Source organism: Oncorhynchus clarkii, chromosome 16 (assembly GCF_045791955.1).
Source record: "Oncorhynchus clarkii lewisi isolate Uvic-CL-2024 chromosome 16, UVic_Ocla_1.0, whole genome shotgun sequence".
NCBI classification, from domain to species: domain Eukaryota; kingdom Metazoa; phylum Chordata; class Actinopteri; order Salmoniformes; family Salmonidae; genus Oncorhynchus; species Oncorhynchus clarkii.
The window spans coordinates 21,147,819-21,219,907 of record NC_092162.1 but is presented as its reverse complement, the minus strand read 5'-3'; the positions used below and the strand labels follow the sequence as shown (position 1 = coordinate 21,219,907).

At 46.2% G+C, this 72,089-nt stretch overlaps 1 protein-coding gene across 2 annotated transcripts; it reads right to left on the bottom strand.

Moving 5' to 3' along the window:
* Positions 1-18,045: 18,045 nt before the first annotated feature.
* Positions 18,046-68,976, bottom strand: LOC139367514 (netrin 2). 2 transcript variants are annotated; one of them, XM_071105754.1, is made up of 7 exons: positions 68,754-68,976; positions 57,097-58,269; positions 35,622-35,810; positions 27,130-27,279; positions 22,858-22,914; positions 18,694-18,771; positions 18,046-18,437 (listed from the first exon to the last, which is right to left on the bottom strand). In XM_071105754.1, the coding sequence occupies exons 2-7, from the start codon at positions 58,163-58,165 to the stop codon at positions 18,046-18,048; spliced, it is 1,935 nt and encodes a 644-aa protein (XP_070961855.1). In that variant the 5' UTR covers positions 58,166-58,269; positions 68,754-68,976. The 2 variants fall into 2 exon arrangements, with proteins under 2 accessions (XP_070961855.1, XP_070961856.1); XM_071105755.1 differs by having other exon boundaries at positions 18,694-18,768.
* Between the last annotated feature and the right edge of the window lie 3,113 nt (positions 68,977-72,089).

The window sequence follows — 72,089 nt, the reverse complement described above, 5'->3', positions numbered from 1 at the left end:
CACAACAAAAACCCACAACCCCAATTCATTACCTAAGTCGAGCTTTGCTTCCGACGTGCAAAAGAAACCTTAGCAGATTCATTAAGTTATTATGGAAACAATGTGCTGGTGTGGAATAAAGTAGGATCAAACTTCCCCGAGCACTGGGCCCAAACCTCAGCATTAAAAAGAGGAAAAGCTTTAAAAGTCTGGTTACGAGGGCTGGCCGCGCCGAGGTCTCTGGGTATTGATCGTTCGACCAGTCGCGCGTGTTTTCACAATGAGGTACCTGTTTTCCCTGCGCTTTAGGTCCTCAAAAGTAACGATTTACCGGCACAGCGCACCGGTCCAAAACTCATCAACCTTTTAGCCTGTAGGAATTTCTCATTATGGCCACTCAATGGGAGAGAGGGAAAAGGGCACGGGCCGCGCCAAGGACGTTCAGGCTGCCAGTCTGGCTTGGCCTCTGGTTTCGAGCAGCTGGCGGTCGCAGCTGGCACAGCTGGCGACGTCTTGGTGTGGCGGTTGGAGGCTTGGGGTGCCAAGCTAAACCTGAGGCCTTCCTTCCTCTGTGCTCTGGGCCTAAGGGTTGTAGAATCTAAAGCCGCGGCCCTTAATGTGGCCTGGCCTGAAGGAGACACAAGCCAAACAGGGAGGAAAAGAGGAAAAGGGAAGGGGAGGAGGAGGAAACAGGCTTTCCGCTATTCCACTGCAGCGTGTCGGACAGTGTGTCCACCATGCTCCAGCTGCTGGAAATTACATACTGTACACAAGTTACAACAGTCTGCAAACCACCCTTAAACAAATGAGCTATTATGTCACGAAGTCAATGTTAGCTTAAATCAATGCTATCATTCACACTAAGTTGTGGTTAAATGACGAATGACTGACCGGTCGTGTTAGCGGTGTGAGAAGAGCTTTGTTAATGGTGACATGTGAATCAGCTAAGCTACAACTAGCATTAGCCTAAATGTAGCATCTGTGTGTGGAGAGACGGAATGCTCGGACGCTACAGTGTGAAAAAAAAAAACTAGCATTAGCATTGCTAGCACTCGCCACCTCCCATCCTGCCAGGGCTGTATATCCTGGTTTATTAGCCTCGGGCGCGACCAGCGAGTGGCATCTGTCATCAAAGTGCGCCCCCTCGCTCCGCGCCAAGGTGGGTTTATTTGGTTTGATACGTTGGTGCGCCGTCTGTATTTTCACAGGTGCCCGTGTTGTTGAACCTAGAGCCTGACTCCTGCTTTCCCTGGCACACACAAGGCCCACAGTTGTCCAGGACTTCCTCTGTTGAAAAGGGGGCATGCTTCTGGTCCCCCAGGGAATTATTCCCTTTAAAAATGTTCCTCTCTCACTCTCATCAGGCCTGCATCTGGTCCACCATTGATTATTTGAATTAATTATTGCGTTTATAAATCCAGGACTGAATGTGTTTGTTGCCACTGTCAGTGCGAGATATATTTGATGTCGATTTTGACTTCCTCTTCCCTAGTACTTCTGTTTTGACTCACTTTCGGTTGACTTACAGTACTCTCACTACCTGGACATGCGAACTGGCTGTTTTAAACATTACATCGGCATATTTGTGTACCACAGTCCCATGTCCGATCTTGGCATCGGTGGACGAGTAATGGGGCGGCAGCTCTCATTAGTAATGATGGGACCCTGGGTATACTATAGTGGTATAGGGCTGGATAAACGGACAGGCCTGGAGCAACAGGGCCCAAGCCAAGTCATGTCTGCTGCTCAGCCCCAAGCGGTTTGGGTTGGTGTGGGTTAGCTGAGAAGAGTCTTACTGCTTGGACGTGGAGCTCTGACTGAATGCAGTGGTCTTCCTATGGTGGTGAAGGGACGAGAGAGGAAGTTGCCCTTATCCACTGATCTCAGGACAGTTCAGCTATTTTCTAACCCTAATGGTTTAGGTTAAGATTTAGGGAGGGTAAGCTGATCCTAGGTCTGTGTGCCTAAGGGTATCTTCCGCATCTTCCTGTTTTTTTTCGGGGCGAGTCTGTACAGTGTTTCACAGGAAGAGAGGCTCTACTGAGTAGAGTGCAGCACACACCATAGGATTCCTCCACGAAGAAGGAACTACCCCCCTGAGCTTCTTTATTCATGCGGGCCTCCCTCCGCATGAGCCCCCCCCCCCCCCCCCCCCCCCGCCCGCCCGCATGTCGCATGGACAAAGCTCATCCGGATCCTCCCCTGTGGTGCGCACTGTATGGGAGAGTCTCCTGGTCTTTGACTTGTTAAAGGATAGAGGGACTGGGAATCTGGGGATTTGGGTATCTCAGAGGCTTGAAGTCAGAGATAGTGTATTGTTCCCATCTGTGTGGTCGTCCATGATCCCAGCCTGCTTCTAGACTCCCAGACAGACAGACACGTGACCGAGATGGTCTCAGAGGAGCGCCAGATGAGATATCAGTCTGCTCTCATCTCTCTATCTCAGCTGTATCTGGGAGATTAAGCTCGTCCCTTAAACAAGGAACCTGAAACGGCACAGGTCATGTTCTACTCTCTTTTATGAGTCTCTGTCTCTCTCTGCCTCTATCTCTTTCTCCTTTTTCTTTCATGTCATCTGTCTTTTTTCTTATTCTCTCCACCTTTCTTTCTAGCCCTCTTTCACTCTACAGATATGTAGGCATCCCTCACCTTTCACAGGACATCACATGGTAGCAATCAGAGTGGGCTTTGGCAGACAAATTAGCCTGGTTAATGTGGACCGGAGATCAGTTCGGGGGCGGGAGAGCTGCCGGTAAATGCCAACAGATGGGCCTGATGCATGGACCAGCATAGCAAAGCATAGCATAGAATAGCATAGCATAGTGTAGCAGATGGAGATCTGTGAAACTCAAGTGTCTACACTTGCGCTGCTGAATAGCTAGCTTTTCAGGGGACGCGACTGGGTAAGATGCTTCAGCAGCTGCGATCATGCGTGTTTGTGAGGCAGAGGTCGTGGGTTTGAACCTCTGTATGAGCTGAATTAGTAGGAAGTGGTGTGATGTCCTTATCAATGGTGCCCTGACCCAGATCTGGGGGGGGGGGGGGGTGAATGTAGCGGATGGAAATCTGGGTCACTCATTCCTCAGCATGAAGTGTTCCTGGGTTCGAGCCTCGATATGAACTGAATCAGGAGAAAGTGGTACTCGCTAAGCAAGCAATGTGATGTTCTTTACAATAGCATAGAACAGTCAAGAAGGGATAAAAACAGAGGAAGCACTTAAGTCAATGTTTTTATTATAAGTAGGGGGTGAATAGTTTAAGAGAGAGCAAGAGAGAGAGAGAGAGAGAGAGAGAGAGAGAGAGAGGGGGAGAGAGAAAGAAAGACAGAGAGAAACAGAGAGAGAGGGAGAGAGGGGGAAAGAGAGAGAGAGAAAGAAAGACAGACAGAAATAGAGAGAGAGGGAGAGAGGGGGAAAGAGAGAGAGAGAGAAAGAAAGACAGCCAGACAGAGAGAGAGATGGAGAGAGAGAGAGAGAGAGAGAGAGAGAGAGAGAGAGAGAGAGAGAGAGAGAGAGAGAGAGAGAGAGAAGACAGACAGACAGACAGACAGACAGACAGACAGACAGAGAGAGATGGAAAGTGAGTTGCTTAGAGTGATTTTGTTTGACTTGGAACTGAAAGAGTCAAAGAGTCAAGTCAGACACGACGAATTGATTAGAAACGTTAGATGACAGAGATATAGTGCATTTGAGCACTGAAGGAGATGTTCGGCACAATGTTGGGAATTGGACAGAAATGTTTTTAGCCTAACTCAACTGCATGGTTCTGATCTAAGATGAGATGAGGCACCACTTTAGAGTTGGATTCCTTTCCCGTGCAGTCATCAGGCAAAAGAGGTATTGTCAACACAATTCATCTCTGGCTCTTCTATATGGAACACCATGCTGTCCTTGAGAGCAGAGAAACACGCACGCACTTGAACATCGCTCTAGATGTTGCCAAGATGTTGGTCAGATAGAAGATGTCCCGCAGATGAGAGAATAAATGATTCACTCCCACTATCAGTTCTAAAGTGAGTCAGATTTAGTTAGAAATGTCTGTGAGATGACCACGTCTAGTTATTCACTGTTAAATTACACATACGCATCGAAATGTCCTGGCTCCCAAAGAAGGCCAACTAGCAACACTTCCAATCCATCCAACACAAAATCAACCTCCTCCAAGTGGTATTGTTTATTCTTGTAGTCCACCATTTTGTCTTTCATGATATTTCAAGTATTTGAATAGAACATGGATTCCGGAGTTGAAGCTAACATATTATCTAAAGCTGTGTTACGTTTTTCCATCCTTTGTTTTTGGGTTTCCTCCGTATTTCATTTTCTGAAGTTCCAAGTCACTTTTAACCCTTGGCACCTCATCTGACGGTCAGCTTCACAGCGGAAAAAGTCACAGATCGATTATTTCTCTTTTTCTCTCTCCTTCTCTCTTCTGGTCCAAACCACCTTATGTTTTTAGAGAGTGTGAGTGAGTGCAGTCTGTTTGGCTTTGTTTGTGCCTCTCTCTATCCAGAGGCTGGTAGAAACGAAGCCAGGTCCACTCTCTGATCCGGACCCAAATCTTTACCCAAAACAAGATGGCCGCTTAAGCTCTCAACCCTGGGTGACTGCTCTCTGCCAAAGCAAACACCCCAAAGTGTTAGAGGGATTAATATCAGGAGAGGTAGAAGTGTGCCCGCACGTACCAAACATGGAAGACCAGTAATTGCACATTTTCTCCAAGCCAAGTTGAGAATTCTCTAACTAGAGCAATTTGTGAATCACAGTTCTGGATAGGCTGTAATGGGTCAAGTAATAGAAATATGACCAGCACAAGTCAACCAGTCTGAAAAACCACAGGCATGCAAGCGCACACACACACACACACACACACACACACACACACACACACACACACACACACACACACACACACACACACACACACACAAACCTCTAATGTTACAGGCTTTGAAGAGGCAGACTCATCCCCATTTTCAACAGTACCCAATCAAACACAAAGCTGAGGACAGGATTAGGACAGAGCTAGCCTCTGGTATACAATGCGCTTATCAAAACCCTCATAGGACCACACCGGTTTTAAATTACTCACATTTCTCCTCACTTTCACTCACTCAATAGCTCAATAACATTTGTTTCACTATTAAAAGAGGCCCAACAAAGGAACACAGACTCGAGTTATGTACCCAGAGTCACCTTAATACGACAGACATTGTTCGGTTGGGTAGGGAAAACTGTCGAAGAGCGATGACATTATTAGCATGGCTCGCAGGCCCGTGAGGATTGCGTTTGTTCGCTGGGTGGAATGACAGGGTTTGTAGGGATGCCTCTGAGAGAGAGAAAAAATGCATAGAACGTTTTTCAAGGTTTCTGAAATGGAAAGATGGAAAATTGAAGGATGACAGATGTGTGAACAGAGGTGTGGTCATCGTCATGCATCTTGTCAGTTGCAGAGAGAACAAGGGTGTCTTGAGTGGACAGCAGCTGCTTTTACTCAGGGATGAAAGGAAGAGACGTGGACCATGAGAGAGAAAGAGAGAGTGATAGAGAGGGAGGAGACACTGCATATTTATGACTTGGGTCCGTACGGACTTCTCACCACATTTTTGCGGTTTCCAGGGGTCTATAATATTACATGACCCACAAATACACTTGAATACATACATGCAGCTAACGCACACAAATACACGGGTGCAAGGACGCACGCACACTTGGACACACACACACACCCCAAGGACACTGAGAGAAGGAGAAGGAAGATAGGGAGAAGAAAAAAGGCGAGAGAGCGAGGGGGTAGAGGAAAAGGGGAAGAGAAAGTGGGAGACTGAAAAATAGAATGAAAAAGAGTGAAGGTATAAGTGAAACACACACAAGCACCATGCTGAAAAAGACCATTGTTTGGCTTTGAAGCCGAGTGGTAATGAGGTCCCATTTAAGCCCAATGAAGCTGGTTTGGCAGGTTATGAAAGCGTGATCGGTTAACCCCCCCTCTATGGCCCCCAAGCAGTGTGTGTGTGTGTGTGTGTGTTTTTGTGTGTGTGTGTGTGTGTGTGTGTGTGTGTGTGTGTGTGTGTGTGAGAGCAGGGGGAGATTTGGCATGAATCCGCCTAGCACTGTTCCCCCCTCTAAGAAGCAGCAACCCTCTCCCACACCAGAGTGTCTGGCCTCACCATGCAGTCACCCACTTAACGTGGGTTTTTCCCAGGAAACCCCTCTCTCCTCCAGCCCACCTCCTAACCTGGCGAACAGTAAGGTGGTCTTACAACATGGAACAGCAAGGTGGTCTTCCAACATGGAACACTAAGGTGGTCTTCCAACATGGAACACTAAGGTGGTCTTCCAACATGGAACAGCAAGGTGGTCTTCCAATATGGAACACTAAGGTGGTCTTCCAACATGGAACACTAAGGTGGTCTTCCAACATGGAACACTAAGGTGGTCTTCCAATATGGAACAGCAAGGTGGTCGGGTGGCGGGACACAATGGAGATAGCCTGGTAGCCAATGTGCGGGAGCACTGGTTGGTCGGGCCAATTGAGGTAGTATGTACATGAATGTATAGTTAAAGTGACTATGCATATATGATATACAGAGAGTAGCAGCACCGTAAAAGAGGGGTTGGGGGGGGCACAGAATGCAAATAGTCCGGGTCGCCATTTGGTTACCTGTTCAGGAGTCTTATGGCTTGGGGGTAAGAACAGTTGAGAAGCCTTTTTGTTCTAGACTTGGCCCTCCAGTACCGCTTGCCATGCGGTAGTAGAGAGAACTTTGCCCCAGTGATGTACTGGGCCCTACGCACTACTCTCTGTAGTGCCTTGCGGTCAGAGGCCAGGCAATTGCCGTACCAGGCAGTGATGCAACAAGTCAGGATCAAATCAAATCAAATCAAATGTATTTATATAGCCCATCGTACATCAGCTGATATCTCAAAGTGCTGTACAGAAACCCAGCCTAAAACCCCAAACAGCAAGCAATGCAGGTGTAGAAGCACGGTGGCCTGGAAAAACTCCCTAGAAAGGCCTAAACCTAGGAAGAAACCTAGAGAGGAACCAGGCTATGTGGGGTGGCCAGTCCTCTTCTGGCTGTGCCGGGTGGAGATTATAACAGAACATGGCCAAGATGTTCAAATGTTCATAAATGACCAGCATGGTCAAATAATAATAATCACAGGCAGAACAGTTGAAACTGGAGCAGCAGCATGGCCAGGTGGACTGGGGACAGCAAGGAGTCATCATGTCAGGTAGTCCTAAGGCATGGTCCTAGGGCTCAGGTCCTCCGAGAGAGAGAAAGAAAGAGAGAAATTGAGAATTAGAGAGAGCATGTTTAAATTCACACAGGACACCAGATAGGACAGGAGAAGTACTCCAGATATAACAAACTGACCCTAGCCCCCCGACACATAAACTACTGCAGCATAAATACTGGAGGCTGAGACAGGAGGGGTCAGGAGACACTGTGGCCCCATCCGATGACACCCCCGGACAGGGCCAAACAGGAAGGATATAACCCCACCCACTTTGCCAAAGCACAGCCCCCACACCACTAGAGGGATATCTTCAACCACCAACTTACCATACTGAGACAAGGCCGAGTATATCCCACAAAGATCTCCGCCACGGCACAACCCAAGGGGGGGCGTCAACCCAGACAGGAAGATCACATCAGTGACTCAACCCACTCAAGTGACGCACCCCTCCTAGGGACGGTATGAAAGAGCCCTAGTAAGCCAGTGACTCAGCCCCTGTAATAGAGAATCCCAGTGGAAAGAGGGGAACCGGCCAGGCAGAGACAGCAAGGGCGGTTCGTTGCTCCAGAGCCTTTCCGTTCACCTTCACACTCCTGGGCCAGACTACACTCAATCATATGACCCACTGAAGAGATGATTCTTCAGTAAAGACTTAAAGGTTGAGACCGAGTTTGCGTCTCTCACATGGGTAGGCAGACCATTCCATAAAAATTGAGCTCTATAGGAGAAAGCCCTGCCTCCAGCTGTTTGCTTAGAAATTCTAGGGACAATTAGGAGGCCTGCGTCTTGTGACCGTAGCGTACGTGTAGGTATGTACGGCAGGACCAAATCAGAGAGATAGGTAGGAGCAAGCCCATGTAATGCTTTGTAGGTTAGCAGTAAAACCTTGAAATCAGCCTTTGCCTTGACAGGAAGCCAGTGTAGGGAGGCTAGCACTGGAGTAATATGATCAAATTTTTGGTTCTAGTCAGGATTCTATCAGACGTATTTAGCACTAACTGAAGTTTATTTAGTGCTTTATCCGGGTAGCCGGAAAGTAGAGCATTGCAGTAGTCTAACCTAGAAGTGACAAAAGCATGGATTAATTTTTCTGCATCATTTTTGGACAGAAAGTTTCAGATTTTTGTAATGTTACGTAGATGGAAAAAAGCTGTCCTTGAAACAGTCTTGATATGTTCTTCAAAAGAGAGATCAGGGTCCAGAGTAACGCCGAGGTCCTTCACAGTTTTATTTGAGACGACTGTACAACCATTAAGATTAATTGTCAGATTCAACAGAAGATCTCTTTGTTTCTTGGGACCTAGAACAAGCATCTCTGTTTTGTCCGAGTTTAAAAGTAGAAAGTTTGCAGCCATCCACTTCCTTATGTCTGAAACACATGCTTCTAGCGAGGGCAATTTTGGGGCTTCACCATGTTTCATTCAAATGTACAGCTGTGTGTCATCCGCATAGCAGTGAAAGTTAACATTATGTTTTCGAATGACATCCCCAAGAGGTAAAATATATACTGAAAAAAATAGTGGTCCTAAAACGGAACCTGGATGCTCTTGATGTTGCAGCTGTAGAACCTTTTGAGGAGCTCAGGACCCATGCCAAATCTTTTTAGTTTCCTGAGGGGGAATAGGCTTTGTCGTGCCCTCTTCACGACTGTCTTGGTGTGTTTGGACCATTCTAGTTTGTTGTTGATGTGGACACCAAGGAACTTGAAGCTCTCAACCTGCTCCACTACAGCCCTGTTGATGAGAATAGGGGTGTGCTCGGTGCTCCTTTTCCTGTAGTCCACAATAATCTCCTTAGTCTTGGTTACGTTGAGGGATAGGTTGCTATTCTGGCACCACCCGGCCAGGTCTCTCACCTCCTCCCTATAGGCTGTCTCGTCGTTGATCAGGCCTAGTGATCAGGCACCACTGATCAGGCACCACTGTTGTGTCGTCTGCAAACTTAATGATGGTGTTGGAGTCGTGCCTGGCCATGCAGTGAACAGGGAGTACAGGAGGGGACTGAGCACACACCCCTGGGGAGCTCTAGTGTTGAGGATCAGCGTGGCAGATGTGTTGCTACCTACCCTCACCACCTGAGGGCGGCCCATCAGGAAGTCCAGGATCCAGTTGCAGAGGGAGGTGTTTAGTCCCAGGTTCCTTAGCTTAGTGATGAGTTTTAGGGTACTGTGGTGTTGAATGCTGAACTGTAATCAATGACTAGCATTCTCACATAGGTGTTCCTTTTGTCCAGGTGGGAAAGGGCAGTGTGGAGTGCAATAGAGATTGCATCATCTGTGGATCTGTTTGGGTGGTATGCAAATTGGAGTGGGTTTAGGCTTTCTGGGATAATGGTGTTGATGTGAGCCATGACCAGCCTTTCAAAGCACTTCATGGCTACGGACGTGAGTGCTACAGGTCTGTAGTCATTTAGGCAGGTTGCCTTTGTGTTCTTGGGCACAGGGACTATGGTGGTTTGCTTGAAACATGTTGGTATTACAGACTCAATCAGGGACATGTTGAAAATGTCAGTGAAGACACCTGCCAGTTGGTCAGCACATGCCCGGAGCACACGTCCTGGTAATCCGTCTGGCCCCGCAGCCTTGTGTCTGTTAACCTGTTTAAAGGTCTTACTCACGTCGGCTACGGACAGCGTGATCACACAGTCGTCCTGAACATCTGATGCTCTTGTTCATGCCTCAGTGTTGCTTGCCTCAAAGCGAGCATAGAAGTGATTTAGCTCGTCTAGTAGGCTCGTGTCACTGGCAGCTCGCGGCTGTGCTTCCCTTTGTAGTCTGTAATAGTTTGCAAGCCCTGCCACATCCGACGAACGTCGGAGCCAGTGTAGTATGATTCAATCTTAGCCCTGTATTGAAGCTTTGCCTGTTTGATGGTTCGTTGCAGGGCATAGTGGGATTTCTTGTAACTTTCCGGGTTAGAGTCCCGCACCAGCGGCAGCTCTACTCTTTAACAGCCACGAAAAGTATAGCTTATAACTATTTAGGCAAGTAGTGTGGACTGCAATTTATCACAATATACTTCAGGCGAGCAAAATCTAGAGACTTCCTCAGATTTCGTGCACCAGCTGTTGTTTACAAATATGCACAGACCGCCCCCCCTCGTCTTACCAGAGTGTGCTGTTCTATCCTGCCGGTGCAGCGTATATACCGCTAGCTGAATACCCATGCTGTCATTCAGCCACGATTCAGTGAAACATAGGATATTACAGTTTTTGACTGTTTACATAACACAACACTTTATAAAAAAAATACTTGAGAAATACTGCACCAAACACCTTAGCTAGATGTCAAATTGAGAAATACTGCACCAAACACCTTAGTTAGATGTCAAATTGAGAAATACTGCACCAAACACCTTAGTTAGATGTCAAATTGCACAAAGAAAAAAACATCCCCGGCCAAAACATCAACATTTATTACAGATTTCTCAGATTAATTCTGGGGATTTTGAGGAAGTGAAATAGGCATCTACAGTGTCTTATGGGGGACAAACAGTAACCAAATGCGGAATTGGTCGGGAAACACACCTCCAGACTGAAATCTTGTTTTTTAATGAGCAACAGAAAAACACACGTGCCAATGTTCGGTGTCTCTTTAAATGCTTTACAGCCCAAGATCGCCAAAGATACATTTTAAGAAGAATCAAGCGAAGGTTCTACCTGTCAATGTCAGTGAAAACAAAACAAACATTTCCTGGGTCGTGTTCATAATGTCACACTGTTTCAAAATGCTTTGCAATGGAAAACTAAAACAAACATTTATTATTGGACATGTTCAGATAGTACATCCCAGTTTCACTCGCTTTTAGACTGCTTTCTAATTTTTTGTGCCTACTGAATATGACCCTGGGTTCAATCTCTGAACAGAATCAAACAGCCAAGGTAAACCTGGGAAATGTTCGAACGCACATACATCCTCCCAACCAACATGGCATCATTAACGGAAAGGAAAATAAAAAATCCCGTGTTTTTCTAGCACTTCCATAACTCTCCATTTAACCAACCCCCACACAGGGTTGAGCTCCCCAAATCATAATGACTCCCCTATTCTTAACATTATTAAATTGAGGGGAAAAGAGTAACGGCCCTATTTTTAATCATGTTGCGGGAGTGTTTGCCAAAGTAAGCCAGGTGAATGGCCCTGATGGGGGTCTTGTCAACACATCGCTGTCGAGGGCAGCGGTTTGGACTCCGGGAGCTATTGGGGGCTATTGGGGGTTTTAGTCCTCGACCAATCATGGGCTGCAATTAAGTATCCCAAAGGTCCGGCCTCAAGAAGCCATGTCAGAGCTGAGAGATGATGTAGGATTGAAATGGCTGGAGTCTGTAATGATATTAGTGATGGATATAGGATAACCTGTTATTCAATGCTTATTCACTAGTACTTAACAGTTAATAAGCCATAGACTAAGCATATATTACTATTTCTATTAATAAGGGTTGCGTCTGGTGAATGTCTAAATAGAAAACAGTTTCTGGAAAGAAAAAAAATATCAATCAATACACTGAACAAAAATATAAACGCAACATGCAGCCATTTCAAAGATTTAACTGAGTTACACTTCATAGAAGGAAGTCAATTGAAATAAATTCCTTGGATCCTAATCTATAGATTTCACATGACTGGGCAGGGGCGCATCCATAGGTGGGCCTGGAATGGCATACAGTAGGCCCACCCACTGGGGAGCCAGGCCCAGCCAATCATGTGTTTTTCCCCACAAAAGGTTTTTTTACAGACCGAAATACTCCTCAGAGCCACCCCTCCCCCTCCTTAGACGATCCCGCAGGTGAAGAAGCCGGATGTGGAGGTCCTGGGCAGGTGTGGTTACACTTGGTCTGCGGTTGTCAGTCTTTAAAACGACGTTGGAGGCAGTTTATGGTAAAGAAATTTAACATTAAATTATCTGGCAAAATCTCTGGTGGACATTCCTGCAGTCAGCATTCCAATTGCACGCTCCCTCAAAACTTGAGCCATCTGTGGCATTGTGTTGTGTGACAAAACTGCATAGTTTAGAGTGGTCTTTTATTGTCCCCAGCACAAGGTGCACCTGTGTAATGATTTTGCTGATTAAATCAGCTTCTTGACATGCCACACCTGTCCAGGTGGATGGATTATCTTGGCAAAGGAGAAATTCTCACTAACAGGGATGTAAACAAATTTGTGCAAAACATTTGAGAGAAATAAGCTTTTTATGCATATGAAACATTTCTGGGATCTTTTATTTCATCTCATGAAAAATGGGACCAACACTTTACATGTTGAGTTTGTATTTTTGTTCAGTATATTTTGGGTACTGTACTTTATGGGGATGTTTTTGATGGACCCCCAGTCTCCCTGTGAGAGTGAGAGCAGTGCTCCCTGGGCCCACGCCTTCAGCCCAGCCTCTGGCTCTGTTTTCAGTCAGGGGATTGGCCGGCTGGCCCGCCGGTAGCCAGAGAGGCCAACCAGGGTCCACTGGCGCGTGTCTGAGATGTCATGTCAGGCAAGTACTTCCCCTATGGCTGAGCGAGGTTTCAGCACGTCATTTGTCACCCCTATGGAGGTGGAGAAGGACTGAGCACGAGTCCAAGTCTAGCCAGTCTACCAGCCCTTGGAAAAGCAGCAACAGAGGGGAGTGGGGATCCTATACCCTTGAAGAGAAGGAGTTACAGGTAACTTCTTTTTGGAACACCACAAGTCCAACTTGTCTTGGAGTGGGAAAGCACAGGGGAGGTAAGTTGAAAAGAGAGGGGAGAGCAGGGGAGGAAAGGAGAAGATAGACAAGAAGACAGGAGAGGAGAGCGGACCAAATATACCTCTAAGCAATACCTCCTGCATTCCCTACTCCCTTCTTCACCTCATGAAGGACTGTCTGATCTCAGCCCTATCCCAGAGGGCCGTCCCTTCTGCGAGTAACAGGAGCTGGAGACTGATGGGGCGGCCGCAGGGTAAGGTGGGATGGACATCCGTCACAGATGGAGACGTGCCGCAGTGTGGCCGGACCCAGAACCACTCTTTCCACACTACGATACAGCTATGACTGGAAGTCACTTTTCCGTAGCAGGTTAGAACTTACGCAGCAGGTTAGGAGTATTAACGTAACAGGTTAAAATCATTTGGGTTAAGTTTAGGAAAATGGTTTCCTAACCTCCTGCGAAAATCACTTCCAGTCATAGCTGTATCGAAATGGCGTGAAAAATAGTCTGTCCCGTCCGGACCGTCACAGCGCCAGTCTGTCTTCATCTCAGCTCTGGCCCTATTTCTGGTCCAGTGAGAGAGAGTAATGATAAATTACTGCTTTCCTGTAATTAACTAAAAGGATGGCTGTGGCCTGTTTGGTTAGAGGGTGGAGAGAGGAGAGGAGGCTGGGGGAAGAGGAGAGAGGAGGGGGAGGAGAGAGGAGTTTCCTGCCATGTCCCAGGCAATGGTGTTGGGTTTCCTCTGAGGTGTGGTGGAGGTGGGGGGACTGAGATGGAGGTGAGGGTTGGCGGGGAGCGGGTGCTGTCCCACTGTTTATTTTCAGAGCTTCAGCTCCTGCTCTGCCCTGGGTGGGGAACCACCCAGCCTCCCCGCCCTACTTCCCTCCTAGTTTCCCCACCTACTGTAGTCTGACCCGTCTTCAGTTTGAGTAAAAACACCAGAGCAGGATCAGACTCTCAGCCCAGTGCAGCACCCACAATCAGAAAGGTTACAATACAGGCCACTTGACTAGCCATGTAGTCATCAGTATAAGAGCACATGCACCAAACACATGGAAAAGCACACACACGGACAGTTGGGTCTGGGCCCCGATGGCAGCATAGCAGCCGTTGATCTAGATCTCCTGCATGATCCTCAAAATGACAAACAATACACATATTTCATTAACTAATAATTTATTTGTCATTTACGATTAAAAAGTCAGTGGTCATTGCATCAGAGGAAAATGTACAGGGAAGACTTCATAATATCACGAGTGATGAAGGAAGGGGGGGGTGCATGGAGCGGAAGGCAACACCCCATCGGCCCTCAGAAGGCAGGTGGACATCGTCTGTGTGAGTGGTGCTCTGTAGTGTAACTCTGTGACCAGAATGTCATGAGGACAGGAGGGGGCTTCTGGCAAATGGGGAGACATTTCATATAATTTGCTCTTTCAATGCTTTCTTGAGCAAGATTTCACATATTTCATAACACCTGGCAGCAGTAAGTCTACAGTCATTGTTACAATCATTTTGGGCTTTGATATATATTTAAAATGTTCTACGTATAATAATTTAGCTTGTCTCTTACTGGCTTTACAAAGACAATGACAGAAAAAGTATTGGCACTTCAGTCCATATTATACCCAATGGGCAGACTCTCTCCTTCAACTCCCTTAACCTTAGCTCACTTTTCCTCACCGTCCATTTGTGTATATCTCATTATGTTTATACTTTATAAGTCTCTCTCTCTCTCTCTCTCTCTCTCTCTCTCACCTGTGGACGTTATAAATACTGCGGGAGGGGAACAAAGAGAGCAAGTTACGATCCTGGTTCCACTGCCAAGCTGTGGGGCTTGTTAAGTAAAGCAACAGGGTGGCTCGCCCTAGGAAGACTACAAAATGCTTTCGAGGGGTACGTTTACATTTCTAAATAACATGTGCAGGGTTTAGTAAAGCTTGTTATCTGTAGTCCAATTTTCAGGGTGGCACAGATAAAAGAGGAAGAAAATAGAGACTGAGGTAAAGGGAGAAAAAGTATAGTGATTTTTTTGTCTTGCTGGATATTATTCATAGCCTGGTCCCAGATCTGTTTGTGCTGTCTGGCCAACTCCTCTGGAAAATTACCATAGGAGTTGTAGGAGTTGCCAAGACAGCACAAACAGATCTGGGACCAGGCTATACAGTATTATGAAGTGTTGAGGTTCACACTTGAGCTACTCGGCACTGTAGACAGTGCAGTATAACCCTGCGTGGAAGCGGGTTGGTTCTGGACACGTAACTTGGACATCCATCAAACCTGCCCATGCTTTCCCCACATACCAGGCCAAGAAATGGTGGCTACTGTAAGACCACCTGTTTGACAGCTCGTCATGGATGCAAATACATAAATAATCAGACGATTTGGTTCTGCATTTTTGTGAAATTCCATCTCTGGGAATTCCTCTAAGGAAACTTTTACTCGGAAATGTTAGTGGTTCCGTCTGACCTCTTTGCTGTTCTAAGAAATAACGTTACATATTACACCAAAATGTATGGAAAACAACCTAGTTCACTTTGGTCATGGATTGGTTTTGGATTGGTTTTCAGAGCACTGTGCTACGCGACATGTTGAATGAATACTGTATGATGCAAACATTGACGCATATGATGGAGGACCCACAACTGTTACACATAAAACCTACAATCTAACCAGACAGACCTTCATGTGAACAACTTCTAAATCCATTCAGCGTTTCTTTTTTTTAGAATGACAACGCTCGGTCTACATTCTCAGCTTTAACGACATAATCTCATAAGTAAGTACAATCATACCATGTGTCTTTAAGCGGTTTTTACATTTGACATTTTCTCATTTATATACATTCTTTCAGCAAATGAAAACAATACCTTCACCACTGAAGGACTGTGGCTGGCTGCCTTTGTCCCACTACTGTCACGTACACTACATATACAAAAGTATGTGGTCGCCCCTTCAAATTAGTGTCCACATACTTTTGGACATGCAGTGTATCTAATACACAGAAACACACATGTTGCAGAACAGAAAGGAACAGGGGCCTGACAAGAGAGGGAGAGACACTCTTCTGAGGGGCTTGGAAATGTGACAAACCAAACATAGCACTGCAGCCAACCAACCGCTAGCGTGACATTACTGTCAGCATGCTAACAGCTAGCTAGCATTACCCCTTCACAATGTGTTTACATTGTTCTATTTTTGAAATCAATCGTAATACGCTTTTAAAATGAACTAAGGACAAAGACAAAACAGTAACTTTGAGAGCAAACATACGCTCCCTTGTGGTTTCGTTTTTGTCCTGATTTTCTCATTTTCTTGATTCAATTTAGAAACAGGCTGATGCATTATTGGCCAACGAAGAGAGGGAAATGTCGGAAGGCCAATGAGGGGAGATGACTAAGGAGGTTTCCTCTGGATTTGTGATGTTAACATTTGTTAATTCCATGCTCTGCTTACTGTAAATTTTTCGCTTCGCATCGGACGGACCAGCCAAACCACAAACATGCAAACATACAAAGACATGAGGATTGAAGTAGACTATCGCATCATAATACAATCAGGCAGTGTGTATGTAGCCTAGAACGTTCCGGACTCTTTCAGTTTGTCAATAAACTACAGTTGAAAAGGTAGAGCTTAATCCAACCTTTGTCTGTTCTTCGTGAAATGGCACTCTTTATTTTGAGCTCTTCTTTCGGCAAGCGATCACTAGCCCGTCATTGGACACTTTGTCGAAAGTGGCAAACATTTAAAAGACAAGAGAAATAATAGAATTGAACCAACAAACGATATCGGTCACACAATGACACCCGCAGGACCTTCTATCAACAAACAGTGGAAGACATGACGCAAAATATCCCCCCAAAAGTTTCCCTAGTATCAAGGGCATTGTTCTATTCTGAAGCTGGCTACTTTCCACTCTGCTGGAGTCCCGCTCAAGATTATTTTTTCTTCACATGAGTCAGATAGTAATGCATGATTCCATTTCCTGCTCGTGGTGAGAAGGCTTGTGGGGGGGGGGGTCTTCACTTAGATAGTGAGACAGTGGGGTCTGTAGAAGTATAGGAATCTGAGAGCAGAAGTACATGAATATAGAATAAAAGAGAAACATTATTAGGGTTTAGTGTTTGCCAGTGTCCAAACAGTGCCACTGTCTGTCTATGACTGGAGCAGTAGAACCAGTGAGTGAGCGGTGGGGTCACTGTCAACAGCTGTATAGTCTAGACTAGAGTAGCAGATGCCTCAGTCTGAAGTTGTATATATATTGTAATGGCAGTGGTGGTAGAAGTGAGGTTTTGCATTGGAGAAGGCCCCTGTGGGGACAGCCTTTGTTGTGGTTAGAAGGATCCTCTGAGGATGAGGATGCAGCCGTTGTGGGTTCTGGTCCAGAGATACTACTGCAGAGAGTTCATGTCTACATATCTTACCTACGGAATAGGAGTACAAGACAAAATGGCCGCTCTAGGCCAGTAATCTCATAGAGAAAGGTGGGGGTTTAGAGACAGTGAAACAGTGGGTGGAGGAGGCAGACGAACTGAGGTTGTGCAGTCTTCTCCCCTGCATGGGGCACTTTGCTACAACACTAAAAAATCTGTTTCTCTCTCTGATTATCTGAGCTCCATGGATACTCCTGGTAATAGAATGGGAAATGTGAGCTTTGATAGCTTCAAAACACTAAAACATGGTGGCAGGAGAGGGGGACTGAAGCAGTCTGAATGGGGAGGGGGAATGGGAGAGGGCAGGGGTGTGGGGGAGTGTGGACATTTTCGCTGTCGTTGTCGAGAAAGGGAATGGTATCCGCTCGTCTACACTTCGTACCCTTTTTAATGGTCCCTTTTTAAGGCAGACTAATAGAAAAAAGACAGTCACAGTCCCATGATTAAAACAGAAAATAAAAAGGAAATAATTATACAATATACACAAAGTGGTCCTTAAACAGGCAGTATACATGCAGTCTCTGTAATGTGCAGTGTACCCCGTTTCTTTTTGGGGGGGGGGGGGGGGGGGGGGGGGGGGGGGTCAGGGTTTTTAGGGGGTTAGGGGGGTCATGTTCTATCCTGCGAACTAGCCGAGAGCTAGGAAGGGGTCGTGGGGAGGTAGGAGTAGGGGTGGGGTCATGGGGGGGTTGGCTGAGGATGCGCTGCTCTCTCCCCCATCATGCTTTGCTGCACTTGCCCTTCTTCTCTTTGCGCTGGAACTTCCGGAGGCGCCGCGTCCAAACGTCTCTCCACTGGATGACCAGGCTGTTCTTATCGGCCAGGAGCCCTACGCGCTCTGCTCCTGCAGCAGCCCCAGCAGCCCCTGGTCCAGCCCCGGGCCCCCCGGCCCCAGGGCCCCCCGGCCCGGTCTCGCTGGTGCCCATCACCAGGAAGCGCTTGCTCATCTGGATTTTGGGACACTTGCAGGCCAGGTCCTTCATATGGATCCATAGCACGTTGTCGCCCCGTTTGAGTGGCTCGCCGCGGCTCTTGTAGACCGAGACCACGTTGACCGAGAACTTGGCCCAGTCGCCCACCGTCTCCATGTCCAGCACGTTGACTTGCACCGCTGATGTGGCACACAGACAAACCAACCATTACAACTTATGCAGGTGCAGTCCTAACACAACTGTAAACTAACTGAAAATACTATTTAGCAAAAAAAGCCAGTAACATATAGTATAATAACATATAATACATTATAGCTACTAACAATCATGTTTCGGACTGATAATTTACTGTTATAATTCACTGTTCTAGTACGGGTACTATTTTTTTCATGCTTGATAAATAAATTGGATGCATTCAGTTGTTCAATCGCTCACCATAGTCTTTCTTGCAGTATTTCTTCATGTTGATCTTCAGATTCCCTTTCACTGGTTTGCAATAGGATTCACAATCTGCTGAAAAAAGAAAAACACATTTTAAACACCGGCTACCTGCACACTAGGCAGTCTTACACACTGGAGTCCAACTTGCTGGGAATTACACACTTGGGACAATTACACACATAACAGGACAGATCCACACTTAGGAGAATTACACACATAACCGCACACAGCAGCTACACATTTGAGATGATAAAGTGAACATGATGACATGGTTACATTCTAGGAATAATTACACACTTGAGACGTTTACACACTGTGTTACACACACACACACACAAAGAGGTACATAAAAACACATGTAGCACACGCACATAGCGCACGCACGCACACACACACAACCACACACACACACACACACACACACACACACACACACACACAAAATAGACACAAACATGCATGCATGCATACACACACGCATGCACGCACACACCTACATGCAAACACACAGGTAAACACACACACATATATATACACACACACAGCACGAGTGCCAGGACTCTGAGACAGGCGGCTGGATAGAGGAAATGTTAGGTTTGGTGGGATTTGCTGGAGTAATATACGACCTTATACAAATCACGCGTAAGCCCCTGCAATAACCGCTGGGGGAGTCGTGGGTGGGTGGAATATTACAGAGGGGGAAAAGTGTTCCATTTGACATGTCTGCCTGCCTTTTGGGGGACTCTGAGAAAAGACAGAGCGCGGTGGAAGTGGTCATGGCTGGATGGCTGTGAGTAGCCCACAGCAGCCTCATGGCTGGATGGCTGTGAGTAGCCCACAGCAGCCTCATTGCTGCGAGACTACGGCCAGAGAGAGACCACACAGCTGACTGCTGTACGTATGGAGGAGGATGAAGCTGCCCTGCGGTCGATGCGCTTTTCTCTGGGACTTGACTGGTGGGTGTTGGGTCATAGGTGTGTGAACTAGAGCGGTTGATAAAAACATTTGCAGTAAACGACCAACTGTACATACCGCAATACAGGTTTGGTTGAATTGATCCCTTACAGATCCATATAGGACATGAGAAAACACACATGAATGGACACAAAGTAGTGAATAATGTGGGCCAGCCAAACCACAACGTAACACCCAGTGGTGCTGTGGGACAACCCAATGTAAGCTTCTGTGGTAGAACCTCTCCCTAAGCTATGACGGGGCACTCACTATTACAATGGCCAATTGGCTTTAATGTCACTGCAGTGGGAGTTGTGAGGATGGGACAAAGGATCAAACATGTTCATTAAACCACTTCTTTACTGTACTTGTTTTGGGTTTATAAAACCTTTTTGGGTTGGATACTTCAATATAGCGCTGGTTTAAAAGGTCACTGAGGGACAGAGTTGCTGACCAGTCTTGTTTTCTAGTTAACATGCCAGAGAGCCTGGTATCCGATTTAATTTTACTCTGGCTTTTGAAGGGGACACGCGCAAAGGTCCCGAAGACACCGGGTTTCGTTTGCCGCTAGTGTGAAATCACAAAGACGTGAGTCCTGGTATATGCGGGCTCCCTGGTCTCAGTCTCTCTAGTTTCCTTCAAAGAAAAATCATTCAGAAGTTGTGCAGGGAAGCGGACTCCTCCTCCAAAACAAACAAAATAAAAGTGATCGCTCACAGGAATATGGCCCCCCCAAAAAACGGTTTCAGGGTCGGTCGCATGTGAGGAGGGAGCCGTGTTGCGAGGAGAGAGGAGAGAGCCGGAGCAGGCGAGGGCAGGAAGAGGAGAAAGAGAGAGAGGGGGCCGAGGAACCAGTAAAAATGTCAGGGAGGCTTGGCCCGTATATTAGAGTGATGGAGCTTTTATTAGCGACAAGCGGAGAGAGAGGCCAGAGCAGCTGCCTAGTTCCTTTACCTCTCACTCACAGCAGCTTTCAATGAACCTCAGTTAAACATACGTGGGTTAACGTGTGTGTTTGTGCATGTTTCTCTGTGGTGAGAGAGAGAGAGAGAGAGAGAGAGAGAGAGAGAGAGAGAGAAAGAGAGGATTTGGTGTACGTGCGTGGGTGTGTGAATGTGTGTGGGTTAGGGAGAGGGCGCAATGAATGAATTGATGAAGTAGGCCACACTGAATCAGTCATGGGGAGAGCTGAATAAATCTGTTGAATGTCCATCTACAGGAGTGAAGAGAAAACAGACTGAGTGATATGCTAGAGCAGTTCAGACAGTCAAGTAGAAAAGGACAGTTAATCCTGCTCCCTAGCTTTTACCCATAGGATCTTGGGCTCCAAAGTGTTTTTTTTTTGTGTACATATACATGTGTGTGTGTGTGTGTGTGTGTGTGTGTGTGTATAAATGCATGTGTTTGTGTGTGTGTGTACGTTTATATATTTGTACATTAGTATGTGTGTGTGTATATACAGTATTTGTGTGTATGTATATGTGTCTGTGTGTGTGTGTGTGTGTGTGTGTGTGTGTGTGTGTTGTGTGTGTGTGTGTGTGTCTGCATGGTACCCTGGTACAGTGGCAAGCCGTGCAGCCCTCGGTATCAGTGGTGTGTGTTTTCCCATGAAGAGTCACTTACTGATGGGCATTCACCTGGAAAAGACCCCATGAATCGCCCATTGACCCAGAAGAGCCACGGCTGAAAACACACACAATCGACTCGGAGGCTCCGGTTACCCTTGTTCCCCCGTCCCTTTTCACAGTGCCGTGACAATGACAAATTGCGTCCACCGCCCCCCGCACGCACACACACACACACATTTTCAGGTTTTGGGTACCTGAGTGCCCTAAGGAGGAGGAGAGGTTGGTTGGTATATGGGGTGTGGGTTAAAGGAGAGATGGAAGAGAAAATGATTCTGTATGTTGTACACTTGTGTGGGGATGAATTAACGATAAAGAACTGCTCTTATTTGTTTTTCACAGTGGAAAAGCCCTTTCCCAGGGATGCAGAAACACACAAAGGAGTGTACTGTGTGTGTGAGGGTTACAAGCCCAAGCAGAGACTAAGTTGGTGTAAGCAATGTGGGGAAAATTCCACCTAGCCTATCAGAGGGAAAGGCGGAGCTGTTAGACCTATCAGTGGGCTATGTTAGCCGTGGTCTGGCAGTTGATGGTAGTGTGAGCCGCTAGAAAAACTAATAAGGTAACACCACAACTTTCACATCCGAGCTAGAATTGCATATTGCAATTCCTTCAAGTTGAGACCCAGTCGGTCTTTGGCTAGCTATCAAAGGTCACCAGTCTAAATCCCTTCCTCCCACAAACTCTCCCTCTGCGGTAGGTACATGTTACTCCTTAGTACTGATACAGGATTTTTTTTTAAATCCATCCGCCTAATGGTTAAGGTTAGGATTGGGGATAGGATCTGATCCTAGATCTTTAGATATATAGCAAATTCTACATCAAGCACTCCCGCTCAACTCATTTGCCCCCCTTTGGCTAGTTTGCATGCATCCCCTGCAGTGTGAGAAGTCCCAGGCCTTACAGAACATCTCTTCTGGCCTGGGCCTTCCAGAGAGGGCCGTGTCTCAGCCGAATCAACTGTGAAAGCTAAGGAGGGGGTCCTGACGTTGTGGGAGGTACATCTGTGGTCGCCACGGCGTTGAGTTAAAGCCTGTGATGAATCACCGTTTCCAAATCAACACCGGGCCACAATTCCCCCGGGGAGGCGAAGGCGTTAAATAACGGGAGGGGAATAATTGACTGGAGAGATCCTGGATGGAGTGAGGACTGCCAGGAGTCAGAGGCGGAAAACGTTCTCCCCCAAAACGACAGTCGCCAACACTCTTTTCACGCCTCGAAAGTTCCCCGTCGAAGTTTCCCCGGGGTAGCAAACTGCAACTAATCACTTCTGTTGCAGCCTTTCCGTTGGCTTTGTGTTCGGCTGGAGTCGGGCTTCAAGCACAGCGGAGCAAAGCTAACTCGCTAAAGGCTAGCAGGCAGACGTCGTGCCAAGAATGCAGGTTTTAAGACAATGGAAAATCTCACTTGGATCCAGAGTAGTCGTTTCTTCACGGAATATCAAAAGAGAGGCCCACCCCCTCCATGAATATTTATTAACCCAGTTTAGAAATGGAGGCCAGAAATATTAAAAAGGTTGTGTTTTTAAAAATGTTACACAGGTGTCAGGTGTGGGATGTAGGGTGGGGGAGTGACTAACCTGCCGGTTCCTCTGTGCTGCTGCTGACCATGGCTGTAGGGTTCACCACTGGGATCTCTGAAACACACACACACACACACACACACACACACACACACACACACACATACACACACACACACACACACACACACACACACACACACACAGAGTTTTAACTAGAGTTTTATGGAAACAATTTATACATTTTATGTAGACATGGTGTAATTGCTGGCCATATGCCTACTCTTTGCATCTGTGGTCAAGCCAATAAAGTATGCCTGAATTAAATCACAGTTATTTGACGTAGGTAGAATGAGAGGAAGGGTGTAGGGTGGAAACATCAACCTAAACACAGTGATAAAGATACTGATATTGGCACACACACACACACAGACACACACACACACACACACACACACACACACACACACACACACACACACACACACTGTAGAAGCATACTTTGTCTGAGCCGAACTATCTTCCTCTGAAAAAAGAGATCAATGCATTCAAACAGGGACATGGGGAGAGCCACCTTCAGACAGATGCAAACTCCCTCAATACGCCTGGTTAGCTCAACCAGAACCCCTCGCCAGTCTCCACCAAAGCCAAAATAATTAAATTCTTAAAGAATTCCCCCCACAACGAAGGCCCCCTTTTCAATACAAATGCTAATGCGAAGCGATGAAATTCGAATGCTAACAACAAATCCACTGCCTCAATGATAACAACAACAGGATGATTGGGACGCTGGCTTAGCATCGTTAGCGTGCACCCAGAGGGATTTGCCTTTCGACTGGGGAGTTAGAGGGAGGAGAACCGGGTTGGAGTCAAACAAACAGACAAGGAGCTTCCTGGAAAGAGCGTTTTTGAGAGGCAAGTGACAGTTGGCTTGCTTCGAAATTATGGACACCCCTACCAAGAACAACAAATAGGGCATTGAGCTTTGGACTGCTTGGTAAAGGCCGAGAGGAAAGGAGAGCAGCTGGTGAAAGGCACGCCAAGCTGTGGGCCACTCCTCTGAAGGTGGAGGGTTGAGAGTGGATATTGAGATGATAAAGGGATATTCAGATGAGGGGCAGTGTTATCATACTAATTGGCTGTTAGCACGCCTGGTCTTTGTGTCGTACTGTGTTAGAGGGCAGAAGGGCTTGACCGGGGAGGAATGATAGTACCAATCAAATGGAGGGCGTTTTGGGAAGAGATGCTCTCTGGCTCACAGGGGAAACCTCAGATGGCATGCACATGCATACACACACGCGCTGACACACACACTGAGGCCAAGAAACACTCTTTCTACTCATTGGGTGTCTTTCAGAAAGTATCTGATTGGTTTTGTCGGCCGCGACCGCTATTGTTTTCTCCTTTTTGCCCTCCGCCATCTGCTCTGTAACACCAATGTGAGACCAACAACATGGCACCATGTGGCACGACGTGGCATAGCGGGGTAGGGTACGGCATGGCTTGGTTGTGGTACAGCATAGTTTGGTGTGGTTGGTTCAGGGTTACACAAGCCTGGTGTGTGTGTGAGAGAGTTGTGCCAAACCACATGGCACAGCACGATGGCAAGCTGCCCTCTATTCCTCCTGCCCGCAGGCGGTGGACCAGTGATCTAATTCATACACACACACTCACAGAGCACGCACGCACACACACATACACACACACACACACACACTGTACTGGCATGTGACGGTGCTAAAGCCTGAACGGTAATCAGGTACTGGGGTCTCAGGGTGGCACTAATCTACCCCAGACCAGACCACCATGACCTGCCTTCATCTGCGGGACTGGTGCCAGCTAGGAACTTCTGTCCCTACCTTTGTTTTACCAGGGCAGGTTACCTGAGAACCTATTCTCTTTTACAACCTGCCCAAATAGTGAGCAAATGTCTAATTCATTATTTTTTTAAACAAAATGCGGCTGAAGGCATTGAAAACTCAGACTTTCTAATCGAACACAGGCAATGGTGGATTTATGGATGGGCTAGCTTACCTCATGCTAACCGAGTGCTGCAGTGTTTACCTGAGTTATCTATCATAATTAGCTTTTAAACTAATGTAAACCCACTAATGGGATAGCTAGCTTGTGACATCCCAGGGAACATGACTCTCCACCATGTTGTTACCTGGCTATAGAAATGAGACCGGGAATGAAGCAGCTGTACCTGCCATGTTACATGTGTGGTTGTAAACCCCTCGTTGGAGCTGGTACATGGTTCATGGTTTCTCTCGTATGCAGTGGTTCCCAAACTGTGGGGGCTAGGAGTCGGCAGCGGGGGAACTCAGTCCGGCATTCAACTTACTCTTGAAAGGTGTAATAGTAGAATGCACAAGGTGTAATTTTGAAATTGGGTAATGCATCATCAGTTTTCCTCTTGTCAAACCAGTCTTTGCATAACTTAGAGAGCTATAATGTGTCAGAAATGTCCAGATCAACTAGCCCATGTCAGCTAGGTTTTTTAGACCATACATTCTGTTGTAATGTTTGAGTCAGTCAAATATCACATGAATGCACATTAGTTATGGCAAAATGTATAGAATTGCACAGAAAGGAGCTTTAAAACTGTAAAATGTCCTCTACACCCCACAACTAAATGTGTAGAATTGCAAGAAATAAGCTATAAAACTGCTAAATTGTATCTCCGCCAACAAGAGGGGTGTGAACAGTTTCTGTTATGAACAGTGCGTGTTATGAACAGTGTGTGTTATGAACAGTGTGTGTTATGAACAGTGTGTGTTATGAACAGTGTGTGTTATGAACAGTGCTTGTGTCCATAGAAATAGAAATAGGCTCAGGATGTTCCCCGATGCTGGTAGACCTGAGTCTGGGAACCGCTGCAGTATTGTACGTTTTCCCCAGTATGTAACATGGTAATGGTATTCCAGTATGTTACATGGTAATGGTATTCCATTATGTTACATGGTAATGGTATTCCAGTATGTTACATTGTAATGGTATTCCAGTATGTTACATGGTAATGGTATTCCATTATGTAACATGGTAATGGTATTCCAGTATGTTACATGGTAATGGTATTCTATTATGTAACATGATAATGGTATTCCAGTATGTTACATGGTAATGGTATTCCAGTATGTAACATAGTAATGGTATTCCAGTATGTAACATGGTAATGGTATCCAGTATGTTACATGGTAATGGTATTCCAGTATGTAACATGGTAATGGTATTCCAGTATGTAACATGGTAATGGTATTCCAGTATGTTACATGGTAATGGTATTCCATTATGTAACATGGTAATGATATCCAATATGTTACATGGTAATGGTGTTCCAGTATGTAACATGGTAATGGTATTCCAGTATGTAACATGGTAATGGTATTCCAGTATGTTACATGGTAATGGTATTCCATTATGTAACATGGTAATGATATCCAATATGTTACATGGTAAAGGTATTCCAGTATGTAACATGGTAATGGTATTCCAGTATGTAAAATAGTAATGGTATTCCAGTATGTTACATGGTAATGGTATTCCAGTATGTAACATGATAATGGTATTCCAGGATGTTACATGGTAATGGTAATCCATTATGTAATATGGTAATTGTGTTCCAGTATGTTACATGATAATGGTATTCCAGTATGTAACATGATAATGGTATTCCAGTATGTTACATGGTAATGGTATCCAGTATGTTACATGGTAATGGTATCCAGTATGTTACATGGGTATGTTATGGTTTCCCTGTGTGGTTGGTTTAGTGTTAAGCCTTTAGTTGATGTGGTGGCAGAGACTGGCGTGGGCATTCTGGTAAAACCCTGATGGGGGGGAAATGAAACCAACCTCTTGTCCTTGGAGTGGGAATGACAACACAGATACAAACAGAGCCCGGATTGAGGTGGACAGGGAGGTTGAGTGTGTGTGTGTGTGCCACCACTGGGGCCTTCAGCACGAAGGAGGCCTTGCCTTGGTCACGCTCTGGTGCACCCACAGACATCAGCGCTGGTGGATAGATTACTGGCCAGTACCACAGCAACACACAGTGTGTGTGTGTTTGTGTGTGTGTGTGTGCGTGCGTTTGCGCGCGCGTGTGTGTATGTATGTGCAGGCTCGATTCCCACAGGCTCGATATGGCTACTGATAGCAAAAACAGTACACTGCCTTCCCCTGGTGACAAGTAAATATGTGCTTCTGTTAAATGCATGTCAATGTGTGTGTGTGTGTGTGTGTGTGTGTGTGTGTGTGTGTGTGTGATATTCTCACTGATGCAAGGGTCGGTTGAGCGTCCCTGTGTGTGTGTATTTGTGATCTACTTACTGATGCAGGGGGCCACAGGTGAGCGGCTCTGTTGGTAGCCCTTTGCACAGCGGTTGCAGGTTATGCCCGTCACGCCGTCCTTACAGGGGCACTGGCCCGTCGTCTGGTTACACGTCTTACCTGCCGCACCCACCGGGTGGCAGTCACAGGCTGGAGAGAGGGAGGGAGGGAAAGGGGGAGGAGGTGAGAGAGGGACAGAGAGAGACAGAGAGCGAGACAGAGAGTGAGAGAGAGGGTGAGAGAGGGAGAGGGACAGAGAGAGAGAAACAGAGAAAGACAGACAAAGACAGAGAGAGAGAGACAGAGAGAGCGATAGAGAGAGCGGGAGTGAGAGCGAGGGACAGACAGACAGACAGACAGACAGACAGACAGACAGACAGCGAGAGAGAGTGTGCGGGAGACATAGAGAAAGAGAGAGAGAGTTCCAGAGAAAGATAGAGAGAGAGCGAGAGAAAGCGAGACAGACAGAAAGAGAGAGAGAGAGAGAGAGAGAGAGAGAGAGAGAGAGAGAGAGAGAGAGAAGAGAGAGAGAGAGAGAGAGAGAGAGAAAGAGAGAGAGAGCGAGAGAGAGAGAGAGAGAGAGAGAGAGAGAGAGAGCGAGAGAAAGCGAGACAGAGAAAGAGAGAGAGAGAGAGAGAGAGAGAAAGAGAGAGAGAGAGAGAGAGAGAGAGAGAAAGAGAGCGAGAGAGATGGTTAGATGTGGCCAATTGAGAAACATTTAAGTCGCCTACGGTTTGTCACACATATTCAATGTCACTTTCAAGGTTTATTTGTGACTCGACTCAAATCAGATGGCATTTTGAACCCTCTTTTGAATAGGCTCTGTAGCACAACACATCCTAGTTAATCATCAACTGCCATTGAAGTATCCAACTGTATTCCAGATGCAACAGGACTGAGTGTTCCTTTAGTCTATTTGCTCTATCATTCACACTCCAGGTCTTGGATTCCTTCTGCTCAATTGGGCTACCCTGCTACTGTCGCCTCCAGGTTTACGGACCTGACACTGCCTGGCAAAGATGTGTGTGTGCATATGTGTGTGTGTGTGTTGATAGGGAAGAAAAGCCTCCATTTGTCCGGTCTCTTAGGTGCTACGCTGGTGCCTGTTTGTGTGTGACACCCACTCTGCCCTTTCATCACTTCCCAAAAATCTGCCTGGCGCCCGCTGCGTACCAACGGCAACACGCCACCCAGAGAGAGTCCCCGTCCCCACGGTCTTTTATGTGCTGTTATGGTATGCGCCGTCCGTCCGAACGCACCTTGAGAAATACGGGTCTTCTTCTGTTTAAAGAGCTGCTGGGATACAAGACCCAGCACATGGTCAGCTCCTCTCTTACAAGAGCTCTTTACAAGGTGACAGAGAGTAGAAGAGAGGAGAGGAGAGGAGAGGAGAGTAGAGTAGAGTAGAGTAGAGTAGAGGAGAGGAGAGGAGAGGAGAGGAGAGGAGAGGAGAGGAGAGGAGAGGAGAGGAGAGGAGAGGAGAGGAGAGGAGAGGAGAGGAGAGGAAGAGGAAGAAGAGAGAAAGACATGCAGAGGGGAAGAACGGTGAAAGGGAGAGAGAGAGGGCTAACATGTTCCAAACTTTGCCTCTGGTGTGCTCATCAGCATAAACAAGACTAAATCTCCCTCACCTCACCTTGGTTCAACCCGGCTCAACAAGGAAAACAGACTTCCTTGGGAAGCCGCACACAGACACACACAGACACACACAGACACACACAGACACACACAGACACACACACAAACGTAGAAGATAAACCTCTCCATCCGCAAGCTATCAAGTATCACTTTTACACGTTACACTGATCAATCTGAGACTATCTTGACACATAAAAACGCATAACTTTAATATCCCCATAACATTTTACTTTAAAGGGTGCGATTGAACACTTAGACTTGGCTTGGAACTGCAGCTCCTCTGTCCAGGCAATACAAAAGTAACGCTTTTGGAAAAATTCACAAAAAAAAACTCTGCCCCCTCGATTCAATGCTAATATTTTGCATTTTATCTTGTCGATCTATTCTGGCATAAATAATTGCTTTTGGCCAAAAACAACTGGCCCCCCAAAAAATTGCAGACGGGGGAAGACAGCTCTTTCCCTCTATTTTGGGCTTAATTAGGTAGAAAACAAGCTCGCCAAGTTGCAAAATTGCAAAAGCAAACTGCATTACTTAAGTGTAATGTGATAGCTGGTAATTGTCCTCCTGCTTTTATAAAAACAACAAGAAAGGGCGAAACGAGCCTTTGGGGAAAACCCAGTAACCCAACAGTCTCTGATAGGGCTTGCCAAGGAATGGCAGCTGCTAACATGAGGAGTTTTCTTCAGGGCCTTGCTGTGTTGTTCCCTCAGTGTGTGTGAACATGTTTATTTGTGCTGATCATTTTGCCATCACAACTGAGGAGTAAGGACTCTACCACCTGTTGATTTGGGAGGGGTGTGGTGAGGTGGAGGGAGTCTGGACCATGAGAATTAGGAGGGGGGGGGGGGGGGGGGGGGGGGGGGGTTGGGGTGGAGGGTTAGTGCTTTGATCTTCAGATGCACATGTGGCTGTTCCGTCCGGGTGTCCGGCTGGGGTGTCAAAGTGTGTACGCCTGTTTGAAGCTTGCGCTCGCTTCGTAAATCTGATGGCTCGCGTTGCATGTAAAATCCCCACCACCTGACCCAGCTTCAAACTCACAGAAGGCTTTGATTGGCCGTTGGTTGGCAGTGTTGGTAATATATTAGTAATATACGTTTGTATTGAGTGGGTTGGCGCACAGGGAGGTTGAAAGTCAAATGTGTGTCCGGTCTTCCGGTACGACTTAGTTCCTGTTTTGCTCCATGTCTACCATGTGACTTCTCTCCTGCCAAAATGTCCTTCTCTCCTGCTCTTGTTCCTGTGCCCAGGTGCAGCACGGACGGGGCCGCGGCTCCATTTGGAATTTCTGGCATTCCTGGGATTGGCGCCCCTTTATACGGTACGTGTTAATAAAACACAGCTGATGAGTCCACTAAAAACCCACAGTTGGGAGTCCAGAGACATAGGTTGTAGAACAACACAAACGTCTCTGATTTCATAACACGACACTACTCTATGCACAATAGCGATATAGAAAGCAATGCTCTACACTCCAAACAGAGAGACTAGAATAATCTGGTAGTTTATAAAAAGAAAAAATGCAAATCATGTACAAACTGGTTTGCTGTACTAAATGGTGGGGACAGAAGTGTAAACTTCCCGTCATTTGATCTGTCTGGTAAAGTCTGTGCCAGTCTGGATGATACCTGCATGCCTAGACTTGTGGGACGGCAACAGACAATCATTTCTGAACCAATCCATTGTTTCGCTGATTGTCTAATAACAAAGGCAACTGGTACCAAACATTGTGTTACTAACACAGAAACAAATGAAGGAGATGTTAGAATATGGCCATCTTATATTGGTACAATCAAAACATATTTATCTGCATGTTTATGAGTTGAACATGATACCTCATTAAAAGCCAAATATGTTGTTATAATGCAAATACATGTTCATTCAATCCATGTAACTGCTTTAAAATGGGATTAAAGTACTCTATAAATCTACTGTTATTTATTGTGTTTAAAGTCTGTTAAGCTCAGAATAACAACAGATGAGTGCCAGGATGGTGTTCGGGGAGGGGCACCCCCGTCCCCTCCCCCAGCCACTCTCCTCCGTCCTCACACCGTCTTTCTGAAGTTTTACGCGCAGGGGCTTGGGCCAGTTAAAAAGCTGTAAAAATGTCCTCAGATGTTGATGACTATTTAAGCCTGTGTGACTGAAGGTGTGACAGACAGACATCGCCTTGGGACTTGTAGTCTTTGGACAGCAGGCGTTTGCTCACTCTTGAACTCTGAATAGATCAATGGCGCTCAGTGTGTGTGTGTGTGTGTGTGTGTGTGTGTGTGTGTGTGTGTGTGTGTGTGTGTGTGTGTGTGTGTGTGTGTGTGCGCATGGGTGCAAACAGTATGTGTGTGTGTGTATGTGTGTTTTAACAAACCATGTGAGTGCGTGTGAGTAACTGAGTAAACGGTACTTTCAAAAGGGGTCCAAGTATTTCACCTTTTCTAATTGGGCGGTTTGCTCTGTAGACATCTGGTCAATACTGGCATGAGCGTTTCGGTTTTGGAATGATTTATCTTGGATTTCCTAATTCCCTTGTTTCTACGAAGTTATTCTATAAGAAATTATTCGCATATGGTCCACTTCAGAAGCTACTTGGAGGACAAATCTTGATACATTCAGTATAAAGTATATTTGAGGCTTTTTGTTGGCAAGGACTGCTGACATATTCTACGGCCTAAATTTAAATTCCTTTCTTTGACATTAATTATAGTCGATATAGATGCCAAGACTAGGACATGTTTGGAGACACATAAAGCTCTGACATTGAAGACCTCGTAGGGAAGACTGGTTACACCCGAGCTGGTTATGGCATGCATGTTTCTTTAATTTGACGGCTGTTTTTATGCACGTAGCAGCGTAAATCCGTGGATGGAGAGTGGCAGCGGCCGCTGCCCAGGCCTGCAGGAGCTTGGGACACCCCACAGAGAGGCACTCGGGGCTGGGGCAGAAGGCCGAGGGCACTGGGGGTGGAGGGGGGTTGGGACCTGTGTGTGTTTGTGTGTGTGTGTGTGTTACCTAAGCACAAGGGTGTAACTGAGAACAGATGGGAGTGACGCTGCCACTTGACCCATCCATCAGAGTCTGGCCTGTCCATTAAACTGGCAATCCTTATAGACTGTGTGTTGGACACGCACTCATGCACGCGTACACACACCCACACACACTGGAGCACGCACACAGCAGGTCCGACATGGACACTCGTCCACAGAGGAGGTATGATTGGAAGCAGACATTCCACCCCCCCGCCAACCCTCCAGACCTAACCGCCCATTGCTTAGTCCCATTCAAAAAACACCTGTATTTTATTGCCGTTACTCCATTTCAGACGTGACACCGACCATTTTTGACCCTTGACCCTTCTCCTGGCACTGTCACAAGAGGAAAAATATATAAAACACTGCAGCAGAAAAAAAAGGTAGAACGAATTGGAGGATTAGAGAGAAGAAGAGAAGAGATGAGAAGAGAGCATTCTCCTCGGACAGAGAGGGAGAGAAAGTGAGAGAGGAGGAGAGAAAGGGAAAGAGACAGGTTCTAAAAGGGGCTAGGATTGCTCTGATCAATCATGGTGCCAGCCGCCCAGGTTGAGGGCCGTTTCCACGGGAACGTTCATTTCCGTCACATCTTGCTATCCGAGAGGAAGGCGATAAAGTTTTTACCGCCGCGCGGGTCTGACCCCGAACTGCTCCGCTTTGATAAAAACAGATTGCACAGCCTCCAGGGCACAAGCACGGGTTGAGTGTGTGTGTATGTGTGTATGATGGGTCTTGCAATAGCACCGGGGACATATATTTCCATACAGCTGCTGCCAATATCAACACATCTGTGAGAGTCTTATCTATACGTGTGTTACTTGTCATTTGTTAAGGGCAAAAGACTGCTGCTAAAGTCAATTACTGTGTCACATTGCATGTTGTACCATGGTCAATTGCTCTGTGAGTGGAATAATAGAATGGGTACTGTTTAACTGTACTACAGTACAGTGTGATAAAAAATGATTTAACATGGACAATAGTAACGTGCTGTCCCGTACGTGACTCCTTTTGGTTTAAAAGCTGCTTGGGTTAGCCCCGGAGTGGAAAACTGACCAGGGGTCAAATACGGGAGATTCTCACCATGAAATCTCCAACAAAAGCCCTTCACAGCTATGAGTGTTGGCAGTTCTCATCATCCATGTTGTTTTGAGCTCTCTATAAGCGATCCCTTAACATCTCACACTAACCTACAGAACTGAGAAAGAATGCAGTCTCCCTCTGCTATTGATTTGCATATTTCCCCGAGCAACAAGCGCAGGAAAATTGGGTTGTTCTCCAATAAGAAAAAGCTCTCGGCGTAAGCCAGAAAAATATTCACTGCAAATTCAAAACATTCCACAATTCAAACACCACTTTTTCCACGAGAAATAACTCATATACTAATTTAATGTGGCTTGTGGTCCAGAGGAATATTTTTTTCTGTGGATTTTTGCAAGAACAGCTTCTGTGACAAATGATTTACTTACAGAGGCATGGTATCAGTTTGGAAGTGAGGATGCCAGCCTAATTCTTAGAACAGTGTTACCATTTCAGTCAATGCTATAGGGTTATACAGTGGGAAGAACAAGTATTTGATACACTGCTGATTTTCCTACTTAGAAAGCATGTAGAGGTCTGTAATTTTATCATAGGTACACTTCAACTGTGAGAGACGGAATCTAAAACAAAAATCCAGAAAATCACATTATATGATTTTTAAGTAATTAATTTGCATTTTAACGCATGACATATGTAAGTATTTGATCACCTACCAACCAGTAAGAATTCTGGCTCTCACAGACCGGTTAGTTTTTCTTTAAGAAGCCCTCCTGTTCTCCACTCATTACCTGTATTAACTGCACCTGTTTGAACTCGTTACCTGTATAAAAGACACCTGTCCACACACTCAATCAAACAGACTCCAACCTCTCCACAATGGCCAAGACCAGACAGCCGTGTAAGGACATCAGGGATAAAATTGTAGACCTGCACACGGCTGGAAAGGGCTCCAGGACAATAGGCAAGCAGCTTGGTGAGAAAGCAACAACTGTTGGCGCAATTATTAGAAAATGAATGAAGTTCAAGATGAAGGTCAATCACCTTCGGTCTGGGGCTCCATGCAAGATCTTACCTCGTGGGGCATCAATGATCATGAGGAAGGTGAGGGATCAGCCCAGAACTACACGGCAGGACCTGGTCAATGACCTGAAGAGAGCTGGGACCACAGTCTCAAAGAAAACCATTAGTAACACACTACACCGTCATGGATTAAAATCCTGCAGTGCACGCAAGGTCCCCCTGCTCAAGCCAGCGCATGTCCAGGCCCGTCTGAAGTTTGCCAATGACCATCTGGATGATCCAGAGGAGGAATGGGAGAAGGTCATGTGGTCTGATGAGACAAAAATAGAGCTTTTTGGTCTAAACTCCACTCGCCGTGTTTGGAGGAAGAAGAAGGATGAGTACAACCCCAAGAACACCATCCCAACCGTGAAGCATGGAGGTGGAAACATCATTCTTTGGGATGCTTTTCTGCAAAGTGGACAGGATGACTGCACCGTATTGAGGGGAGGATGTATCGCGAGATCTTGGCCAACAACCTCCTTCCCTCAGTAAAGAGCATTGAAGATGGGTCGTGGCTGGGTCTTCCAGCATGACAACGACCTGAAACACACAGCCAGGGCAACTGGAGTGGAGTGGCTCCGTAAGAAGCATCTCAAGGTCCTGGAGTGGCCTAGCTAGTCTCCAGACCTGAACCCAATAGAAAATCTTTGGAGGGAGTTGAAAGTCCGTGTTGCCCAGCAACAGCCTGTCCACAACCTCAAACAGTCACACTCCAAACTCCACTATGGCCAAGACCAAAGAGCTGTCAAAGGACACCAGAAACAAAATTGTAGACCTGCACCAGGCTGGGAAGACTGAATCTGCAATAGGTAAGCAGCTTGGTTTGAATAAATAAACTGTGGGAGCAATTATTAGTAAATGGAAGACATACAAGACCACTGATAATCTCCCTCGATCTGGGGCTCTACGCAAGATCTCACCCCGTGGGGTCAAAATGATCACAAGAACGGTGAGCAAAAATCCCAGAACCACACGGGGGGACCTAGTGAATGACCTGCAGAGAGCTGGGACCAAAGTAACAAAGCCTACCATCAGCAAGGGCATTGAAGATGAAACGTGGCTGGGTCTTTCAGCATGACACTGATCCCAAACACACCGCCCGGGCAACGAAGGAGTGGCTTCGTAAGAAGCATTTCAAGGTCCTGGAGTGGCCTAGCCAGTCTCCAGATCTCAACCCCATAGAAAATCTTTGGAGGGAGTTGAAAGTCCGTGTTGCCCAGCAACAGCCCCAAAACATCACTGCTCTAGAGGAGATCTGCATGGAGGAATGGGCCAAAATACCAGCAACAGTGTGTGAAAACCTTGTGAAGACTTACAGAAAATGTTTGACCTCTGTTATTGCCAACAAAGGGTATATAACAAAGTATTGAGATAAACTTTTGTTATTGACCAAATACTTATTTTCCACCATAATTTGCAAATAAATTCATTAAAAATCCTACAATGTGAATTTCTGGATTTTTTCCCCCTCAATTTGTCTGTCATAGTTGATGTGTACCTATGATGAAAATTACATGCCTCCCTCATCTTTTTAAGTGGGAGAACTTGCACAATTGGTGGCTGACTAAATACTTTTTTGCCCCACTGTATTGCACTTTTTGAAAATAAATAGCCATTTTTAATTTAAAAAAAATAATGAATCTACTGAATCGACTGAATTGAAAAGGACTATTGACACCACAAACACTATTGTGAAATATACGCCTATAGTATAAAACCTATTCTCCATACCTTTGCAGGCACGGCGGTGTGTGATGGGCCTGGCCATATCCCGGTAGAAGCCCTCCTTGCAGTAGTGGCAGTGGCGTCCGGCCGTGTTGTGGCGACAGTTCATGCACACGCCTCCGCTCTTCCTCCCCGACAACTTGTACAGCTCCATGTTGAAGCGGCAGCGCCGGGCGTGTAGGTTGCAGTTGCACGCTACGAGAGGGAGGGATCAGGGGAGGGGAAAAGAGAGGGGGGGAAAGAAAGAAAGGTTAGACGTCTTGAGCGTTCAGTGAGAATAGGTGCACTTCTTCATAATCAAAACACGTCCGAGGCACTTTGAAACAGGAAAAGTTGAAAAACCTTTGTTAAATTGGCATCGCCACAGTTTGAAAACAAGGCACAACACTATGGGTATAGTGTGGGTATACTTTATACATCAAAATAATTTCCAAAGCACATTTTGAAAACACTCATTCAGATATATGAGCAATAGATGAAGCATTTACTGTAAGTCCTACAGTGTACTTTACCAGTATACAGTGTAGGATGTAGCTTAGCGTCAATACCATTATGATTCAATCAGAGTAGCGGGTGTGTGCTTCGTGGCTGTTACAGAAGTCATCAATCATGAGGCATATATTTTCAGAGCTCATTTTCCTCCTTCCATAATTAATGACTGGACCCGCTCTTTGCTCGCTAGTTATTAACAGCCCCTTTTAATATCATGAATCCCTGATGAGCAGAACTAACCTCTCCCATCTAGTCTAAGACCTCTGTAGTCCGATAGAGGAGTAGGAAAGGCCCATGTACTGTAAAGTCTCAAGTCATGTGTCTTATAGCACCACAAGGATTGATCACTGTGGAAACTGTCTGTATGCCAATCAATCACAATATATATTTACATTTAGTCACATGTATTTCATGTATCGGGCGGCAGGTAGCCTAGGGGTTAGAGAGGCGAGCCAGCAACCAGAGGGTTGCCAGTTCAAATCCTGGGTACGACTAGAACATCTGGTGGGAATTGAGCTGGCAACCAGAGGGTTGCTGGTATCAAATCCTAGATGCCATTGCCTGCTGTGCCCTCGGGCAAGGCACTTAACCCTCCACAAAAACAGCTCCACGGGCGCCCAGTGTGGCAGCCCCCCACACCTCTCCAGAACCTGTGTCTGTATGTGTGTCTTTCGGAGGGGTTAAAATCAAATCAAATTGTATTTGTCACGTGCCCTGAATACAACAAGTGTAGGTAGACCTTATAGTGAAATGCTTACGTACAGGCTCTAACCAACAGTGCAATTTCTGAGTAAAAAAATTATATAATAATAAATAAAGGTATTAGGTGAACAATAGGCAAGTAAAGAAATAAAAACAACAGTAAAAAGACAATGAAAAATAACAGTAGTGAGGATATATACAGTAGCGAGGCTATAACAGTAGTGAGGCTATATACAGGCACCGGTTAGTCGGGCTGATTGAGGTAGTATGTAGATATTGTTAAAGTGACTATGTATATATGATAAACAGAGAGTAGCAGTAGGGTAAAAGAGGGGTTGGCGGGTGGTGGGTGGCGGGACACGATGCAGATAGCCAATGTGCGGGGGCACCGGTTGGTCGGTCTAATTGAGGTAGTATGTACATGAATGTATAGTTAAAGTGACTATGCATATATGATAAACAGAGAGTAGCAGCAGCGTAAAAGAGAGGGGGGGGGGGGTTTGGGGGGGGGGGTAGCTTTTGATAACCTGTTCTTATGGCTTGGGGGTAAAAACTGTTTTTTAAATTGTGAACCTAGCTAGTCAATGTAGCTAGCTAGCTAGTACTAAAGGCAACTTTATTTTTCATTACTTCAATTCACAAGATAGAATGAACCCGAATTAGGGCCATCAGGAATTGAAACTCTGCGACTCTTGAGCTTGGACGCTGCCATTGTACGTGACGCAACGAGAGTGCAACATGGGCAGTGAAGCAGCTTTCATTGATTTCAAAGGAAGCATTTCCTCAATGGCTGACAGCAATGCCGGACGCCCGATGGCTATAGCGTTGCAGGGCTGTTTGGGAGAAACATTGAGAGGAACCAAGATGCTCTCTGCCAGTCATTTGGATATGAACACTCTTTGATCTCCAGGGCTGTGTTTGAAATGCCACCCTATTCCCTATATACAGTAGTGCAATCAAGGGTGCAATTTTGTTCGCAGGCCAGGTAGGGTGTGGGAGATCTGCCCCTGAGAAGGGAGAAACCTGGCCCAAATCCTTAACCCCAGTCAGGTTCAATTCAAACCTGAACTCAGATTCCTTTAACACTTGGCCAAGTGTTCAAAGAATATTGCCAGAGCGTTTGGTGCCAGTTCAAAGTGATCCACGGAAACGATTTGCAAGAAGCAAACAACAACAAAGAACTTGGATCCCAAAAAGTATCAGCAGAGGACACTTCTCTGGGGGGGGGGGGGGGGGGGGGGGGACAAAATAAATGTAATCAGATGTAATCAGATGTGAGTGTATTGACTGCAGTGAGTCAAAACAGGGTTCTATATCAATGACTGTTTCGTAAGACGTAGACCACAACAGTCTGCACTGAATAAAAGCATGGAGCCATGAAGTGTTGCCAGTCACAGTGTGTGAGAAAGAGAGACTGACTGTGACTGACTTCTCTAAGGTCAGTGTTGTAACAACATCCAGCACAGGGACTGCCACCGTGTCAAGCATTCATTTTTTTAAGGAAAGCTTTTCATTTGATAACAAAATTACCTTTGATGGGACCATGAGACACTTGAATGAAAAATGTAAGGCCATATCAATAATAACTGGAATTTCAAATCAAATTGTACTGGTCACATACACATGGCTGGCAGATGTTATTGCGAGTGTAGCGAAACGCTTATGCTTCTAGATCTGACAGTGCAACAGTATCTAACAGGTAATATCTAACAATTCCACAACAAAACCTAATATCTAACAAATTCCACAAAACCTAATACACACAATCTAGTAAAGGAATGGGATGAGAATATATAAGTATAAAATATATGGATGAGCAGTGAGAGAGTGGCTAAGATGCAATAGATAGTGAAGAACATATAGTGAAGGATACAGTATATACATATGAAATTAGTAATGCAAGATATGTAAACATTATTAAAGTGACTAGTGTTCCATTTATTAAAGTGGCCAATGATATCAAGTCTGTAGGTAGGCAGCCGCCTCTCTGTGCTAGTGGTGGCTGTTTAACAATCTGATAGCCTTGAGATAGAAGCTGTTCAATCTCTCTGTCCCAGCTTTGATGCACCTGTACTGACCTCGACTTCTAGATGGAAGCGGGGTGAACAGACAGTGGCTCGGGTGGTTCTTGTCCTTGATGATCTTTTTGGCCTTCCTGTGACATCGGGTGTTGTAGGTGTCCTGGAGGGCAGGCAGTTTACCCCTGGATGATGCGTTGTACACACCGCACCACCCTCTGGCGTGCCCTGCGGATGTGGGCGGTGCAGTTACCGTACCAGGCGGTGATGCAGCCCGACAAGATGCTCTCAATTGTGCACCTGTATAAGTTAGTGAGGGTTTTCGGGTGACAAGCTGTTGTGCCTTCTTCACCACACTGTCTGTGTGCGTAGACCATTTCAGTTTGCCGGTTATATGTAACTTTCCACCTTCTCCACTGCTGTTCTGTCGATGTGGATAGGGGGGTGCTCCCTTTGCTGTTTCCTGAAGTCCACGATCATCGCTTTTGTTTTGCTTATATTGAGTGAGAGGTTATTTTCCTGACACCACACTCCGAGAGCCCTCACCTCCTCCCTGTAGGCTGTATCTTCATTGTTGGTAATCAAGCCTACCACTGTAGTATCGTCTGCAAAGTTGATGATTGAGTTGTAGGCGCGCATGGTCACGCAGTTGTGGGTGAACATGGAGTACAGGAGAGGGCTGAGAACGCACCCTTGTGGGGCCCCAGTGTTGAGGGTCAGCGGAGTGGAGATGTTGTTTCCTACCTTCGCCACCTGGGGGCGGCCCGTCAGGAAGTCCAGGACCCAGTCGCACAGGGCGGTGTCGAGACTCAGGGTCTCAAGCTTAATGATGAGTTTGGAGGGTACTATGGTGTTGAATGCTGAGCTGTAGTCAATGAACAGCATTCTTACATAGGTAATCCTCTTGTCCAGATGGGATAGGGCAGTGTGCAGTGTGATGGCGATTGCATCGTCTATGGACCTTTTGGGCGGTAAGCAAATTGGAGTGGGTCTAGGGTAACAGGTAGGGTGGAGGTGATATGGTCCTTGACTAGTCTATCAAAGCACTTCATGATGACAGAAATGAGTGCTACGGGGCGATAGTAATTTAGTTCAGTTACCTTAGCTTTCTTGGGAAAAGGAACAATGGTGGACATCTTGAAGCATGCCTTATTGCCTTATGGAGGGAATAACTACACTGTTTGTATTCGGTCATGTTTCCAGTCGCCTTGCCATGATTAAACGCGGTGGTACGTGCTTTCAGTTTTGTGCGAATGCTGCCATCAATCCACGATTTCTGGTTAGGGAAGGTTTTAATGGTCACAGTGGGTACACCATCTCCTATATACTTCCTTATAAACTTGTTCACCGAGTCAGTGTATACGTCAATGTTATTCTCTGAGGCTACCTGGAACATATCATAGTCCGCGTGATCAAAGCAATCTTGAAGCGTGGAATCCGATTGGTCCGACCAGCGTTGGATAGACCTAAGCACGGGCACTTCCTGTTTTAGTTTCTGCCTATAGTAGGGGAGCAACAAGATGGAGTCATGGTCACAGATTTGCCAAAAGGAGGGTGGGGAAGGGCCTTGTATGCATCGCGGAAGTCAGAGTAGCATTGGTCGAGTGTGTTACTCGCTCGTGTACTGCAATTGATATGCTGATAGAATTTAGGTAGCCTTGTTCTCAGATTAGCTTTGTTGAAATCCCCAGCTACAATAAAAGCAGCCTCAGGATATATGGTTTCCAGTTTGCATAAAGTCCAGTGACGTTCCTTGATGTCCGTCTTGGTATCCGCCTGCGGGGGGATAAACATGGCTGAAACAAGCCGGCACTGGAATTCGGTTTCTCAACTGCTACTCAGCAAAGGGGTTTCAGGCACAGAGAGATGGGAACAGAGCCCTTTCTCGCTGCAGTTTTACAGGGTCGCAGGCTCCAGGAAAAGAGCACATTCACAGACTCCTTCTCTTGGCAATTACGCAGACAATTTGTATGGAATTCTGCAGTTAATTAAATACTAGTTAGGTTTGAATCCCTCTCGGACTTGTTCTTTTTCTGTAGCTATGCCGCTGCTGGCTCTTCGTGGTGTTTTTAGGGGGCTGGTGGCACGGGGTCTGGGTTTGACCCTTGACCTCAAGCTATTTTAAGGGTTTGGGGAAGGGTTCACTGCCGCTACCTCGCTTTCCAACCATGGTGAAGTGTCAGGACCATAGACATGACATTATTGGTCTGGAAACTTGGATGGATGGCATCACGGTACAGTAAGAAGAACTGGGATGGGTGAAACCCACAGCAGACTAAATCATAATAAATAAATAAAAAACAGTATATTAAAATACAGGTATTAAGGTGTGTGTTAGTCCGTGTGTGGGTGTGTATGTGCACACGTACATGTGTATGCAAGAGTACTATGTGTGTGTGTCAGTGTGTAAAAACAGCATGTCCAATTTCTCCTTAAGAGGATGTGACAAAGAACACACCCGCTGGAACAAGGGCCAGAGGGTGGTATAGAGGTTGGAAAAAGGGGAGGAGGGGGTGGAGATTGTGATCAAACGCCTCAAACACACACACACACAGCTGCGAGCACTTGTGTTCATTAACACCTTGTAGTGGGACATGAAAGCAGGAGGATCACTGGCACCCTTTTCTCCAGCCTTAATCCTTTACTGCCACACGACCCACCTTCATAGCAGATATAAGTGGAGGAATTTAAAGTTCAACTCAATATTAGGACTTTTCTACACAAAGCTGGATCAACAGATGGTCTAAACTGTCATTTTGAATATGAATGAATTCAACAATAGAAAAAAAGGTCCAAGCGTTCTAGAGTTGCTATCCAACATAAGAGGAGAGATCAGATGTCGGATTAGACCTGTTGAGAAAGAGAGAGTGTGCTTGTGTGTTGTGAATCAGTTGCTTGCACTACCGACTGGACCTGATGCTTCAAACAGGACTTGTGCTCATTATTCCGCCCTCTCTTTAAAAAGAGCTTGGGAAGTGGGGAAGAAAGAGAAATGAGAGAGAGGAGAAAGATAGAGAGAGGAGTGGAGGAGAGGAGAAAGATAGAGAGGAGTGAAGGAGAGGCGGAAGAGAGGAGAGGAGTGGAGGAGAGGAGAAGGATAGAGTGGAAGAGAAAGATAGAGAGAGGAGTGGAGGAGAGGAGAAAGATAGAGAAGTGGAGGAAGATAGAGGAGAGGAGTGGAGGAGAGGAGAAAGATAGAGAGAGGTGTAGAGGAGAGGAGAAAGATAGAGGAGTGGAGGAAGATAGAGGAGAGGAGTGGAGGAGAGGAGAAAGATAGAGAGAGGTGTGGAGGAGAGGAGAAAGATAGAGAGGAGTGAAGGAGAGGAGAAAGATAGAGGAGAGGAGTGGAGGAGATGAGAAGGATAGAGTGGAGGAGAAAGATAGAGAAAGGAGTGGAGGAAGATATAGGAGTGGAGTGGAGGAGAGGAGAAAGATAGAGAGAGGTGTGGAGGCGAGGAGAAAGATAGAGGAGTGGAGGAAGATAGAGGAGAGGAGTGGAGGAGAGGAGAAAGATAGAGAGGTGTGGAGGAGAGGAGAAAGATAGAGAGGTGTAGAGGAGAGGAGAAAGAGAGAGAGGTATGGAGGAGAGGAGAAAGAGAGAGAGGTGTGGAGGAGAGGAGAAAGATAGAGAGGTGTGGAGGAGAGGAGAAAGAGAGAGAGGTGTGGAGGAGGGGAGAAAGATAGAGAGAGGAGTGAAGGAGAGGAGAAAGAGAGAGGAGAGGAGTGGAGGAGAGGAGAAAGATAGAGAGAGGGGTGGAGGAGAGGAGGTGATAGAGAGAGGTGTGGAGAGGAGAAAGATAGACAGATGTGGGGGGCTGTCAACTTCACCTCAGTGCCTGCTCCAGGATTTGCTGCAGCACTTGGAATGTTTATGGGTTTGTTTTGAAGTGATGTGCACACAACCACTAACACACACACACACACTCACACACACACAGGTACACAAAACACACACGCACGCGCACACAGCAGACAAACTCCCTCTAATTAGGCTCAGCAGGGATAACTGAAAACTGGCGAGGGCCATTTTTCAATTCATTAACACATCAAAGCTCCACTGGAGCTCTCCAAAAACACTCGCTAATTGTTATCTGTTGGAGGAAAAACCGGAGGGGGTTCGAAAGAAGGCTTATGGGGGAAACAGCAGAGGACCCTGGGAGGCAAGGGCCCGAGCGAGCGTTTTTTTATAGGTCAGAGTCGAACGCTCCGAACTAAGTCCCTGTTGGTGCTGCTGCTGTGTGAAATTCCACAGACAAACGAAGACAAAGCCTCGGCAAATAGACAGCTGCTGAGACAAAGGATACGGGAGAGGTGTAGGGAGAGAGGAAACTAACAACACAGCAAGAGAGGGAGAGAGAGTTGTCTCATTGTGCCCCTCTACACGGAAACATTTGGGGCGGATCTCCACTTTCTCACTGTTAGTGGTGTCTAGTTCTTCTAATCAGGTCCATTCTGGGATTGGAATCTTACTGTAATATGAAATGATGAAGTCCTGGGTCATTGTCATTAGGCACCAAACAGAAGAAAACAAACTAAAACAGGGAGAGACAACCTGGAGTTATCCAATAAGAAACACTTGTTTTCGGGAGGGCCCTACGTTGTGTCATAATGAATACAACCCTGTTGTGTTGGAACACACCTGCCATTGAATAACCTGTAAAACATAAATATGCATGTGCCTACTCTGTGCTAGATGCTTTCTCCATTATGCTTTCAAGTCCATTACAGAACAAAAAGGAACATGAGCAGACGCACACGCACACAGGTGCTTGTTCTGAAATACTGCAAAGTAGCGTGCATTTGTACTCCCCAGGCCTGCTAGTAGTGCTCTGGTGTCCAGTAAATCGGATAATACGTCTGCTGGAGAATGGAGAACTGAGAGACAGAGACAGATATGGGGCGGGAAAGAGAGTGAGAGAGAGAGAGAGAGATATGGGAGAACAGCTCCCACCATCGTTTTCTCACAGCGGGTCCTAATTGGTTCCACTCATTCCAAACGTGTTATTTCAGTCCGGCATCAGTCTGATTACCATATCAAACCCTACATATCACAATATTTACTCCACCCACACTTCATTAGTAGCCTTGTTAGTTTGGTTTGTTTATGTGCAAAGTACACATAAAGTACATCAACTACAGTTCTGTGTGTCTTAGAGAACAACCTTCCATGTAGGTAAAACCAATAGGAAAGACAAGGAAGTCTGGCTTGTTTTCTTAATGGCAGACGTTCATTGACAAATGGTCTGCTGAAGCCGAACTAGAAGGTGTCTACACACAAACCGGTTCAGCCTATGAAAAAGTTTATTAAACGTCCCATGGCAAATTGGCTCTGAAAAAAGTGCTATCCTAATAAAAACTCAAATGCATTGAGTGTGCAATGTCTCAACTCCAGCTCCATATGTTAGGGATCTAACCTAATGTTTTGGCCCAAGCCAAGCCAGTGCGCCCAGCCAATTGATTTTGGATGCCTGTACGAACCCAAATCCCATGGCTAAAATTGGTCCTTGAAAATCGGAGCCTGCCCAGGCCCCCGTCCAAACCTGGAGCCCCCCTGGGGTGCCCTGGGCCTGGCTACCACCGCCCGCAATGTGGGCCCCTGCCATTCACAGTGAGTCTGCCTGTATGTTTACGTGTGTGTGTGCTTGTGCGCACGTCCGTGTGTGTGCCAGGCTGCAGGCAGGTCCATGATTCCCTGGCCGGGGTATGACCACAGGCACGCGCCTGCCTGTGGATGGGCTCCGTGCCGCTTGGCCTGGTCCAACCACCTGCTCCAGAGCACCAGGGGAGCACCGGTTCATTATCTCCTCATTAGAGCCAGGTCCAGAGTACACACTCTGACAGGCACACACACTCACACACACAGATACACACACACACACACAAATAAACACAAAACATAAACACACGGGGACACACATATTTACGCACACTCAAACCAGGAACCAATGACCACACACTGAAGAGAAGGGACCGGGGACCGAACACAACTTAACACCAGAAAGCAGAGGGACATGAGACTATATTAGATGACCACAGCGAACCACAATGACCAGAGACTAGAGATGAGGGAAGACTAGATACTGTGAGTGTAGACTAAGGCTACAGACCAGACACTACTAGGGTCTAAAGCCCTGGGGAAACAACAGCCCCATGTCTATCATTTATCTAAGAGAGACACTTCTGGCCCAGTAGCACGAGGAGGGGTTGTGGGCACACACACACGCCTAACGTTTCTCAGTTTCTCCCTCCCTTCCCCTTGACCCTCTCTACCCTCATTTTGCGGTTAGCCACACGCCGTTGGCTTAAGAGCCAGCTCTCAGGAGCCCTTTTGAACTGAGAGTCCCTTAATTCTCCCCCTCTCTCTCTCCCCCTCTCTCTCTCTCCCTATTTCAACACACACCTCTTTTCTTTCTTCCACTTTTTCTCTCTCTCTCCCTCACCTATCTCTCTCTCTCTTTCTCTCGCACTCGCTCCCCCCATCTCTCTCTCTCTCTCTCTCTCTCTCTCTCCCTCCCTCCATCTCTCTCTCTCTCTGGATGGCATCAACAGGGGGAAGAGTTTAACAAGATTAGGCTGGAGGGATGCCAGATTGGGGCCTGTTGTCAGTTGGAGTCTGCCTAAACTCTGGTCTTTCTAGTCCACTTCACCTCGCCACGTATAAACATTGTTATCTCTGTCCCCTCTCTTTCGCTTTCTTTCTTTCTTTCCACTGGAAAGACCCAGTGGTCCAGGCGGCGGAACCTATTACACAATCATGTTAGCTCCATGTAGGACTGATACAATGAGATGAGGAAGATACACATTTTGGAATAGGATCTCTGCATGTAAGCCACTGTATTTGGCGAAACTGAATTCTAAGACTTAATGTGGACTGCAGTTGCTGTAAATGGTTTAGGAGAGATGGATCATATTGAGAGAGATGAACTGTAGGCTGTGGGTTAGGTGAAGAAGTGAAGGGTAAACTGATGGTTAAAGAGTTGAGGCAAAAGGTAATACTGACATTAGGGGTTAGGTGTTGAGGTGAACCGGAGGTGGAGTGGGTAATACCTATAAATAACTGAGATATTTCACTGAGGAGAGAGAGAGAGAAAGTGGAAGAAAAGAAAAGAGATGTGTGTTGAGAGAGAGAGAGAGAGAGAGAGAGAGAGAGAGAGAGAGAGAGAGAAAGAGAGAAAGAGAGAGAGAGAGAGAGAAAGAGAGAAAGAGAGAGAGAGAGAGAGAGAAAGAGAAAGAGAGAGACAGTGGAAGAAAAGAAAAGAGGTGTGTGTTGAAATTGAGAGAGAGATGGCCTCCCGGGTGGCGCAGTGGTTAAGGGTGCTGTACTGCAGCGCCAGCTGTGCCATCAGAGTCCCTGGGTTCGCGCCCAGGCTCTGTCGTAACCGGCCGCGACCGGGAGGTCCGTGGGGCGGCGCACAATTGGCCTAGCGTCGTCCGGGTTAGGGAGGGATTGGTCGGTAGGGATCTCCTTGTCTCATCGCGCACCAGCGAAATTGGGGAGAAAAAGGGGTAAAATTCAAAATAAATAAATAAAAAATAAAAAAAAGAAATTGAGAGAGAGATAATGAGATGGGGAGAGAGAAAGAGAAGAATGGTACAAAAGAAATTGACAGAGTGAGAAAGGAGAGAGAGAGAGAGAGAGAAAAACACAGAGAGTCATGTGTCATTGTGGTGGCCAGACCACCATGACCTCCAACAAGCAGATCGCCTTGCCAGATGGCACAAGGAAGAAAGGCGGTACGGGGCTGAAAAACAGAGACAGAGGGAAATGATAGACAGATAGAGCATCAGATACTTGTCAGAGGTTAATCCAAAACATTTTTGTGAAATAACAAAAATAATATATACAGTATTTAACCTGAACCAGAATCGCGATAACATATTGTATTGCCACCAAAGTATCGTCATAATATCGTATCCTCTGCCATTGGGGGTTAGTATGTGTATCTCTGTTTTGGGGGGGAGATGGGGAGGCAGATGGGTAACGCTGCAGAGACAGCTCTCGTGTATTTTAAATCCCTTCTCTACTTCTAGTATATATATATATATATATATATATATATATATATATATATATATATATATATACAGTGCCTTGCGTAAGTATTCGGCCCCCTTGAACTTTACTACCTTTTGCCACATTTCAGGCTTCAAACATAAAGATATAAAACTGTATTTTTTTGTGAAGAATCAACAACAAGTGGGACACAATCATGAAGTGGAACGACATTTATTGGATATTTCAAACTTTTTTTAACAAATCAAAAACTGAAAAATTGGGCTTGCAAAATTATTCAGCCCCTTTACTTTCAGTGCAGCAAACTCTCTCCAGAAGTTCAGTGAGGATCTCTGAATGATCCAATGTTGACCTAAATGACTAATGATGATAAATACAATCCACCTGTGTGTAATCAAGTCTCCGTATAAATGCACCTGCACTGTGATAGTCTCAGAGGTCCGTTAAAAGCGCAGAGAGCATCATGAAGAACAAGGAACACACCAGGCAGGTCCGAGATACTGTTGTGAAGAAGTTTAAAGCCGGATTTGGATACAAAAAGATTTCCCAAGCTTTAAACATCCCAAGGAGCACTGTGCAAGCAATAATATTTAAATGGAAGGAGTATCAGACCACTGCAAATCTACCAAGACCTGGCCGTCCCTCTAAACTTTCAGCTCATACAAGGAGAAGACTGATCAGAGATGCAGCCAAGAGGCCCATGATCACTCTGGATGAACTGCAGAGATCTACAGCTGAGGTGGGAGACTCTGTCCATAGGACAACAATCAGTCGTATATTGCACAAATCTGGCCTTTATGGAAGAGTGGCAAGAAGAAAGCCATTTCTTAAAGATATCCATAAAAAGTGTTGTTTAAAGTTTGCCACAAGCCACCTGGGAGACACACCAAACATGTGGAAGAAGGTGCTCTGGTCAGATGAAACCAAAATTGAACTTTTTGGCAACAATGCAAAACGTTATGTTTGGCGTAAAAGCAACACAGCTGAACACACCATCCCCACTGTCAAACATGGTGGTGGCAGCATCATGGTTTGGGCCTGCTTTTCTTCAGCAGGGACAGGGAAGGTGGTTAAAATTGATGGGAAGATGGATGGAGCCAAATACAGGACCATTCTGGAAGAAAACCTGATGGAGTCTGCAAAAGACCTGAGACTGGGATGGAGATTTGTCTTCCAACAAGACAATGATCCAAAACATAAAGCAAAATCTACAATGGAATGGTTCAAAAATAAACATATCCAGGTGTTAGAATGGCCAAGTCAAAGTCCAGACCTGAATCCAATCGAGAATCTGTGGAAAGAACTGAAAACTGCTGTTCACAAATGCTCTCCATCCAACCTCACTAAGCTCGAGCTGTTTTGCAAGGAGGAATGAGAAAAAATGTCAGTCTCTCAATGTGAAAAACTGATAGAGACATACCCCAAGCGACTTACAGCTGTAATCGCAGCAAAAGGTGGCGCTACAAAGTATTAACTTAAGGGGGCTGAATAATTTTGCACGCCCAATTTTTCAGTTTTTGATTTGTTAAAAAAGTTTGAAATATCCAATAAATGTCGTTCCACTTCATGATTGTGTCCCACTTGTTGTTGATTCTTCACAAAAAAATACAGTTTTATATCTTTATGTTTGAAGCCTGAAATGTGGCAAAAGGTCGCAAAGTTCAAGGGGGCCGAATACTTTCGCAAGGCACTGTATGTATATATATATATATATATATACTAGAAGTAGAGAAGGGATTTAAAATACACGAGAGCTGTCTCTGCAGCATTACCCATCTGCCTCCCCATCTCCCCCCCAAAACAGAGAGACACATACTAACCCCCAATGGCAGAGGATACGATATTATGACGATCCTTTGGTGGCAATACAATATGTATCGCGATTCTCACAATTCTATATGTTTTGCGATTCAATACTGGGATTTTATTGCGGTTCGAGGTTCCAAACACATTGCTCATTGCAGCAGGACAAGAGAGAGCCATGAGAAAACATGTTTTGATCAGTCATGTAAATAAAAGTGCCAGAAAGAAATTGGCTCTCTTTTTAAAAAGAAGATGGAGAAAAAGCTATGAAGGAAAAATACTGGATTTTTTGGAGCATGTACAGCCAACTAAAATAATAATATTGTCAAAACGATACGATATATCTTCCAAAATAATATTGCGACTTAAATAACTATCCATTTTTCCCCCCATCACTACTGGAAAACAAAAAAAATACAATTCTCAAATGGGTTCAGGTTGAATCTCTTCCGTTTTAAAACCTTTCTCCTGTATTGTGCCTACTGAACTTGACTCTGGTTGGATCTTTTCACAGCCAGTCATCAATCCCTCCTCTCACCTCAGCCGCTAAAGATAGACGTACCCCCCCACTCCCTTTGTAACATTCGGAGCCTTCAATAAACCAGTCTCTGCCCGTTCCCTTTTCATAGAGACATAGAAAGAGACATAGAAAGCCCTGTAGTAGAGAAAAGAGGAGTCTGGCAGAGGTTTGATCAGCAGTCAGAGAGAGAGAGAGAGAGAGAGAGAGAGAGTAGAACTGGGTTGGAGTGTCCCAGTGGAGCTGTTCCATAAGGAGGGGAAAAGAGAAGGAAAGAGATGAGTCTTCAGCCTGAAACCTCCAATGCTCCACATTTTAAAAAACCACTCCGCAAATATCTGTAACTGTCCAGTCAGACATGACAGACACACACACACACACACACACACACACACACACACACACACACACACACACACACACACACACACACACACACTATATACATCGTTATAAATATAGATCCAAGTATTCTATGTACACCCATACACATAGACCAGATGAGTATACTGCAAAGCGGGATCAATAAGTTAGCCATAGCCAGCTAACTTTGAGAAACACGCAGCAAAACATAGATGTTTTTTTGTTTGTTGTCGAGTCGATTAGATTATTTTATGCCCATTTCAAGCTCGTCTTTCAAGAAAATGTTGACCACCAGTTAGCTGCCCGACTCAGGTATAGCCCTCAAAATTCAGTTGGTGGTACAGTAACCGAAAAAGGTTGGGAATAACTGGGATAGGCTATGGAGACACAGCCATCCAAAACACGGATGAAACGGGCTCGACAGCAAAGGCAGATAGATCTACGTTTTTCAGACGGATAGACAGATATGCTCTGCTCTCCACATACCCACAGATTCTCCTGCCACGATGAACAATGGCTAGGAGCCCAAACCCACATATTTTTACAGGAACACTTTAAAAGGAAGACTCCACAGAGACCTCAAACAGAAAAAAATGGCCCAAACTGAAACTGTTATTAGAAATAATGGTACATTTTATGACATTAGGACGAAAAAAAGTTTTAAAACCCAACCTCAGCATAAAATACGTGCTTAAAGAACATAACTCCCAGAGAGTCAATTCTACGCTGGGGGAGGTCAGACTTTGACAAGATTCAATTATGGCTCAGAACACCCCAATGGTGGGCACCTCTGGTTGTGATTGCTAACATATGTGGGATGGAGTGAGATGGGGGCATGGGAGTGAGGGCGGGTGGGCACGCTACCTAACTGGAGCCCCAGCCCAGCAGTTTGCCTTGGCACAGTGATGAAACGCTACATCTCAGATCACACACACACACACACACACACACACACACACACACACACACACACACACACACACACACACACACACACACACACAAATATACACACACCATACCAGTGTTTCCCCTATGATTTTTTTCAGCAGCGGTGGCAAAGTTAGCGTGGAGGGGCAGGAGACGGCGCCACGCCCACTACCACGCCCAGTCTCCTGCCGTAAATGTAAGAGGCCCTCCTCTTGGCCACAGATCTTTTTTTTTTTGCAGTTTTAAAGCTAATTTCCTGCAATTCTACACATTTTGCCATGGCTTATGCCATGTTCTTATCCTATCTGAGTGGCTCAAACATTATAACAAAATCAATGGGGGCCCACGCCATGACATTTTTTGAATTTCTAATTCTCCCTGACAGTCTAGTTTTTATTCTGGTGGTTGTTAGTATTTAAAACTATATAACTCCATTATCTTTTCTACATACCTGGTTTTAGTTGTTTAAGTTTACACTGAAAACGTTTTGCCATCCTGAAAAATGTATTTTGGGGAGTGGCGGCCCACCGCTGCTAAATTAATATAGGGGAAACCCTGCATCACGACGCAGGCATTTACAGAAGGTTCTCAGGATTTCAACATTCCTCTGCTAATGTTGTGGATATTTTGGTCTTAAAACAATGTTTTTTTGTGTTTTAGTGTCTTTTCGTGCTGCCAGAAAACCCAAATGGGTGGCTAAATAGAAAAAGAAACACTAAGCAAACTGAAATGAATCAGACACAGCCAATCAACAATGGAAACCAATCCAATTGGCTTAGCCAAAGCTGTAAAAGCAAGACGAAAACGACTAACAAACCAAGACATTGCGATATTGACATACATCTCCAAAATATCTATCACTAACGATAAGGAAAACCAAGCCCTTACATGATGCCCCAATCATGATGCACATGCGTACACACAAGCCTTAGCCCCGATCGTGGCTCACGCTAACCACCCTAAAGGCACCATTTCATAGGGCTGTTGATTTTAGAACAACATTCCTCGCCCGAGTAATTTATTTGAAAGCACAGGAGGTTTCGTTTTTGTCCCCCCCCCCCCCCCCCCCCCCCCCCCCTGTCACGCTGTAAGTAATTGAAGTGTCGAGTCCCGGCGAGCCCTGGGCGACAGCATAGGAGGGGTTTGCAGTCAATTAGTGAAAGCAGGAACATAGCAACATACATGTAACAACACAGGTCGAGGCACTCAAGGAAAGCCAACAGTGTCTGTGCTTCTGACACACACACATAAGTTATTCAATTTAATGCGTTATGATATTCAAATTCTATATGACCTTGCAACCCGAACCGATGTGTGCGTGTGTGAGAATGAAGTCATTTTATGATCTGGTGCCTAAATGTGGTGTGATGAATATGTTGTAGAGAAGGAGAGGAGAGGTGACCTCTCACTGCCCTTGCTAGAAGCTGTGGAAGGATGGGGAGGGGGAGGGGCGCATGGCTGTGAAAAGATGGAGCGTTGCTTTGAAATTATAATCAGCATCGCGTAACCATCTGCCCCATGTCAGACAGAGAGAGAGAGAGAGAGAGAGAGAGAGAATGAGAAACAGAGATAGAGGGAGTGAGATGGGTGAGAGAGGGAGAATGAGAAACAGAGATAGAGAGAGGGAGAGAGAGAGAGAAAAAAGGAAAAGATAGTTGGATGTTTTTGGCATTTGGGGCTCTTGTGTCCTTCAGTGTTTCCAGAGTTCCACACAGATCTGTGTGCTTAGGTCTAACAGCTCTGTCCCAGACGATGTGATGTGTGTGCGCTGGGTCTGGGTCTGCCAGAGGTAGAGCCCAACCAGACACTCACACACACACCCTCCTGGACCGCCCTGTTTTCTCCAGCAACCCATCTGTCAACGCCCCCCTAATTCTTGCTAATAGTTTCCAAAAAAACAGAGGTCTACTAAAAATACTGAGCCCCCTCAAAGGCAGAAGGAGTCTGGCAATGGAACTTCAAAAAAGTCTCTCCTCCATCTCTCCCTTCTCTCTCTATAGAATTCCTATTTCCAAATCAAGCTTGCCTCATTAGCATGGCAGACATGATCTAATATTGACCTAGAATAGATCATTGTATATGTATGATATAAGACGTTCAATAATTCAAAGAGGAATTGTTCTGGACAGACTACATGGATTTAGTCTGTCCAGAACAATGGATGTATCAGTGGAGGCTGCGTAGGAGAATGGCTCAAAATAAGGGCCCGGAACGGAGCAAATGGAATGGCATCAAACACCTAGAAATCACGTGTTTGATCCGTGCTGCATCACATCAGGCCGTGATTGGGAGTCACATAGGGCGGCACACAATTGGCCCAGCGTTGTCCGGGTTTGGCCGGGGTAGGCCGTCATTGTAAATAAGAATTTGTTCTTAACTGACTTGCCCAGTTAAATAAAAGCTAAATTTAAAAAAAAAAATAAAAAATGTATTGGATACCATTCCATTGATTCCGCTCCAGTCAATACCACAAGCCCGTCCTCCCCAATTAAGGTGCCACCAACCTCCTGTGATGCATACTGTAAGTACTGTTCACATATGTGATGCACTCTCATTATCTCAGCTGCTTTCAGACAAATGCTAGGCACATTGTTGAAGTCATGTGCTTCATGCTCTAAGTATCCAGTTATGGCCTGTCGAGTCCATTAGAGCTGGTGGGGTCTGGCCTGTACTGTGATTCCCAGTGTGGACTTCTGGATTACAGAGGGCTGAGCCTAGCAGAAGCCGTTGCGTCACACTATAACGTGCCAGTCAGGCTCTCATACCACCATATCATCTCAGTAATGATATAGCTCTGTAACGCTGTACTACCAGCATGCCATAACCATAACACCATCACCACCGTCACACCAATGCACCATCCTATCGCAGTAAGTAATCTGACACTTGTTATTCACCTGTTCCCGACCGCATTTTATCTTTTGGCTCTGAATGAGACCAAGCAGACAATTTTTCCATGACATCCCCTTTAGAAAAACAGGCCATCTCAAACTCTCCTATTTTGGCTTCGATTGCAAACTGCTATGGCTCTGGGTTTGTAAACTCGTGTCTGTGGGCAGGATTCATGGAGGGGCGGCGGGGCGGGCGGGGAGCGTGTGTGTGCTGGTTTGTGTCTGCAGACGGTTCCTGGGCCTGCCAAAAACCCAGACAGTAATCTCGGCGAAGCGCATGTCAAACATTAGCGAGACCCGTGAACAATCAAGCAGGACTAGAGAGACAGCTCGGATTGGCTCACACCACCATACAAGCTCTCGACTCAGTTCAGAACTGGGAAGGGGATTCAAAGTATCTTTTAATAATCTCAATGAATGATAATGATTAAGGCAAGAAGGTAAAAACACTAATGGGGCACGATGCACGTGTTACATAAACATGTGGACTAAGTCGTGTTTTCTCTTCAGCAACACAGCTGTGTTGGTTTCAAATGGTATGAATGGAAAACATTTTTTTGTTGTTGAATATAATATACAATATAATATACACTGAGTACACAAAACATTAAGAACAGTCTCTTTCCATGACAGACTGACCAGGTGAATCCAGGTGAAAGCTATGATCCCTTATCGATGTCACTTGTTGGCTGCAACTCAATATTAGGAAGGTGTTCCTAATGTTTGGTATACTCGGTGCATATTTTTGTTAGAATAAAATAAAACATATACATATACACATATACACATAAAACATATACATCCCCCCCCCCCCCCCCCCCCCCCAGGGGAGTCTCCCCGTCAGCTTAACCTTGTCATCACCCCACAGGGGATCATGACCTCAGCCCGCCCCCCAAAAAACACTCCCGGAGTCCCATAGCCCTGCGACCCAGAGAAGGGCTCCGGTGATACCTGGGGACCCCGGCTTCTCCAAAGCGTGCCAATCTCACACCCTCTCCCAGACTGAATACACACACCTCGGCCCGGCGCCACAGACGGCTGCTGCTGCTGACGCGGTGGTGTCCTACAGGGCTCGTTTGTGCGGCCCGCTGCTTTCTGCAGCGCCAGAAAGGAAAAAGCCAGCCGAGGACCAACAAAGGGAGGGGACACTCTTAAGAATGAGCTTCAGTGTGCCATGGGGACGTCTTTTTTTAAACGTAGTCCAGCACACTTTTGAGGACATTTTGGAACCAGCGCTGTGGCGGGGTCATTCTAGAATGAGCCCTAAAGGGCCTTTTGGAACATTGTAATTAGGGACATGTGGGTTTGGCGTCCCCTCTGATCTGTGATCAGGTATAGCGTGCAGCATGCATTAGGTTTTTACTGCCCTGTATCAGCGCTGGGATGAGGTCATCAGTGTTGGCCGCGGAGCACAGGGCATTTAGTCCAAGAGTAATGGACGGAGGTGACATATCAATCCCACTGAGGAGGGATCTACGGGAAGCAGGTGGAATGTTTCCCAAACAGGAGAGGGGTGGGGAGAGGGGAAGAGCGAGGGAGTTACGGGATAGAGTCGGGTGTGGGGGCGGTGGTAAAGGTTGAGAGTAAGTCAAGCGAGTAAGAGTGTAGGAGAAGGAGCTGGACAACGGGGCGCAGAGAAAGCGAGACAGTGAGAGCGTGAGGGGTGGAGATTTGGGGGAAGTTAGAGAACATAATCAAGGGTAGGAATGGAGGGTGCTGGGCTATGAGGCGGGTGTGACTATAAGGGCACAGGGTTGAGGGTCTGGGGGGGGGGGGGGTTGTCAGTGAGGGGGGAAATAGAAACAGACCCGCTCCTTGGACCAGCACTGCAATAGCCCCAGCTATGTTCCTCTGGCCCTGTCACTCTCTTTTAAGCAGATCTGGCACTGCTCAACGCTAAATATGATTTCAGGCCAGCAGCGCTGGCAATTACAACATGTTAGAAAAATATACACTGTTTTTCAATGTTTTACTCCTGTTTTTTTTTTACTCGCCTGTAATTGTATTTAGTTACGGGGAAGGTAAAACGTGGGACAGTGGCTTCTAATACGGTGTTATTTTCCAATGGCTACACATTTTTATGACAAGCAGAATTGACCTGAATTGGGTTCCACCTCCGCCCGTTTTTTAAAGTATCACTACTGACAAGCAGTAACCGAATTTGACATATTAAAAAAATCTGTGTTCACTTTCTCATAAAACGCAGTAATCCCATAAAAAGGTAATCTGCTAAAATTACTGCAATTTCACTTGCCAAGCTTTCAGAGAGTGTCTGGATGGTTCTTTTTTGAATACATGTCTTGAAGTAATGGCAATCACTGCCAAATTACATTCTTGGATGACTTAGCTGCCGTGGTGTGCCAACAACTCGAACTGTTGTCATTCGCTGTTTAGACTTGTTCGTGAGGGGGCGTGTTTACTTCAGAGGGGAGCCCAGAAAACATCAGGTTGGGTTGAGTGTTCAGGAGTCCTGTATATAGAGCTAATAAAACAGAAATCACAAATACTGCTGCTGCATTTCGGTGTACTGTAAATCTGTTGGGCAATGTAGGGTTGGGGATGGGTTGCATTTGGCATTGGCCACCGGAACATTCCACCCTCATCTTCAACTGTGTCAACAGCAGGTCATCCTGTGTATTCAGGCAGCACACACATCTAGCCTTACTATTGTCAAAATCATATTTTAACTTTACCTGCAATGCTGAGACCATTACATCAACCTCAGATAGAACACAGATTGAGCATTAATCAAACTCTTTAATATAGCTTCAGGGAAAGAGCTGTTGAAATTAGAGAGAAAATGGGGGATTATAATTAATATGACTAATTCGGTTTTAAGCTGAATCCACCCAGAAACACCACCATGTGCTGTTTTCAAATATAAGTTAACGTTACCCATGTTTTGTCCATATTTAAAGGGGGGAAAATGGTATGCTACTTGTCGCATAAAGGAACTGCCACCTGTATTTCAACAATTTACTCATTATTCACAGGCGTTTGGGAGGATAATGTGGAGAAAGAGGCGAGAGAGAGAGAGACACACAGAATCCCAGACAGACGTGTGTTAGTGTTGGGCCCGTCTCGCCTCACAAGCCCACTGATGGGTGGGTGTGCAACAGGGCTCAATCCCCATCCCGCACATTCCCTCATTAGGAATTCTGAGACGCATTCAGTAGCTTGTCACTGGAAGAGAATACCTCCTTCACTCAAGGGTAGGGCGGGGAGAGAGGGAGAGAGGGTGAGAGAGAGAGAGCGAGAGAGAGTTGGAGAGATAGAGAGGGTGCCTGGATATAGAAAGATAAGTAAAGGAGTAGACCTTGCTCAAAAAATGTCATGATCCTTTCAACATGGTGGCCATTGAATTGATGAGTATTCTCATAGACCAGATATTTCTATAATGAGTGATTTGTACTGCTAAAAAAAACAAAGTTGCAGGACACAAATACATGGTAAATCCACGACACAGATCATCAAGCACCTTCCCCTGTTCAAAAACTGCATGAGGACTGAAGAATTCCAATCCATGCTGACACAAACATTTCAAGAATCTGTGTGTGTGTGTGTGTGTGTGTGAATTGTCTAACATTGCCATATTAAATAACACATTTCTAGTTATGAAGTGTGATTGAATTAATGAATCTACACATTCAACAATGCAAATGCAAAGAGAGTAAAAAATGGTTGAAATTAGCCAAATTGAAAAGAACAGAATCAAAACTGATAGAAAATGCTGATTAGAGCTGTGACTCACGTAGACACTCGTTGGCCTCGCGAGCGCTGGCCCTTTGCCATGGCCGGTCGTAGTGAAAGGGCTTGCAGCGGTCGCACTCGGGCCCCTCCGTGTTGTGCTTGCAGTCGCACACCAGCTTGCCCTCCTTGTCTTTGAGGCAGCGTGAGGCGTGCCCGTTGCACTTACACCTCCCGCCCACCTGGAAGTCCCCCACCGCGTAGAAGTACGCCGGCAGAGACGTGGACGGTACCATTGGGTCTTCGTCAATCCGGCCTCCCCCGCCTATCCCCACTCCTCCTGCCCCTAGCTCACGTGGCAGCTGGGGCCGGCTGAAAACTACACGGATGTCAGTGACTGTCACCCAGTCCTGGAGCACAGGGCTGTTGTCAAAGTCCTTCCCGGAGGGCCGCCCGTCCAGAGTGCTGAAGGCAATGAGCCCCCCGGATAGAGGGTAGAGGTCAGTGTGGCCATCGGTGCACAGGCCCTCCTGCTCGTTCTGCTTGGTGATGGCCGCCTTGTTGGGCCGGTTGTACATGCGCCGACACTGGGACGAGTAGTACTGGTAAGGCGTCCAGCTCTTGCCATAGTCCATGCTCTTGTAGATGGCCAGTGACTCAGGGCGGGGCGAACAGAACTGCAGGCTGACGTAGGTGATCTCAAACTTCTTGCCCAGCGACAGGGTGAGGGTGACGTTGTGCGGCGAGGTGTGCAGGTTTTCCGATTGCCAGCAGGTGAGGTTGTGGGCCGAGTTGAGGTCAGTGAGGTAGGAGGGCGGATGGGCACGCCGCGGGTCCGCCGCGTCGCAGATCTGGCAGGTGCGCACTGAGGGCCGCTCATCACCGCGCTCCACCACACTACAAGAACGGGACGGCGTCGGCCGGCCGCACACGCTGGACACGGCCACCTCCTTGCCAAAGGCGGCGTTGATGAACTCGGGGATACAGCGGCGGGCAGCTCCCGCGTCATCATAGCATGGGTCTGGGGGTGTCTGCTGCCCAGCGAAGGGATTGGCAGCACCGTTAGGGGAGGCAGGAGAGGCGGAGCATGCCAGGAGGCAAAGCCCCAGCAGGCACCTCCAGGCTTCCCTCATCCTGCGTGTGTGGGTGTGTGTCCGAGGGAGTGTATGTGTAGGTGTGAGAGGGGGAGTGGAAGGAGACCCTTCCTTTAGGGTGACCGTGACCACCGCAGCCTGTCCTGTGAAACAGAGAAACAAGAGAAAGAAAAGAGAGAGGGAGAGATAAGTGCCAGAGCTTGCCATAAAAGGATTCAAAGCAACAAACAACTTTTTTGACCTCTGCTTATTGATGAAAATATTCACAGTTCAGTCATGTAGATATTCTCATGCTATTGTGGACACGTCCAATCGTCCAAAACACTTCCAGTCATCTTACTGTCGTCAATTCAACACTACTATATCCGTAAGCTTGCTCATATGAGCTAAATATCATGTTTGTGACATGTCAAAACACCTCAGGGCCTTATAATGAGTAATTGAGTGTTTTCATTAACTAAAAGCCTGTAAAAGAGGTAGTGGGAGAGATGGGGGGGTGGGGGGGGGGGGGAGAACGAGTGAGTGAGAGAGAGAAAGAGAGTGACCATATAAAGAGAGATCTTAGATGTTTGGGGCCGGGGCCGGAGCGACCGAGTCCTGAATTTCAATGGCGCTACTCTTTCAGCACCTCCATTCAGGTTGTGGCGAGGCACTCTGGTCGTGCTTCGGCGGCGCGCGCGGCAGAAGTCACCCCATAATCCCCGTTCAAAATATACGGGCAGAGCCGTCAGCCACACTTGACCTTAGCCAACTCCCCAATTCAACGGTAAAAGAACACTGACCTAAAGAGGAACTAAAGACAAATAACTAGCTGAACACAATATAGTATTTATTTCCCCACTAGGCAAGTGCAACGCTATATGCCATTTGAACATAAAACATTGGACATGTACCGAGGTACTGTAGCTATATGAGGGCTACAATGGCAACAACGTGTTCTTTACAGAGGCAGATTCCTGGAAGGCTCCATTGGCAGAGCTGGCTGTAACAAAGCCATTGGTTTGGGCTGAAAGGTCTCTATAAATCTCAGACTGTCAGTGTACCTGGATGAGATCATTCAAATGGGCTCCACACCAGACAGGGGCCTCTCGTTTCCAAAGAGGGAAAGAGGGAGACAAGGAGCGCGAGAGAGAGAGGGAATGAGAGAAAGATGTAGGGTAGAGCGAGAAAGGGAGGGAGAAAAGAGATGTATACAGCCCGGGGCTTTTCCTCCCTAATCCCACCCTTATTTGCCTGGGTGTCAAGCCTGGAAGGACCCCATTTGAGACAGACAGCCGAGAGGTTGAGAAGGCGCCCCGATCGTCTTTGCAAGGAATTTATTAAGCTACAATGAAACTGTTGCCCCTCCTTTCTCCCCCCCCCCCCCCTTCTCCTCCTCTCACTCTTATTGGGCATCCCTCCCCTCCTTGGCTAAACAAAAGCCTGCATCTGCCTTGCACTTCAGTCGAGGAGGAAGGCAGACAGTCGAAAAACAAAAGTTCTGTTCTTTTCTTTTTTAGAAGTTCCAAAGCTAGCAACTCTCAGAACACTGGAGAAAGAGCCCAGTCGTCCGGTAAATAGGGGCGCTCTTTTCTACTCAACTGCTTAAGCTTCTACCATTTGGCCTCTCCTCTGGCTGGAGGTGTGTGTGTGTGTGTGTGTGTGTGTGCGCGTGGTAAGAACGGAAAGAGGATCATCAAAACGTAAAGAGATAGAGATAGCGAGATAGAAAACTATTGAAATTTCTGTTCCAACTTCTTTATCTATTTATTTTAACTTGGCCGCAAAACATGCATTCTTGTGCATTTCTGGGAGAGTGGTTACATATATCTCCCTAACAACGTTCTATGGGAACAAAGTAAACTATGATTTGCCTTTCTCGCGAACAGTCTTTGGACCTAGAAAGGCGACACACAAATAAACAAACCAACTATTTTGCTTCCCAAACATTAACCAGTACTTAAGACCAAATTGAAGTACGGAATGGAATGCTCTCACAGCCATCCGAGCACATAAAAAAACCTGTCCACCTCACATCAAATAAAATTCCATGTAATGAAAAATGGAGAGTAGGAATGGAACGAGGCTGGTTCATAAATGATTTGGCAAGGAGTGCCGGGCGGAAGACTATGATCAATGGGACATGTCTGAGGGGAAAGGCTAAAGTGGGTGAGCAGGCAGGGAGCAGTACATCATTGGAGGCACTCCATCATCAAAGCCTGGCAGCCAGACCAGGCAGCCAGGTCAGGCCCACAGGAGGAGACTGCTGATGGAATTAGCAACTCATTAGCATCGCGGTCCAGCTTCCGTCAGCGCCGCGCCCGTCGGAGAGAGGGAGAGGTGAGAGATGGAGGGACAGAGAGAGAGAGAGAGGGAGGGGGGCTGCAATGACTATTACAGAGATGGACAGTGAGAGAGAGGGAGCATGGTTGGAAAGGCAGAGAGGTACAAAGTGGGGTGGAAAGTGTCTCTGAGTGATAGAGCAAAACAAATAACTGAAAGAGGCAGAGAGAAGGAGGAAGGGAGGGAGGGAGGGGGGAAGAGAGAGAGATGGAAAGAGAACGAGTGACAGTGATAAGGCAGAGACATCTAAAAGGGAGAGCGAGTGAGGACAGAGATGGAGAGAAGGAAAGCGAAGGAGAGGGGGAAGTGACAGAGATGGAAAGAGGGAGTAGAGGGAGGGAGATTAAAAAAAGGAGGGAGAGACACGGGGAGACAGATTAAGGTGGAGGACGACATCGTTGGTCTGTGGCGGCCTGTGGATGACTAAATATGGTGTGGTCCACACACAGCTCTGCTCGGCCTGCCGGGAGATTCTTCCAGCGGTCTGGTGCTGTCAAGCACGTCTGGCAGATGAGACGCATAGGTTAAACAGAGGAGGAACAGTGCCATTGCCGCTCTAATTCCACCTCAACAGTTCCCCCTGAAAAGAACACTCACTAGCTAGCTAGGCTCTATCACAACCGGCACTGATTGGGAGTCCCATAGGGCGGCGCACAATTGGCCCAGTTTTGGGGGTTAGGGTTTGGCCGGGGTAGGCCGTCATTGTAAATAAGAATTTGTTCTTAACTGACTTGCCTAGTTCAATAAAGGTTAAATAAAAAAATAAAAAACTAGCAACTCTGTGTTAGCTTTTCAAAACATAAGCTAACAGTAAAAGCATACACTACAGCTAACAACTCAAGCTAACCGCTAGACTAGCTCTAGTCTAGCTCTGAACAAGACTGTGTCCTTGGTATGTAAACGTCACTGACTGACATTGTTCAGCTTGCTTGTTCTCTGTAGAATTTTGACAAGTGTGTGTGCCAATTCCACAAACTTCTCAGCCGAGACGCCAGCGGAGAGACATAGGCTGACTTCTCCGAAACACTCGGGTAAGTTTGAGCTTCAGCAAGAAATGATCTGCTGCTCTCAGCATTGACAGAGCTTTTCCACAAGCCACAAGTTCTTCTCGACAGGGGCAGACGCTGTATCTAATTAAATGTGGTTGAAGTAGCAACAGCAGTGTGAATGTTTGTGAGGAGTAGGGAATACCACACAGAAACGCTTTGCTATTTGACTCTAACTACGGCTAACTACCAACGAGAGGCTACTTCTTACAAGTGGAGCGCTCCGCATGTCATGTGCTAGGCTTACAGGTTCAATTGAAATCGAATCGCCTAAACACACAAACCTGCTTCAAAAGAAAACAACAGTATTTCCACCCACTTGGCTAAAGTGCCTAGTCATTCAGTAAGGACTGAAATGGCCAGTGCTTGCAATCTAACACTGCACGCGACAAGATGCTTTACTGCTTCCGAGTCCCGAGAGGTTAACCAATTTATTTCCCCAGGTTGATATATGGCTTTATGTGCATGGAATACATGACAAGTTATCAGCCGCTTGCTGATTCTGGTTCTGCAAGGTCCTGCAATGTCACAAGGAATATCAGGGTGTTTATGTGATTGGAACTGATCCAATAGGTTTTGCCTAAGAGGTTCAATCAACAATAAGGGGGGGGGGGGGTGATAGGAGAGAGAGGAATAGGGTGGTCCTGGCTGCGAAATTCCGGGGAGCGTTTTTTCAGCTTTCCCGTCACCAGGAGATCATCCCATGTTGAGTTGTGTCTCTTTCAAGCGCAGCTCCTCTGTCAGAGTTCACGGATTAGGAAAACAGGAGGTGCTGAGAGGCTTTATTTGGCTTGGGCGTGGGGGACCGGGGGGAGGGAGAACTAGAGGGGTGCAGGGGGAGAGGGACAGCTGATCCACCTCGTAGCCCAGTCAGGGACTCCCACTGCTGGGGCAGTGTGCTGGGGGGGTGGCCCTCTCACCACGAGGCTGAATGGATCTCCTTGGGGCTCATCCACTCAGATGACCCTGGGAGGAGGCTAGGCCGGGTGCCCCAATGTCTGTCTGTCACTGGGCCCAGTGTACAGTAATCCCTGATTGGCCTGTTAGCAGCTGTGGCAACCGTGGAGGACTTTTTAAATGTGAACAAGAGGGCACTACTGTACACTGTCTATCAGAGTCCAGTCATAACTATGGGAGATGCAGCGTATGCATTTAAATGGGTGGGGTTGATTGACTGAGCAAATCCCCTACACACACACACACACACCACACACACACGCACAGGGTAAATACACGTGATTGACAGTCCACAGGCAATAGGGTATTAGTGGCACAAACCCAATCCGATGATGGAACAAGTGAACAAGAGAGCAGGAGAGGAACAGCGGCAAGAAGGGGTCAACTCTCATAGCTGAGCGTGTCATTAGCAGGGGGGTCACTAACCAATTTTGAAAAGTCTCATGCCTGCTCTGAAGCAGAAGAGAAAGAGAGAGAGAAAACGAACAAATTTGAAAATGTGTGCACTAACTACTGTAAGTCGCTCTGGATAAGAGCATCTGCTAAATGACAAAACTGTAAAGGGAGGGAACCTCCCCCATAGAGTCCTGCGCTGGGGGACTATCTCTGACACAAAGAGACACACAGTGTGCCACAGAAGGTGGTTTTCAGGGGCAGAGAGCAGTTTCTCTCTTTCCCTCTCCATTCTAAGAGAGCGAGAACGCCCAGGAGAGGAATGCAGCCGCTGCGGCCCAGCCTACTCTCCAGTAGTTATTAAAACAGAACCTGATCCAGAACTACTAAGAGTAGAGGAGAGGAGGCAGGTCAGGCTACTTCTCATAGATCCAGACAGGAAGCTGTACTAAGCTCGGGGTTCTCTGCGCTACACTCCACTACAAAGGGAGGCAAAAAATGCTGATATTAGGGGTATTTTCTGTTCATTCTGTGAATTTGGTGTTTTTGGTCTGTGAGTAAGAGTCTGTGGCGTGGAAAGGGAGGGATGTGAGACTGCAAACATGGCGCAAGGTCGACTCATGGGTGAAACAGTGTCAGAAAAAGGTTGAATTGTTCACATCAAGACGGACAGACAAGCAAAGTACTGTACTAACACTTGCTTAGGGACAACGAACTCCAACAAATACACTAGCAAACATCAGGTAAATAGAAACAACATACACAAACACCCAGCCAAACGAGAGGAAGCCTTAAGATGCCCATATGCAAAGATCTAGGATCCGCATTCCCTTTCCAATCCTAGCCTTCACCATTAGGGGGAACAATGCATCACTGACCTTAAATCAACCTGACTTGGGGATGAGGTTGACCCTATATGCTGATCTACCTAATTTACTCTGATGTAATGTGCGGTAGCCTATAGAGTGGCCTAACTGACTCCGTGATGTCGTGGTTCAGTACCATGGAGAGATCCCGAGAGGAAGTTTTAGGTCTCGAGTCCCTGACATCATACATGACTCACTGCTCTGGGTACAAGTACCTTATCACTGATCTAGGATCAGTTTACAGCCACCCAATCATAACCCATACCATAAAGGGGGGCGTTAGACTTAGAGGACACAAACCTGACCTTTCACCCTGCTACTAACAGACTCACACACACTAGGTTTAGAATGGCTTCCTCCTTTGAGCTTATTGAGTTTGGAGAAGCGATAGTGTGTGTGTGTGTGGGGGGGGGGGGGGGGGGTCAAAGAACAAGAGAATGATAGAACAACTGCAACCAGAGAGAGAGAGAGAAACCAAGAGAGACCGAGAAAGAGAGCGATACAATGTAATACTGCCTTTCCAAACTATAAATTGTTGCCATCCTAAAATAGGCCTACAAATCCCCCCACCCCATCTTGGTTTGAGGACATGGAGATTTTAACTGTGGAGTCTGGGAAAGAATAAGGGCTTGAGCTCATCCCTGAGTTTCATAGAACACATACCTTTCATATGAAACATGTTTTATACGGGAATCAGGGAGAAATATACCTTGGCTAATGAGGAGATAGAGGCTTGTTCATTTCATAATGTGCTGGCGGTTTGGCCTTCGCCAAAAGCATTTATTGCCTGTGTCAAGCTGTGATCCGCTTTTAAAAAAAGAAATATATTTCCCCCTACATGTGTTCTCAAGATGGGACTGATGACACCCACTGCTGTGTGAGACGTCAGAGAAAAGACAGGAGACTTCCCGTCCGGATCTTCTAAATGAAGATCTCACAATATGGAGACATCAGTGACAACTCCATGTGTAAGGCCTACAGGCCTATTCCAACATACTGGGTCCGGAAGACAGGCTTTAGGTGAGGATTGAGGAACCACCTTAGATGTCTGTCATACATGGCTTTTCATGGACGCTACGAGGAGTTTTCGATTTCCCATGGGGGGGGGGGGGGGGGGGGGGGCGTAACCATGGTACGGTCGGACGTGGTGGTCAGAAGTGCCAGGTGAGCTGTTCCTGGATCAGAGGGAGTGGGAAGTGGTTTGTAGAGGGGGGGTTGAGGTGTGTGCTTCAAAGCCCTTTGATGGCTGGCTCTGCGGTAGGCAGGCTTGCGGTGTCTCCCCGAGCCCTCCAACAGGAAAAAAGCTTTTTCCATTGTACAAGAGACTTCCCCACAGCCAGAGCTAGCTGGGCCACTTTGAACTGACGGGGGGATACCACAAATAATTTTATTAAGTGTTCAAAATGCTCTTAGCGCTCACATACATACGCACACACACACACCACACACACACACACTCACACAAACGCTCTCATTCACACATAGGCACGGGCATGCACACCACACACACTCAGACAAACACATGCGCTCTCATTCACACACACGGAGACCCATACATTATCAGGGGTGCCAGGGTTTTTGAAGGCAGGGGCTGAATCATCAGACAACCCACCCTTCCCCTTATCCCTCGTTCTCCACCTCTCTCCTTCAGAGCTCAATGGTGATGTCCATTTTCCAGGCTGGAGCAGGGTAATGGTACACTGCACAGCGGTGAGTTATGGCCGGGAGGGGAGGGAAAAGAGAGACAGAGAGGGAGAGAGGCCCTCCCGGTCCACCGAGCTGGTCTGCTCCTTCATGTTGCCATGGCAGCCCCCCGGGGGCCAGAGGAAAAGAGAAGATAGCCAGGCTCTGTTTATGACAGTCACCTGCTATTTTACTGGCCCTGTTTCCCTGTGTCCCCCTAACCCCCTGTGCCCACATGCTGACTGGCTGTCATTGAGATGAGTTGGAGCTGGGGCTATGGGGCGAACACATGTGGTTGTTGTACCTTTGGGAAGGCCAGACATGCGGTGCCTGTCGACAGCGAGTGAGTCGACAACAACTCACCCCAGACCAAAGGAAGTATTGGATTCCTTTAGATAGAACTAAAACACCTGCATGCGTACACTAATGGCATTTTCTTTATTGATAATTGAGATAAAACAAGAGTTCAACCTTAAAATGATTTAGATAGCAGGGTGGTCAAAACACCCTGAGCACAAACGCACACGCACAGACCTCACACACCCTTCTGCATCTGGAGGAAATGTGTGCTGCTGACACATGCAGACTTGGCAGGGAGCGGGGAGCGGTGGGATGGAGCTTCGGAATCTCGGCCCGGGATCATCCCACGGGAAGGGGCGCGTGAGGCGTCACACTGACGAATGACGAGCAGCAGTTAAACAGGGGCGTCCGGCTTGCACCGACACCGACACACACTTATAAAAGACAGAAGAGACAGTGTTTTGTCTTCCCTCCCACCTCCAATGTAAAAGGTGAAAGGGAGATGTGGTGTGGTTGGGTGCTAAGGATGGTCACTCATCACACTGCCACCAGTCTATCTATCTATCTATCTATCTATCTATCTATCTATCTATCTATCTATCTATCTATCTATCTATCTATCTATCTATTCCCACACACCATCTCCCTAGTAAAGAGTTACATTTCTGTGTGCAGTGTCAACAGTTACAACTGAGGAAGAGCAGAGGTAGGCCCATTCTGATTCCTTGTGAAAAGCCACTTTTGAAGGCCTATGCCAAACCATTAGACACAGCATAAAAATGATGCCGTAGATTTGGGGGAAAGAGAACTACATGGGCATTCCCCTTTTGGTGCTAAAGCCAAAGATGATGAATAGGTTCAGATATGAATTAGATGAATCTGCGATACTCGGGCTCACTGGCTGTTCTTCCATAAAGGGTCAAAGTTGAGTCAAATGTGTGGACTTAGCTTAACACTCCAATCAGCTTGTTTCGTTTGTAAAGGATGACAAATGGTGATCTCTGCAAACCAACAGCTGTCTCAGGCCCACCGAAAGAAGAAAAAAAAGTGGGGGGAAAAGAACCAGCAGCATTCCTTCCCCCCTTCAAGCTGTTCAAACCAGAGAAGAAAAATATATTGGATGTGTTGACTTTACTCGTTCAGGTGGACGGAGCCAAGAGTCCCAAGGAATCCTGCCTTGAAAAGCACAGAGAAAATGATCTGCTTACGTTACAACACACACACACACACACACACACACACACACACACACACACACACACACACACACACACACACACACACACCACCAGAAGGAGTTTATAAACCTGCTGGAGTGAGTTCCTGTGGATTAGCTTACACACCCGTGTGCCTGAGCCCTGGTGACTCCTGGCTCAACCTTTGACTGTGTGTTATTGATGGATCATAACATGATGCAATTAAATGACTATGATTAATTCACAAAAACAAGTACGGACATTCCTATATGAATAACAGTGCCGTTGTTGCATTTGACCAGACAATCCTGCTCATAAGGTTGCCACATTCCACAGTTAAAACCACATCAACGTTTTCTTTATCTGAGTGAACAACTTAAGGGTGTATCAACAACACCATCTTTCTGGATGGCTTCCAGCAATTTGCCAGGAGAATGAGGATAAGTGGGTCAAGTGGCTGACACTCTTTAATCTCTAATAGGGCCATTCCTTAGCTCAATCGAAGCATTTATGATAAGGAATCTATTGCAGTTGTGGTGTAACTCTTTCTCCCCGCAGCTTGTCTGCTTTTTACTGCTAGTCTGTAATATGTAGCCTATACTCTATAAGATGTGAGTGTTGAGAAAAAGACGGGCCTCCTAATTATAATTGCGAGGTGAATAGTTTCATAGGACTCATGTTCAGTGCCATATCAGCCAAATCAGGCTTGCCAAGACAAGAAAACTTGCCAATCATTTTTGTCACTAATTTTTTTTTCAAACTTGTATTCATATAAAATAATCACATAGAAAATATTTAGTTCTGACTTGTATCTCTCAACAATGTTATCCTTCAATTAATTTAATTACTGGTGGGGTTTAAACTTGCTGGTATCAGCATTGGTTAATCGGAATCCTTGGGATGTCCCTAACCCTAACCTTAATTTACCCGTACCCTAATTTTAACCATAATCCGTACCTAACCTTAACCATTTCAAATGTCAACGACAATGGGGTATGGAAGTCCCAAGGATCCCAAGTAGCATGTTCCTATAAGCTTCAAGACAGAAAATATAACTTCCTAATCTTCCATTCTCGTGTTTTTCTATACGAATGCGGTGGCGTCAAAGTAAAGGGAAAATATTAGAATTGACAAACGCATTGGGAGATTTGGCATAAAGTGTCCGCTACATTCGAAAGCGGGATACGAGGAGTGCTGCTTGATTTGGCATCTGTATTTAGCCTAGATTGGACTGATATTAAAACACATGGACTCTACCTACTACTTGCAACCTATATTAAAGTATCCGTTTAGGCTGTTTTTCTCGTTCTTTCCTTGGACCCACGGGGCAGCTGTAAACTAAGGAGAGTTCACACCGCACGCTAGATCTCGCTCACCGCGCTCTTTGATCGCCCACCTGTCCGCCTTGCCTCTCAAATTCAGTGCGCCCAGAGGTTTCCTACAAAAACGACTAACCGTAATATCACTACACTATACTTGTATTACCATAAACAATACTAATAAGTATTCATCTGAACAAATTATAGGGTGGATATTGCCCCATCATTTCAAGCGTGACATAATAACGCCTACCTTAACTTTTTCTCCTACAAAATAATAACTATAACCCGTATTGCAATAATTAAATAATGTGAATTGAATTCATAAGGAGCAAACAGTTATTAAAGATATTAATTAGACAATTGCGTAATTAACAGTGCTTTACGCATAGTGGATCAGCCTTATAATATATCAGAAGAAATAAAAAATCCCACAGTGAAATACATTTGATAAAACTTCATGAATGTGAGCTAAATAATGGAGCATATGAAGACAGACAAACATAGGCTACTGGAAATGACTGAAATTGACTTCGTAAACTCACGTGTTAAATGCGTAAAATGGACATCAAACTTGCCCAAGAGCGGTGTTTTGGCGATTCTTAAAACGACAACACAGTCCAACGTTTCAGGTCCAAAACAATCAAAAATAAATGTGCATCTGTCAGAAGAAAATATTCTTCCCAAACGCAATGGACAAGTCCCGTCTGCTCAGTCTCGAGCGTTTTGAGGACGGTACATTATACAAAGCTGTTTAGAAACAGAGGCACGTTCAGTATTCTCCAAAGGCGACAGATATCATGAGCAAGGCAAGGGGGACACAGTACAGAGGTGAGACACTGCACTCGCCCGCTCCGTCCAGTACAAGTGAAAAGAGACCAATACATCCATAGGTTGAAAAGCAAGCGAGGGATTGGCTACTCCCCATTAAAATCAATTCCAGATTTTCTTAACCTTGCGCGCAAGAGCGTCTTGGATCACAGTCGCTACCGCCGAGAGAGAGAGAGAGAGAGAGAGAGAGAGAGAGAGAGAGAGAGAGAGGGGGGGGGAGGGGGAGAGAGATACATATTTGAATTAATGAGCCAATGTGCATCTTTGCCTCACAATAATGTGGAGTACATAACTTAAGTATAAAAAATACACTAACCATATCAACCTTTGTAAGTGTTGTCAAACGAAGAGCTATAACTAAACAAACCAGCGCGTATCATTTGACAACCATTACAGGCCTATACCTCAGTTGCTATAATGCTTGTGTTACCGTGAGCGTGCTAAAATGAATGCCCGATGCTTGGTGTTTTCGCTGGCAACCATATGGCGGTCGTAATGAGAACACAAAACATTGAACTTGTTGAAACTCAGTTGAGGGGGCTCGAGGGCTCGCAGAAACTAGAGGCAGATGCGATTGTTATAACGTATTAATTATAATAATAGCCAGAACCAGCTTGGTCATATTAGTGGACGCCAACGCTCCAAAACAGCCACATATAGGACATGCATATTATGACAGACAAGGGGGCACCTAATTAAATAAACGGGTATTATATTTTGCTTGCAGCGCCGGTCTTTGGTTGAGGATCAAAAAACAGGCCTATTGTGAGGACGTTTAGAGATTGGAGGTATTTTCTGCAGATCTATGCGTTCTCATTTTCAGAGAGGTCCCTTCGGGCCCACAGTGTCCCTCATGCGCCACTATGGCGAGGGGTAAGAATAACAGCATTGCATCAATAAAGACCCCCCTCATTCATAATTCCTCGTTGTTAATTTGTTAGTAGGCCATAGATTATGTGGCATATGCTTTGTCAGCGTGAGTAGGCTAAACGTTCATTATGTCACTGTGCGTTTGTGCATAAAAACCGAGTTGGTAAACGGAGAATATTTGCGCAATTAATTTAACAACTCTCGACGGGACTATCATGTTTAGTTTATATTCTAAACCTTTCATTTACAGTGCACGCATATTCGGTCCGGTGTGTTATTGCAGGTGTAGCAATGAATAATTACACACACCGTTATTTCGTGCCCCTGCACCCCATGCGTTCTTTCAAATCCTTCGTGCCTCCTGACTCCATTGTAAGCTGATCAACATTCTTAGTGTATTTACTGCACCATCCACTGGGGGTAACAGCACCAGGCTATACAACAACTGATTCATTTGTTCTTTTTGAATTTTTTGAACCAAAACAATGGATCTTTTAATATTCTCTAATATGGTTCTTAGCCCTAAAAAATCTTACATGATAAAGTTTGAGCATGATTTACAGAGAGAGCGCAGTGTGTGTGTGTGTGTGTGTGTGTGTGTGTGTGTGTGTGTTCGCATCTGTCTGTTTGTCTTAGGTCTACTCTTGGACAGCTTCTCACACGATAAAGGAGATAGGCAACAGAAAATACTTACATTTAAAGTAGAGTACAGAGAGTGTTATTTTCATACTATTGACCTGAATGACTGAGAGAAATAGTCAACAGATAACAATGGAATAGTGTGCAGTGGACAGGTTTAGGGGGGTGGAGGAGAAGTAAATAACAAATACAGAGGGCAGCAAAAGTGTCTCTTCGTTCCTATTTTTCCAGGCTCTGTGCCTGAGTTTATCCCAGTCTCATCTTCCTCTCCTCCCCTACTTTCCTGAGTCCTATCTTCTCTTCTAGGTGTGAGAGGCTAATACACTCTATATACAAAACTATGTGGACACCCCTTCAAATGAGTGCATTTGGCTATTTCAGCCACCCTCATTGCTGACTTGTGTATAAAATCGAGCACACCGCCATGCAATCTCCATAGACAAACATTGGCAGAAGAATGGCCTTACTGAAGACCTCTGTGACTTTCAACATGGCACCGTCATAGAATGCCACCTTTCCAACAAGTTAGTTGGTCAAATGTCTGCCCTGCTAGAGCTGCCCTGGTCAACTGTAAGTGCTGTTATTGTGAAGTAGAAACATCTAGGAGCAACAACGTCTCAGAGCTGCCCTGGTCAACTGTAAGTGCTGTTATTGTGAAGTAGAAACATCTAGGAGCAACAACGTCTCAGCCGCGAAGTGGTAGGTCACACAAGCTCACAGAAAGGGACCGCCAAGTGCTGAAGCGCATAAAACTGGTCTGTTATTGGATGCAACACTCACTACCGAGTTCCAAACTGCCTCTGGAAGCAACGTCAGCACAATAACTGTTTGTCAGGAGGTTCATGAAATGGGTTTCCATGGCCGAGCAGCCGCACACAAGCGTAAGATCACCATGCGCAATGCCAAGCGTTGGCTGGAGTGGAGTAAAGCTCGCTGCCATTGGACTCTGGAGCAGTGGAAACGCGTTCTCTGGAGTGATGAATCACACTTCACCATCTGGCAGTCCGACGGACAACTCTGGGTTTGGCAGATGCCAGGAGAATGCTATCTTCCCGAATGTATAGCGCCAACTGTAAAGTTTGATGGATGAGGAATAATGGTCTGGGGCTGTTTTTCATGGTTTGGGCTAGGCCCCTTAGTTCCAGTGAATATCTTAACACTAGAGCATACAATGACATTCTACACGATTTTGTGCTTCCAACTTTGAGGTCTTTTCCTGTTTCAGCATTACAGTGCTCCCATGCACAAAGCGAGGTCTATAGAGAAATGGTTTGTCGAGATGGTGTGGAAGAACTTGCCTGGCCTGCACAGAGCCCTGACCTCAACCCCATCAAATACCTTTGGGTTGAAATGGAATGCTAACTTCGAGACAGGCCTAATCGCCCAACATAAGTGCCTGACCTCACTAATGCTCTTGTGACTGAATGGAAGCATGTCCCTCAACATCTAGTGGAAAGCCTTGTCAGAATTGTGAAGGCTGTTATAGGAGCAAAGGGGGGGACCAACTCCATATTATTGCCCATGATTTTGGAATGAGATGT

Coding starts and splice junctions, on each gene's coding strand:
- LOC139367514 (XM_071105754.1), bottom strand. CDS start 58,165: ATGAGGGAAGCCTGGAGGTGCCTGCTGGGGCTTTGCCTCCTGGCATGC. Junction 35,811..57,096: donor CGAGGCCAACGAGTGTCTAC/GTGAGTCACAGC, acceptor TCCCTCTCGTAG/CGTGCAACTGCAACCTACAC. Junction 22,915..27,129: donor ACCTGTGGCCCCCTGCATCA/GTAAGTAGATCA, acceptor TGTGTGTTTCAG/AGATCCCAGTGGTGAACCCT.